The sequence below is a fragment of the Aptenodytes patagonicus genome, chromosome 1, assembly GCF_965638725.1.
Source record: "Aptenodytes patagonicus chromosome 1, bAptPat1.pri.cur, whole genome shotgun sequence".
Taxonomy (NCBI): domain Eukaryota; kingdom Metazoa; phylum Chordata; class Aves; order Sphenisciformes; family Spheniscidae; genus Aptenodytes; species Aptenodytes patagonicus.
This window is the reverse complement of record NC_134949.1, coordinates 34773888-34845976: the sequence shown is the minus strand read 5'-3', so window position 1 is coordinate 34845976 and position 72089 is coordinate 34773888. Positions and strand designations below refer to the sequence as shown.

At 42.0% G+C, this 72089-nt stretch overlaps 1 protein-coding gene and 1 long non-coding RNA gene across 2 annotated transcripts; one reads left to right on the top strand and one right to left on the bottom strand.

Annotated features, from left to right (window-relative positions):
* Positions 1-15887: 15887 nt before the first annotated feature.
* LOC143155686 (uncharacterized) lies at positions 15888-17712 on the bottom strand. Its single transcript, XR_012994456.1, has 3 exons — positions 17648-17712; positions 16773-16917; positions 15888-15987 (listed from the first exon to the last, which is right to left on the bottom strand). It is a non-coding gene; the product is annotated as an uncharacterized LOC143155686 (long non-coding RNA).
* Positions 17713-39441: 21729 nt separating this feature from the next.
* Positions 39442-56226, top strand: SLC38A2 (solute carrier family 38 member 2). Its single transcript, XM_076331820.1, has 16 exons — positions 39442-39700; positions 40358-40546; positions 40870-40951; positions 41078-41193; positions 44375-44448; positions 44546-44638; positions 44834-44915; positions 47974-48056; positions 49106-49164; positions 49294-49443; positions 50225-50304; positions 50407-50507; positions 50878-51002; positions 51719-51863; positions 51980-52077; positions 52833-56226. Exons 2-16 carry the CDS (start codon positions 40428-40430, stop codon positions 52929-52931), a joined length of 1506 nt encoding a protein of 501 aa, XP_076187935.1. The 5' UTR covers positions 39442-39700; positions 40358-40427; the 3' UTR covers positions 52932-56226.
* Positions 56227-72089: the final 15863 nt, after the last annotated feature.

The window sequence follows — 72089 nt, the reverse complement described above, 5'->3', positions numbered from 1 at the left end:
CCATCCAGCTGAGAGAGCAGATCTCATGGCTGGTGAGGACTGGGAACAGGAGATAGATAGAAAAATTCTTAAGAGCCCAGCCTTCATCTTTGTTTTGCTTGTTAATTCTTCCCAGACAATGCAGACACCAGGCCTGCGGCTTTTTGGCCGCCCTGTGGTCTGCTTCATGTTTCCCCTATGTTCAGAGCTAGCTTGCTCATGACTGGGAAGTGATAGTGGAAGAAAACTGTGAAGAAGTCAGATTTTGAAGAAGGATTTGAAGAATGCAAGGAGCAATCTGGAATGACTGGAAGGGAGTTGCAGAAAGTGGGAAGAGACAGAACAGTGGGAAGATCTCTTCCTGCAAGCCCTGTGTCCCAACAGAGACAGATTTGTAGAGCAAGAGAGTTGCTGCTTGAGGACCCAGCAACGACACCATGTGCATTTGAAGGTTTACTTTGGATGAGCTCTAGCCTGACCCTGTGTCCCATTAGGTGTGCTCCTGGAGAACATTGACAGGATTAGCTTCACACAAAAGGAATTCAGTCAAGCTGCGTACTCCAAGACTTGCAGCTCAATTCAAAGCACAGCAAGTGGTGGTGACGGGAAGGTTTTCTTCAAAAAGCATTCCCGATCCAAGCTGGGTGGACACACCTTGGGAGACGTGATATTGCCAAGGCAGAGGAACCAGGCAAAAAGAGCTCTGCTGGAATTTTGAACAGGGAAGAGGCTTTTGAACTCCGTATGAGTATAAATGAGGAACTCATGCAGACCATGCAATCAATTCAGAAGAAGTAGTGGTTTATTCTAATCAGCCACGCTACACAACTGAGACCAGGGGAAGGGTAGGTTTCCGTACTCTCCTACCAGCCAGGAGCAAAAGAACAACCCTGCCAGGCCATGTCCCACCTTTAGGTACGCAGCCCATCCCCTCGCTGTTCCTACACCCCCATACTCTCTTGATGTGAGGGAACTTCTGAAGGTTACCATGGCTACATACGTATGTTTTTGCTTTCATCTCACAGACCTTATACCACAGCTCTTTAGGTGCACTTACAACCCCAATAAAGGTGCAAGTCTTCAGTGCAGGGACTACATAAGCCTCTAGGACTGAGTCTTAGCACTGAACAGCTTTTCTGTATGCTTGTGAGATGCATTGGATAAAGGCTCTGATCCAACTTGGGAGACATATAGTTGTCACATTTCCCCAGAAATACCCGTTCAGGCAGGAGAAAAATCACTGAGCTGATTCTGTGTCTTGTCAGCTAAACTAATGCAAGAAGTCACTTGAAATATTACCCAGAGAAGTAGTCCATCTTCTTATGCTGCTTTCTGCAGGGCTGGCACCTCAGTAAAATCAAGTTTTGCTGGAATGTTTCACCCATCTTTTTAAACACGGACTTTCTGACCCCTGATCTCGGAGGCAGAAGCCTGCTATTTCCAAGATTTGCTCTACTGTGGCCCTTTGCCGCAGGCTGGGGAGAAGGAGTCAGGGTCCATCTCAGCGACAGAGCACCATTGCTGGATTCCTGTAAGACCAAAGGCAAGTGGGAATATCAGACAGTAAGGAGGGAGCTGCAAAATGGTAGATAAGCCTTCTGCTTCCTCCCCGCATTCATCCTGTAATCGATGTGGGAAGTATGACAGGTGAATATAGGCTGTCTTTGGAGGCCATCATCAATGCCACACTCATGGCCCATGTGAATAGTAAAGCTCCAGCTCAGGAGCAGCCAGAGAGTGCCTGCTGGGGCAGGCAGGACCCCGCGTGTCTGCCAGGCTCAAAGAATCAAGCATGGGCAAATGCTCAAGAGGCCAAAATGGCAGAAACTTACGTCCTCAAGGCCACTTTTGAAGAGCAATGTACATATCTGTGTAATATCTAATTAATATAATTAAGCTTTAGAGTAAATTACTACATAATAATTCATTTCCTGAAAGAGATGTAGACTCTGTTCCTCTTCTGCACTTAATTCATTTGTCTATCTGCTTTTCTGCCTGTGCTTAGGAACAATAGGTTAATCCTCGACTCCACTATATCAATGGGTATTTCCCATTGGCTTTTAGAGAACTTGTGATCTCCCTGTCTTTATCAATGGAAATAAAGCATAAAGGTTTAAGTAACAGGTAAAGATATGAATTAGTCATAAAGCCAGACTATTTACTAATGTAAATAAGTTCTTGTGCTGCAGATACGAATCCTTCCAGAATTATTCAGAGATTGCTTCTGAGAAACCCCGCTCCATCAATGCCAATGGGCAGAGGTGCAGAAATTCAGTTCGTATTTGTGATCGCAAGCTTGAAACAAAAATAACACAAGTTGCAACACACAAACAGGCATGTCCAACTCAGAGTGTTATATTAGAGCACTCATCCCACATACACGGTGAAGTGACAGTCAGTTATCACCCTGCAGTATCAAGCCATGAAGCGTCTAAGGTGTGGCTCTTCCTGAATGAACATGAACAAAGTAGTGACCATATATAGTGGCAGGATCCTCCTTGGCTACCAAACACTGTTCTGTTCCAAAGCACATGATTTTCCCCCCCCCCCCCAACCTGCAGGCTCATTCATCACATATTATTCGAGTTTCATGCTGTTATAACTCTGTTAACACCAGGTCCATAGAAACTCTGATTGCCTGCTGATACTGAAAGAAAGCACACATCTTTCCAGTAACATAAAACCAAGTTTTGTTCTGTAGTTTCTTTCAAAACAAGCTGTTCCACTGCATTCAAGTGCACAACAGCTCTGTAAATAAAGGGCCACTTGGCAGCATAGTTCTAGAAAAGTTAAATAACATACATTATTAAAAGTCAAAATTTGCCTACATAAAGCAGTTTTTTCTTTTTTTAAATCCCTTCCTTCTACATTATTTATCTCCCGAGGTTTTGACAGACCTGTATTTGTTGTACACTTCTTTTGCAACCACCATAACAGGGAGAGAGAAAAAAAAAAAAAAGAAAAAAAAGGTCCATTTCTTTATTAGACTATTTGTTTAACATTTTAATCCAGGATATTCTCCTACCACACTCAAGAAGAATACACAATAATATCCATCAATTTTAAAATTGATAAAAGAAGAGTTGTCTTGTGGGCTTGCATTTAGCCATTTCAGCTGAAAGCAACAAACGAATAGCTAAAAACAGCTGAATCCAGTAGAATGTAAATAAGAGATCCTTGCCAAATCTTTCCTGGTTACCAAATGCTCTACCACGTTTAAAGATCCCATTGCGATACCTTTGTACTTTATTTATAAGGCTTTGAGTAAGCCACTCCCTTTCCATATTTGTTTGAGTTTATGCCCATATTCCCATGATTATTGCAGAACAAATCCAGGTGAAAGGTTGTTCTTGTTTCACCCAGCATTCATCTGAATTTTTCCCCCTTTCCTGATGATATATTTTTAAACCATCAACTGAAATCTTAGAAGAATTCAACCAAAATATTTGAAGTTCTGTTGAAGTATTTTTTTCTTCAGAAACAAGGCACCTTTCACAAAACACTTTAACTGCACAGTGAGTCTCAAAGACCTCGTTCTAAGGAGCTTTTGTGAAGTTTCCAAAGGAGGAAAAACTTTTCCTGCTTTTCTCATTTCTCCAGTGGACTGAGAACTCTTTGAATCAGAGTAAAGAGACCAACTATTTGGATATCTTTTTGCTTCATCAGTGATATCTGTGTAGTACTGGATGCACTCCCAAAATCCTGCCTGAACATATTCCAGGCCAAGTTGTGCAGGACTTAGGAGGGGTTCTCTGAACGCCATCTCTCCTCCGCACCTTCCCTGGGAAAGCATAAATGCGTTCCCAGGGCGTTACACAACTTCGCCGCAGGTAAAGCATGAGATACAGAGTGGGAATGGTAATTAGAAAAAATTCGAAACTGAGTGACCTTCCCTCAGCGCCAACATGCCACATAGTACTAGCTTTGTCCTGACATGTGAGGCACTTCTCTTCTGTATCTAATCCAGGAATCGCTTTACATTTCATGAATCTACATGCAATGTGAGTCAGATATAAACAGAGTTGCCCAACCCTTAAAAAAATTCCATTACACTTACTCTTCCTGCCAATTCAAGTGAAAGTTTTCGGCAGAGCAGGTGGCCCACAACTCGCTAACTTTTTTCCTCTGGCATGAGAGGCTGGGATGAGACAGTGGGTGACTGAGGATCACTAACTGCATGCAGACGTCACCAGCCACGTTTTCTCAGCTCAGTCCTGCTGAGAGCTCTTTTCAGGTCTCTGACACACAACCAGTCTCTGGTTGGCATGGTCCTTTTCAGGTGTCAGTCTCACTGAGCCTCACCAAGGTGTCATCTTGTGCCTTACACTCATGGCACAGGGCTGACCAGACAGCTACAGAGCTCCGGAGCATCCTTTGGTGGATTACACTTCTCCAACACATACCCATGCTAGAACTGTGTGGCTTACAAAATAATAGGAATTCCCCATAATCATCAAGTCTACTTTTTTTTTTTGGTCCTTTTTTTTTTTTCCCCCTCTCGTTTCTTTCAATTCTCATGATATTTCCTGCCCACCCCAGAGCTCCACTGAAATCGAAGGAAGTTATTTGATATGCATCTCCTCTTTTACTACAAAAAAAGGAGCTATGAGGGGATCTACAGATACAGCCTTGCAGGTACCTCACAGGTTCACAGACAAAAAGCTGAGAGAAAACAAGAACGTTTTGTTTGCAAAAACAGGGGAGAAAATGCATTGTTTTCAAATTCTCGGTACTGAACAGTAAAAGTTGTTTATATTCACTTACCCTTTACTGCACAAGGAGCTGGCACAAAGGGTAACCGTGGGTTTCTCCCCAGAACTTGAGAGAAGGCTAGCTGATACATACCAGAGACTTGAACTTAAAATGAAGCAAGTTCAGAAAAATTAAACTAAAAAATTTAAATTTAAATTAAAAATTAAATGCATTTAGAAAAATAGGCTCATAGGGTTAGAAAAATACATCTTTGCCCTCCACCTAGTTCCTTCCCGAAACACTTGCTTGCTGGCTGATTATTGCCCTCCTCCCCAATATAAAACAAAATAAGAAATCTTTATCTCCAACCTCACTTCAGTGACTCACACCAAAAACATACCCTTTTACTTCCCTGAACTTCTAAGGAATTTAGAAGTGCAGTCCTCAAAGCCTCAAGGGAAGTCTGGCATTTCATAATAGCCCAGGAGCCCCACCTGAGGTATGAAGAATGCTTTGAAACATGCTTGTGATTAATTAATTAACATATTGGCACCTAACTAGCTTTTTAACACTCTGCCTAATGTTTTAGTTTAGAGCTGCCTGTGCCTGTCACAGAGACTGTGTGGATTGATGCCATTATCTTGTAAAGAATAATGCATTTTACATCTAAGTAAACATAACAATGTAACATAGATACAGCAACTTGAATTAAGGATTAATTACAATGATTCGTAGTGCCTAAAGAGTAGGCAGTTTACAAAAGGAGGAAGCAATTACTTTTAAAGACAGGGTTTTTTTGCTTCAACATTTCTGAGCGGTTGCATCATTCTTACTCCTGACAACAAAGTCAAAATCAGCACATTAGAGAACAGCCCTACAGATGAGAGTCACAGCTCTGCCCTTACATCTGCTCTCCCCTCTCCCCACATAAGGCTGGAGCCCTCCGCACCTGGGTGTGTGCCCTAACCTGCACCCAGGGCAAAGTCCCCAGTGGGCACCGATGGCAGGGAGCAGAGGGGTGATGGATAATTAAGCCAGCAGCCTTGTGCTCCACACTTCCTTGTGGGCGATATGATTCAGGCAATCCTGAGATTTAGGCCCTGCGCACTCTTTCCTATCAGCTGAGGAACTCAACTGGGTCATTCAATTTGTAGAAAAAGATGTTTGCTCAAAAAGGATAAGTTATAGTAAACCTTCATTGAAGTGTTAACTAAATTACTTGGTTAACCAGGGTATTCTGGAATATTTTGGTTGTTTAGGTAAGCATGAAACCCACACAACCATAATAACAAAGTACAACCAAAATACTTAAACAAACACAAATCCTCTTTCTCCCCTTCCAGCTACTAGTATAACTAACTTGTTTGTTGCATACGAGAGAGTCTTAGGCAAGTACTAAATCAAAGGAAGGAGTTTTGCATTTAGCCCCGAGAGTAAGGGGGTTCATGGCCACCTGTACATCTTGTGGAAGCACATTTCAGCGCGCAGCTGTAACTCCGGGGAAAGCTGTCTCCCATTCTCATGCCTTCCCCGTGTCAGTTAACAGCTTTATTATTGTAGGGGGACCGACAGCAGAGGAGCACTTCATCAAAGGCAGTGCTGGCACAACTGCTAGCAGGTATCCCAGGCGGGATTTTTGGGTTGCTTTCCATCAGTTTGGAAGGGCAGGGTCAGTCTGCAGGTGGTGGCTCTGACTGCTATCAGGGTCTGTCACCTCCAGCTCCTTGAAGAGGAGCCCGTGCAGAGTTGAGAGCAGTTGTCCCTTTTCTTTCTTTTCTAATTTGCGTACTGGTCTTTGCTTTGGTTTGACTACAGACAGCAACCTCCTGAAAGACCAGGAAGCACTACAAAGTTGTACACTGAATTTGGAGGTGGTTTGTGAATGTCCCACGGATCAGTGAAAAGCTTGTTTGTATCTGGTTTCCTAATTTAAAACATGGAAGAAAGGAGTAAGCTTTGGAAATGGTGCGAAGTCTAGATTTTGCAATTGTGCTCATCAGTGGAGGCTGCTTCTGGTGATGATTGAGTTGCAACATAAACATCAAAACCGGCTCAGCATTCACAAATAAAACCATGAGATAAAAAATTTCGGTGGAAAACAAGCAAGTGAGATTCAGTTTAGAAAAAAATGCATATAAGAAATAATAACCCTAAACCCTTTGAGAAAGAGCAGCCCTACTAGAAAAGACTGAGTTGAGACTAAATGTCAAAATGTTTATAAGCCTGTTGGTACAGAACTAGGATATGCTGGTCTTTCTTGTATGACTCTATATACAGACCTGGATACCTCAATACCAGAATGCCAGCCACAAATTGGAAGGAATTCAGCAAAGAGCAACAGAGGAAATAAAAGAGCTACAGAGACTAATGTATGTTGAGAGAGTAAAGAGGTTAACACATAGCCCGAGGGTAAAAGAAAAAAATGGTAACTCTTACAGAATATTTGAAAAGTGTGAACAGCAAGGAATTAAACTGTTTAGATTGCTATGCTGAGAAGTAAGAATTGTGGAAGTAAGAATAGTAACTTATGCTACTCATTGTATCACTAAAGAAATATAAACATCACGTGTACTGAGTAGTCTCGTTTGGAGGTGGAAATTAGGAACCAGATTTGTTTCAAATCTGTTGTTCCTATGTGTGTTTTCCACTTTTTTACACACTAGTGTAATTTTTTCTCTCGAATAACATCATCGTAGTATACTGAATTGCTTCCCCAAAAGACTTTGTTCTCTCTCTCTAAATATAGATATAGGGTAGCCAAGAAACAAGAGTGGAATTTTTTTTACTGTTGATTGAGCATCTGTCATTTCCACTCTTCCCACATTTCCAAACTCTGTGTTCTAGGAGTCACTATGTTTCCTCTCAGCAACAAAAGCATTACAACCACAGCCAATGACATGGGTGCTTAAAACTCAGGCATGTCCTACAGAGATGAGTCTTGACCCAGCATTTCATCATGGACCACGCGAACAACTCTATGCCATTGCAAGTGGCCAAGTTTTGCTCATGATTACATGTCTGTTGCTAGGCTTGAAGGTACGTTTGTAACCAGAGCCCCATTGCCTTGACAGGATCATAATTCACAGGCTAATCAAAAATAGCTGATGACAGTATTTGTTGTTCAAGGGAAGGAAATAGCCTTTGAAGGGCATTTCCACCCATCGGATTTCATTATGCAACACTAAAATACATCTTTCTGAGCATCTGGAGATTTCACATCCTGCACCTTTGTAAAGCGCAAACTTCACTCTTTCCCAAAGGGATGACGGGTGAGAAAAAGATACCAGGTATAAATTCTAGAACCTGCTTTTCTCCTCCTCCCTTAAAATTTTCACAGTTGATGGTACAGTCTGAGTCAACAAAACTCAGCTGACTCAAACTCTCTAGTATGATCGTATTTTTATTAGACACTCTTCACAACTTTTATTCTCACTACATGGTACAAAACACAGCATTTTCAACAAGAATCCCCTGCATAAAATGTTACATTCATCATTCAGGATTCTCAGTTAGTTCTGAAAAGGTTAGAGGAAAAATTTGAAGAAAAATAATAATCACAGTTATGTGAAATCTATAATATTCAAACCATGCTAATCACAAGCTATATATACTGATTATATATTTGTACTGAAATCTAGTCCTAAAGGATCATTGAAACACAAATTCACACCGTATGCTACCTATTTCCTTCTTGGAAAAAATTACTTACTTATCTAAAGACCAATTTTTATTTTTGTTAAATATTTGGATAACGAAGGAAGTGAGAAATTCCAGGCTCAGTTATTCTTCTTCCACATAGCTTCCCTTGACAAAAGTTAATCTAATACTATCACTCTACCTGTTAATTATAGTTTAAATCCTGCATGAGTTTGGCTTTATGACCAAATTTTGTAGTTCTTAGTTGAGAAAAATTACTTTTGAAGCCAAGAGGAATGTTGACAAATCAGAACTGCAAACTGCAGTCCTGCACAGTTATAAGCTGCGCAGTTGTTTGTTTGTATATGAAAACAGCAGTATAAATTAGTCCAAAATCTAAATTAAGAGCACCAATTTAGAAAGAAAATGTGTCCCAAAAGAGTCAAAGACTTGCTTATTATTTTTAACCTCTCAGATTCTTCTATAAGTTCAGCTGTGGGTGACAACACAGAAAAGCTGCTGCATTTTCTCAGTTGTTCGGTGGCTGTAAGTGTATGTCGGTGGTCTCTGCTGGAGAGCCGGCCACAACCAGAAACTGTCCCTGCGGCTGTGCTCTTGTTCAGGAGGGAGGAAGCCATCTACAAAGTGACTCCGGTCTCCACCAGGGCCTGGGCACACGCTAGTGACCCTCCCACTGCCTCTGCCCAGGCTCGGCTTCTCCCATGGCAAAACCTCAAGGGTGCAAGCCTGAATTCACTGGAGGCTATGGCAAGGCTTGCACTGATTTCATACCCTATGACTATGTCACACCCTGATGTCTTCCATCACATCATCAGCAATTAAAAAGGGAAGCAGGAGACTGAAAAATGAAGGGCCATATGGAACAAAACACCAGGAGGGCTTTGAGCCTCTGTATACGCATCCTCCTCAGCATCCCATCCCTCTGTTGTTACGGGGACACCCAGCACTTTGCAGCTGAGAATATTTTGGCAGTATAAAACGCCAGATTTGTACGCAGCCAGCTCTGACAGGCTTGACCTGTTGAGTTGTCCACGTCTTGCCAGCGGAAGTATTAATCACGTACTGGGGGGTGTTAACCCCATAGCAAGGAAACAGCTATGCCATTACTCTACGCACACCAAGGCAGGTAATACATTGCATGAGACTGGATTCTGTTCTGTCCAATAATCTGACCTTTGTAAAAGAGAAAGAGCCTATTAGGAATTAATGTACTGCGCATAGAAATGCCTGCTTGCATTCCTCTTTCACAGACATGTCTTTGGCGCCTGGGGTATTAACTTTCAGACTTTGTTTCTTTTTACTGCATATTCGTCTGCAGTACTGTTGCCTGCAAATGGGGTGCAGTAGAAAAACAAGCTGTGTTGCCTTTGCCCTTTCCCAGTTCTCTCAGATGAAAAGGTAGTTCATTCATAAGATCATAAGTGATCTTAATAATTTCTTATATGAGACGCCATAATCTAATGAGAGTTTATTGTCAATTTTGGTCAGAACTATAACCCATATTAAGTTTCTATTTATAAGTAACAGATTTTTTTTTAATGCTCCAGTAGCAATAAAATAAACAGCAATGTAATTCAGTGTCTCTGGAAAACAAGATGAAAATAATAAATGCTTAGACACAAAACTAAAGGCAAATCATTGTCATTTAATAAATATACAATCGCTTCCAAAAATATTACACCCTTATCTGGTTCAGCGCTACATTATATGCTATTTTGATTAGGCTTCTTGCATAAATAAAAAAAAAACTTTATTTTGCAGACACAAGATGTTACTCACAAACCATCCAAAAGATAGTTTTGACCATAATGCAAAGAAATCAATCTGACCAATGAACTGTACAATTTATGTTCTGAAAACTCCCTGTTCTATAAAATAGAATTTGCAAAATTTCTTCAGAACTAATGTATTTCTCACTTCATACACAAACATACCATTAAGTTCAATCCAGTAATTTTTTTTTTTTTTATAGCTGAGAATATGGTTTGATTATATATCTTCCCCTGTGTTCCAATGCATTTTTGGTAGTTCTACTCCTTTATCCTTATTTTGCAAGAATAACCATGCAGGTTTCTATTTTGACACTAGCAGGTTACAATGCTCAAGGCAGACATCAAGAATTATGTAACTTGATGAGTCCCTATTCATTTTTTGCTGTTTGTAAAACAGTAGCTAACAACAAGCATTAGTACCTATGTATAACCCTTATTATGTTCATGTGTATCATGTATATTATATTCATTCAATATCATGCAAAAAATAATTTCAATAGCAGGATGTAACTGCTTATACATTATTAAATAAAGGAAGTTGGAAAGAACATTTATGTGAATACACTCCAGAAAAAGAGTAAATGGCAGGAGAATACTTGGGGCAGAAGTCATTTCACCATCTTCTAACACGACAGCAACTGTGTGTTCACATATGCACCGCTACTCAGTGCAGGAAAGCTGAGATTAAAAGCTCCTGTGCATGAATACATGTGGACAATGATGTTAACACTGGTCACTCAAAAGGGGATAAAGAGGCAATGGGTCAAAAAAAGGAAGTGATTTTTGTTAGCAGCATTATCCTCATGTATTTATTGGCACCAGAGCTTTTAAGGCTTTGAGTGCAGAATTCCTTATTCTGTACGCATGGTCAGAAAAAGGCTCACACAGACCATAATAAACAAGCATTTTCACACAGTGAAGTGGTTATAGTATTTACCTTCCTGAGATGGATGTTACTGGAAATGATGCCTATTTGGAAAAACACTTATTTTCCCCTACATGAAATACAAACAGGTTTTTATTATTATCATTTTTTGCTCATTGTTTAAAGCTACTTCTAGGAATCTCTGGATTTCTGGCTTAAGATCCCCTGTGGGGAATCCATTCTAGATGGAATTTCATCATGATATTTTAAAAAAAGAAAATCTTTCCTTGGCGTTTTCATAGCTCTATCTGGTGCTATAACATATCAGTAGCCATTGATCAACTGGTTGCTATGAACCAGAGTAGCACCTGCTATTCTGCTCATAGAAAGGTATATTGATCTGGATGTTATGCAGTCAATTTAGTGGTGTTTTTATTTCATTTTTCAACATCAGTTCTACTCATTTCAAACAGCTGTACAGAACAGGGTGTTGTTATTGTACAGGTAATGGTGCATAGTTACAGCAGCATCTTTCTTCATTTGTAAAGAAAACCTCATCCAAACATTCTTATTTACAACTCATTAATGTTTGCAAACTGAAATAGGCAAATTCAGAGACAAACGCTCATGCTCCTCCCTTCTTAGTTTACTGCAGTGAGAAACAAACCACTTCTTTTCTGTCTTGCCATGAATTTTAGCCCCTATTCCTTTGCATACACAGAAGGGGGAGCTCCCATGTGGGATTATACTCCTTGAACTGTCTCCCTGCCATCACCATTGCCACTCTCACTCCTGATCCCAAGTGCACAGAGAAGCAACACACCAGTGAAGGGACACAGTATCCTTCCACATGTACTGGAGCCTCCTCAGAGAAATTAGTAACATTACATTAATGTAATGCACTTGATTACACAGATCTAGAGCTGAGTCCCATCTGAAAAGTTTCCTTTGACAGCCACCACATGGGACCTCAGTGGGCAAGGGGACCAGCACCCATGCAGCTCCAGCCTCTGCCTTGACCCCCTGAGGACCCTCCTGGCCAGAAGTCAAAGTGACTTGCTCTGGCTGGGACAGCTCTGGATCATGAAACCATTAAGTCATTAATCACATTAAACCATTACATCTCGTCTTCTGAAAAAATGAAGGTGAATTCTTCTCTCTCCATCCTTTCCTTGCTTTTACCCACAACAACAGGTGAGCAAAGCCCCAAACCAAGAAAACCTGACACATCCTTTCACTAGTATCACTTCAGTACACTATTTTACCCTAATTAGCTCATAGTTACATTACAGATACTTGTCCAGAAACTTGTCTTGCCTCACTAGATAACAGTAAGTAGAAATTTCACAACAAACACACAGCTGAATCTTCTGTTAGCTGTGGGTATAAATCCCAACCTTAGTGTTCTATTAATACATTTCTAAACTGAATATCCCTATTCCAGTTATTTTCCAATTTTAATCATCTAGATTTTAAACCAGCTGTCCCCAAGTAGGGATGTGAAAGCTGACTTACTTCCTCTTCAGATGAAAACCAGACAGCCCTTTCTGTTCACAGAGAAATAATATGACTCACCCATTATTTTGTAAAACTACTCTATGGAAAGCAGTAAGATTTGGAGATGCTTAGAAGGAAAGAAAAGTCACTGAAAGAAAGATTATTCTCACCAGCTCCATGAACCATCAATACCTTCCTCTGCGTTCCCTACAAGGGATTTGTTTTTTTCTCAGGAGGAAAGTAGAAAGCATAAGAACAGGGATCACAACTTTTCCAAAAGATTTCAATAATGAAAAGAAAAAAGAAGAAAAAAGCTTTGGTGGCCAGTTATGATACTGGGATGCTAGATAACAGATGTCACTTCTGGGTTCTGTCAAAGACTTTCTGAATGACCTTGGCTTAGATAAGTCAAAATCCGTCTGGGCCCAAAGTCCATACATTAAGCAGGGATAACAGTAATACCATCTTTGTGAACCTGTAGCGATAGTTCCTTAGTGTAATAGCTGTCTCCTAGTAAGTCCATGTCAGACACCTAGGACATTACCGACCTCTTATCCAGGTTGACACTGCAGTATGATGTAGGCAACTGTGATGATGCAATAGCTGCTCAACAGCTTTCTGCACAATATCGTAACACCTAATGCAGATCCAGTTAACCTTGTGCACTTATTCAGTCCCAAATAAAATATTGTCTGAGCATATATAATCTGCCTGTGTTCATGTACCCACTTCAGGTGGACAACAGCTTGTGGAAGAAAGAAATACTGATGTATAAGGAGGTTAAGAAATAGCTTCTCATGAGATCTTAGGCATCTAAGTTAGATGTAAGTGGTTATTAAATGCATAAGCCCAAACTGCAAGTCTTGAAACACCATCAGTGATGAGTGGTGTCCCGCAGGGGTCCGTATTGGGAGCGGTACTGTTTAATATCTTCATCAATGACATAGACAGTGGGATCGAGTGCACCCTCAGCAAGCTTGCAGACGACACCAAGCTGAGTGGTGTGGTTGACACACCAGAGGGACAGGATGCCATCCAGAGGGACCTGGACAAGCTCGAGAAGTGGGCCCGTGTGAACCTCATGAGGTTCAACAAGGCCAAGTGCAAGGTCCTGCACCTGGGTCGGAGCAACCCCCGGTATCAATACAGGCTGGGGGATGAAGGGATTGAGAGCAGCCCTGCCAAGAAGGACTTGGGGGTACTGGTGGATGAAAAGCTGGACATGAGCCGGCAATGTGCACTTGCAGCCCAGAAGGCCAACCATATCCTGGGCTACATAAAAAGAAGTGTGGCCAGTAGGTCAAGGGACGCGATTCTGCCCCTCTACTCTGCTCTGGTGAGACCCCACCTGGAGTACTGCGTCCAGCTCTGGAGTCCTCAGCACAGGAAAGACATGGACCTGTTGGAGCGGGTCCAGAGGAGGGCCACAAAAACGATCAGGGGGATGGAACACCTCTCCTATGAGGAAAGGCTGAGAGAGTTGGGGTTGTTTAGCCTGGAGAAGAGAAGGCTCCGGGGAGACCTTATTGCAGCCTTTCAGTACTTAAAGAGGGCTTATAAGAAAGATGGGGACAAACTTTTTAGCAGGGCCTGTTGCAATAGGACAAAGAGTAATGGTTTTAAACTAGAAGAGGGTATATTCAGACTAGATATAAGGAAGAAATTTTCTACACTGAGGGTGGTGAAACACTGGCACAGGTTGCCCAGAGAGGTGGTGGATGCCCCATCCCTGGAAACATTCCAGGTCAGGTTGGACGGGGCTCTGAGCAACCTGATCTAGTTGAAGATGTCCCTGCTCATTGCAGAGGAGGTTGGACTAGATGACCTTTAAAGGTCCCTTCCAACCCAAACTATTCCATGATTCTATGATTCTATCTTTCCTGCTGCCTAATCCTGTATGCAGCTACGTCTTTGCCAGCAGAGTTCTTCAGTACACTATCTGTTCCCTGCACGTGGCCCAAAGTCACCAGCAACTGCTCTGTGACCCATGTCCTATGATATCTACGGTGCCACTGTGCATGCTTCCTAGTGCTGTGTGGCACATGAACACACTCCCTACACCTATAGGAGCAAGCGCTGGAGGAAGTATTGCAGCAGCTGCTATTTTCACTTAGAGGAGGAAGAGAAAAGTCCTGTTACACAATAGCTTAGCAATTACAGAAGGAAAACCTGCTCCCAGATCCCAAGCAAGTGCAAACCCAACTCTGCCATCTCTCAGAGACAGCCTGAAGCGGGAGGCGAGGCCACGCTGCAGTAAGGGTGTCCCTGAGGCAGTCACACTGCACATGGCATAAGTGATAATCCTATAATTTGAGTGCGAGAAAGAGCCTGTGTGACTCTCCAGTCGAGGGGTCACATACTGGCTGGGAAGGCAGGACACCTGAGTTCCCAAACCTGCTCCAGGTACAATAATACATAAAGAGCTTTGTGTCATCCATGGCAGAAGAGCAGGTGAAGCAAATCTCAAGTACTCACATATACTCACACACATGCATGTATATATGAGTCACTACACATCATTTTTTAGACTAATAGTGAAGGTACCTAACTCTAAGGAAGACTCCTGACTGGAGGAAGGCTCCACCTACAATCTAGAGTTAGCTCCAAAGCTGAGTAAAGAAATGGGGCTCAGAACATACTTCATAATAAAGAAAAACTGGGAAAGAGCAAGGACAGATGGTCAGAGGTCTGCAACAGCTTCCATGTAAGAAACAATCAAATAATTCAGGACTCTACAGTCTGGGAAACAGATGACTGAGGGATGTGGCAGAAGTGTGTAAAATCATAAAAGTCACGGAGAGGGTAGTCTGGCACCAATTTTGTACTGCATCTACCAATTCAAGAGTGAGGGATATCAAATGAAGTTCCAAATAAGAATTCAAACTGAACTAAAAGGTGTAGTTCTCATGAAATGGGTGGAATTCCTTGCAAGGAACGTCAAAGATGCTAAAAGTTGATATGGGTTTAAGCAGCAATCAGATCACCTTTTCCTCAGTTCTTCCCTAGCCATCTACTTAAGATTACTGGTAGTTTGGAGGTAGGAATATGTTTTAATTCAGGAAAAAGAACAAAAACAGTCTCCCACATCACAAATTCTATAGTCAAGTTCCCTGGATCTGAGGAAATTGCAGGAGTCAGCCTACCTGAAGTGCTAGCGATGAGGCTCACCCTCAAAAACCACCTTCATGATCAGAACGCCTCCCTGTCAGATAAGTATCATAAACTGCCTGCTGGGCTGGGTGAATCCTTGTTCTGACCCAGCACAGCCATTCTTATGCTCACCCAGCCCCATGGTGTCTCTGTTGATTATCAGAGTATAATGATATTGACTATCAGTATCAACTTGTTTCAACTTGTATCAACTTGTATCAACTCCACGCACACCCCTCCTTTGGCATCCACTCGATAGATATTACTTACCTAGGAGATACGTTGGCACTGCAGGTTTGAGTGTCGCAAGCCTTTTCTTCCAATTGGAGCTAACGCTTACAGCCAGCTTCACATTGCTTAGCAGGCAGTCCAACCCTGAAAAATGGACACTGTTAGTCTGTTAAGACACTAAGCTGGGAGCCTAGACGTCGTATCGAGTGGGGAAAGGCATTCCTGAGGAACGAGCTAAAAACCCCTGCTGAGTGGGGAGCTAGCTACCTAGAGGTAGCCAATAGGAAATATATTTTTTCAGGAACACACTAAGGGCTACCCTCTCTGGGGTTTAGACACACTAAATACTTCCAATGGGTCAAGACACAGATCTTGAAAGGCAACTGAGCCTATCTGGAACAAGGCATAGGTGCTGAAATAAACATTCATCATCATACTCAACTGCCTATGGTCTTGTAGCTTTAACAGTTACACAGGTTTTATAACCTCTCTGTTTACCTAACTTCTATCTAGATTGCATGTGAAGTGTCAATGGGGTATTTTGGGTCTTGCTTTTAATACAGACATGTCTTGAGAGGAGAATCAGTTAGCTAAACAGACAGAGTCTGATGAAAACTTAATTAAAGTAGATGGAAGTAGCTCCATTGTATATCCTACTCTAGGAATATATGAACCTTATGGAGTTTGAGTTTTTGTGAACCTAAGGGATTTTTAAACTCTCTGAGGGCTCACAAAATGAATTTGGTCTCTTTTTTACTCTGTCATTTAAACTCACAGTTTGTTTTATTTCATATAAGGATAATTCAATTTTTTAAAAACCACAAAAAATGTTTTTCTAGCTACAGACAATCATGTGCAATGTATTAAGGACAGAACAGCCTCCAAGTCCAAGGTTTGGCACGGTCTCAGTCCTAAAGAGACATACTTACAAAAACTGGGATTTTTTTTCTTTCCCGTTTCTCTGCTGCTTTCCCAGGGTGTCTCTTTCTTTTTCACACAGTCAGCTCTCCGCTTCTTTTCTCACCCTGTTTTTCATCATATATACTTCTGTCTTCCCCCTTTTTCATAGTCACCCTTAAAGAGATAAGTAAGATGTGCTCCCAGTAACGCTGGAGTTGACATCAAAATTTTTAATGAAGAATATTTCAGCAGGTTTGAAATCTGTCAGAATGTTTTAGCCCACATCTAATAAGAACAGGATGTTCATGGATTATTTCCAGCACTCTCTCTTGTGAGTTTATCGCTTCTGATTCAGAAGCACTGCATTTTGAATAGCACCAGGCCAAACCTTCAAAAGGTATTCACTCAAACTAAAATCTGAATTTGTCTGGGTGTCTTCATGCTCCCATTTGCATTCACTCATCATGAATATGCCAACATGTGAAATGATGACAGAACTGCTCAGAGTAAGAAGTTAATTTTAACTAAACACATAAAAAATTTAACAGTTGGGAAGGACCCCGAGATCAAAAAGAATTCTTAGAAATTATCAGGAAAAGTTTTTGAATAAATTTGAGATAGCTGTAAACAGTAAATGGGGATTTCTTTAAGAAAAAAATCTATTTACACAGGTATGTATCAGTAAAATGCTCAGCACAAATATTGAGCATACTCTTTATCAGAGACAGAGTTGAATTAATGGTTCATTCAGCTACTCCGAAGCAACAGTCCAACCTCCAAAGCCCCTCCAGGGCCACAAACTGCCAGCACCAGGAGGAACTTTAAAACTCAACCCAGATTCTGTTATTGTGGCACGTCATCATGCACATCATCAGTAGTGACACACACCTCGAATCTTACTTACCCTTACCTACCCTCCTGCAAAAACATCTAAAACACTAGTTTCTAACCAGCTTCCTTCCTCAGACACAGATAATTCAAAGTCCAACAGAATCTTCCAAGCAGCCTCTGCTTTCTGCTACTTGAGAGTCATAGACAACTACAGTGAAAAAGAAATGTAGAAATCAGCTTAATGTACCTAATCTGTAAAATTATATTCTCTCCTGCAAAGAAGAGTTACTTTATAAAACAGAGTTTATCAAACAGCCCCCAAAATAAACTAGACAGCCTCCTCAGTCTAGTTCCTTTATCAGACCTTCGACAGGTCACTTAAAATCATTGCAGGTACAGGTCAGTTTGAAGAAATTAAAAGCTAATTCTTGAAGGCGAAAATGTTCAAAGAAAGAAAACTTGAACATTTAAAAAGCAAGATAACTTCCAAAGAATAGTAAATAATGTGCTATCAGAGGCATCAGTTTCACAAGTCGCATTTTTTACACAGAGGTGCATTCTCATGTCAGCAAACGCTGTTGTTCCTGAGCCTTGTTTGAGCAGAGGATGCAGTATATTGGTTCTTTCTTGTGTCACAAAATGTATAGTAGTTCACAGGCTACAGTGATTCAAATTTCCGTATTTTGAAAGACTGCAACTGCTTCTCCAGACTGTAAAATAAAATCCTTTTCTTGTGTCCCAGTGCAGAGCCTCATGCCTGCCTGACCAGCAGAAGGTCAGAAGGGTTGCAGTGCTGGCCACCCTGCGCTGGCTTAAATATCCAGGTAAAAAAAGAGGAGGTGTGCACACGTATACATTTAGAAACATTTATTGCATCAGAGCTACTGCCAGAAACCAAGTAGATTTTGGATCTGAATTTACCTTTTTGTTGCATTTTTAATGCAAAGTCCAACAACACAGGTCAATCTCTTCTCAGCTTACAGTTTTTTTAAGTACAGTGGTAAGCTGCTGTTACTGACAGCAGCCTTAGCACTAGCATTTGCCTATTACTGTGTTGTCTGGAAGCCTTTGCAGAAATCAGGATTACGCCTGTCTAGATGCTGCAAACAGGACTTTGTGAAGAAGGTCAGTATTAACTGTGATTATTAGAGCTAGCTGTAACCAGAACCACTGCTCAAAGGAAAATTTTGGAAAATCTTGGACCCACATTCAAACTAGCTGCTCTGGCCACTTCTGTGGTAATTGCTTAGTCTGCATTCTTGAAACCCTTAGCTGCTAACTCTGACTGGCTTTAAACTGGAGCCCCTTTTCCTGTCAAAATCCCAAGACACAGAATCAACAGAAACAATGGAGGAGAAGAGGATGTTATTCTACTTCACAAAGTATTAACTGAACACAGAATAAGGATAGAGGCTGCATCGAAATGTAAGGAAACTGCAGGTTTATATATTGCAGGCAGTAAACTGCCCACATCTGAAAGGTTCTTTCTTTTTCTCTAGAAGCAGAGAGGAGGCTATAAGTGCAAACAAATGGTAAAACTAATATGAACAAAACAGGAAGAACTAAAAAAAAGACATCATGGAGTAGTTAGACTCTGTCTCTTAAATAATTAATAACCAACTTGCATTGGTGTACTTGCATAATCTCAAAACACTATTATTGAGAAATAAACACAGATTATTTCCTTTACAAATATGACAGCCAGGATATTTCTGTATTACTTCATGGGAGGTTCCTTTCCTTTACAAAATGCCACAACTCCAGTGAGCAAACAATACAGTTTTGTTAACTAGTTACCCAGCCTCACATGCAAAGTAATAAACCTTGTGATGTGTTGCTCTTGCTCCATAAACTCTGCCACAAATAAATGTCTTTTGACGATAAAGAAGCGGAATCTCCCATCCCCCTTGAGTGACTTTGTGTTAGTTCTGCAGCATTTCTGTGCTACAATGAATCTACAGAAAAGACTTCAGATGATGGCACGGATTTCACAAAATATATTATAAAGTGCTTACATTGTAAATTCCTCTGTACCCACAGTTAAAAGGGACATGTAGCAGCTTGCTGCTTTGCTGTAGGAGAACCTGCAATACATATGCAAAATAATGAAAGAAAATAAACATTTTTAAGGACCTGATCTTGCAAGTTGTTGAGTCACGACCAATGATTTCCATGGGAATGTTTGTGCTTAAAGTTAAGAAGGTGCTTAAGAGCTTTGCTGAGTCGAAGCCAGAGAACTCAACTTCTCGCAGCATTTTTATTTCTCCTCGTTTGAAACTATAAAGATGGCGTTGACACTTTCCTCAGCTGTTTTAATTGGTTGATGTATTCTAGAAGTAAGCGAGTTAGAACAAGGTGCTTTCCTTTTCACTTAAGACTGCATTTTTTACTGTGTGCCTAAATACTTTAAGAAAATTCCTCCTCTGCCTAACCTGAAAAGAACTCATTGACACACTATTATATTTCATTACTAATTAAAGTGAGTACTTTGAGTATGTGATTTACCATGTGCTTTATCTGATTGCATTTGATCTGCCTGACCTCTTAATCAAAAGGGGAAATAGATTTATCTGCGGTGAAGACATGACACGATTACCAACTCTGCCTTACTTTCTAGAATTTATAAGAACTTTTTGTACCTAGGTTTTAGAACTATATTGTGAGTCATCTTCCTAGCACAAAGATGTCATCATGTTTATGACACCATGTTTTCTTTTTCTTGCCCCAATTTCCGTTCTGGCTTTAACTGAACAGTTTAATCTTAGACTTTCCCCATTGCTTCCTGTGTTAAATCCGTGCTGCTGAGAACTCTTTGCTGATCTCTTAACCTCTTGCATTTATGTTTACTATGTATTGCATAGTCATTATTAAAATCGGTAGCATTTTCTTGGAAACGTTTTTAAGGTTGTTGAAGTATTTTGGACTGTTGCCTGTTAGTAATCTGCCTACAAAGAATACCGTAAATCAGTGCTTGGCCAGTTGAACTATGAATGTTACTCGTGTTATTGGTGTTCTCAAATGACTGGAATTCTGTTGCAACAGGAGCTTCACAAATACAGGAAGAAACAGTACAAAAGAACTCACTGTTGCCCAGATGATACAGGTTTTAAAACTCTTTAACCAAAATGACACGACTTTCATCAATGAACAATGTTGTAATGGTTCTCACGCTCTTGGCCGGGGTCAAAACAGCTGGGTTTTAAGACCAGTTTTTTTACAGAAGCTACAATGTTAAGTCAATGCTTTAGTTCTTATGCTCATAAATAGAAACTTTCAAATGCAAGTGGCTACAATAGATTTAATACACCATACTGCAATGTACTCTGGATCTTAAAGCCAAAGACAAAATTTGGATGCTCTTGTTTTGTCATGGTGAAAAGCATAATAAATGTGCATATTCTCAGACTATTTGTCCTAAAAAACTTGAACAAAATGTCCTACCTGTGCACAGTCATCTGCACAGTCTTCCACATCATTTATAGAACATTTTAATATATTTATCCTAAAATAATTTGAGAAATTTTTGTCTCAGCGGTTGCTTCACTTGTCACTGGCTTCAGTGGCAAAACCAGTTTAAGAAGCCTGGGCTTCTCCTCTTTCACCACACCAGTTTGCTTCCTCCCCAGCAACACTCACAGAGCTGTTGGTGGGGCTCTGCAAGAAGGTGGATTGCAGAAAGGTCTAGGTTATGAGTAACCCTGGAAAGGCTGATACATTGTGGTGTAGGGGTAGGAATGAGAGACGAGCAGAAGAGGCACATGGGAGGAGACAGGACTCCTTGAATTGACGTTATCTTCATAACACAGACTGACATCCTGAGAAATATCCTCCTGTGGCTGGGGAGCAGCTATGGGGAGGTGCGAAGAACTCTGCTGCAAGTTCCTAACGCCTTCAGTGAAGGGGAGAAGGCACATAGGCTTTAGCAGCAGTTGTGACTTCCAAAGGCAAATTAATCACAGGCATTAAAGAGGTTACAAACTCATCCCCCCACCGCAAAGTCTACAAACTACAGCTAAAAAATTCCTCCTTTTCTTGGGATTGCTTGTTCCTTCAGTTGTTGTGATGTTGCTATTTCACTGATGCTGCTGCCACCTTACATATTTTTCTTAACTGAAAAATGCACTGAAGGTGAAGCTAGGTTTAAAGAAAGTCCCATCAGACAAACTTCGCTGGTTGTGGCAGATCCAGTGTCAGTGGTTACCCATGCAGACTTCTCCAAGCTGCTTATTCAGGCCTCACCACCCATCCCGGGCGAGATGGCTGCACCTTCCCATCTGCTGGCATCACTGTGTGCATAGTCTCCTCTAACCCAGTTCTGTCAAAATTGATCCTTTTTTAAAGAAAAAAAAAAATCCCTCACTATGAAGTATTTAAACTCACTCAAATCATTTTGACAGAATAATGTTAATGAGTAACCAGACATTCAATTCTGCTGGAGGCTGGGGGTAGGGAGGGGGACAAAAATTTCCAGTTGGAAGAAAGTGGCAGGCAGGTGGCAGCAGCCCGGGTAAGTCAGCCCCTCACCCCGTCGCCAGCCGCCATATGTAGGCTAGTCTCATACTGGCTAACAAAGTCGGACCTAACCCTTCAGTTACTCCTAACTGATGCTTTTCAGTCAGTCAACAGCATCTGTTACTCAAGAAGAAATAGACAACTCAAGAGTGCCCTAGTCCAGACAGTATCTGGATTGGGGGTTAAAAGACGAAAAAGGAATAACAAAACAAACCCAAATTTTAAAAATATAAAGTTTGAGCTTTTGTTTACGCATCATAAAGTATAAAAAATTGAAAATATCCATTTAAATTTCAACTTTGCATTTCAAGTAATAATACCCTGTGGAATGCAAAACACCAGCTTTGAATGAGAGTTGCAGAATTATGGGGCAAGTTAGTCTCTTAGGCTGCGCATTTCCAAACTTTAATAAACTATGAAGAGACCACTGCTTTATCTTATTGTCATGGATTTCTCAAGTTCTTTTTACCATCAAATATGTTTCAGCTGTGGTCATGTGTCATTGATTTGGTAACTACATTTGCTCTCTTTTGGACAAGTCTTGTATTGAGCAAACCTTGAGTTAAATCCACGTCAGTTCATTCAAAATTTGGCTGTGCCAGAACTGGACCTTTTTGATGGCAAAAATCATTTATTAATTATTCTAATGTTTGAGACACTATGGATGTGATTCTGGTTTTTTGATCCCGATACAATGCAGTGTCACTCAGTCAAGAGCAGTATAAAGCAATACAAAGCAAAACATTACTTTTTATCAGGCTGTATTGTTGTTCACTGAGTAACACAGCAGCAAGAATCAGCCTCTCTGAATCATTTATGTCTTAAGGGAAAATTACCTGGCTGACACATCACTCTTTAATGCAATTTTTCCATGTCTTACTCCTTTCAAAGGAAATGCAGGGCTATACTTTAGAAACCAGGTAATACATAACAGGTGTGGTATTTGGTAATTTTACTTGCATTAAATAAGCAAGTACCCCTAAAGAGCCTTTATAAAAATATAAGTTTGGTCTCAGGAACCCTGCCTTACCATACCTAAAACAAAGGAGTTATGTATAAGTGGGTGTTATTTTTGCAGCTAATTTCAAGGTTGATGGGCAGGCAAAACATTTTAAAATGTTTGCTTGTGGAGCTCTACTTTTTCATATGCTGAGCTAAATGACAGAAAGTGTAAGTGTCAGTGCAGCTCAAACTATTTATTTTCTTGTAACTGGCCTTGGAAAAGAGTGCAATCATTGTTAGCAAGAACAGCAAGTTCATCTTCATCATGAGTTTAGATAAGGAAAGATTTTACAGGAAGTTGTAAGAAAGAAAAGCACTTTCCACAGCAAAATGTATCGTCAAATGACTATTCTTGTGAAGTGTCTGTTTGTTGGAAGTTACTGAAAAAAATAACTGTAATAGAAACATTAGTTTAAAAACACATGAAATTTTGAAAAACTTGTGTGAAACCCAAATATATTGGGTGGCTCATTTTCATGGAGAAGCACTAATGAAAATGAAAAAAATCCTTGTCAGCATTTTTTTGAGAAAAATACAATTTCCTAATGAAACATGCCATTTATAGCACTTAAGTCAGGAAAAAAAAAATTATACTTTCAAAAGTGAAAATTAACAAGTTTTTCCATTAATAGGAAAACATACACACCATGGCTTACTCAGAGCGCTACAACAGCTCTAGCTCCTGAATGTTTGTTCCCTTCCAACAATAGTGCTAGTTCCTGCTCACATTCCAAACTCTTTCCTTCTCCCCTTACTTAAGAACACCTTTTTTTTAGAGAAACTAGGCTAAACTCAATTTAATTTTTCATGAAACAGTTTAAATTATGAAAATATTAAAACAAAGTTCTAGTACAATTATGTAGGGCTGACTTCTATGTCCACAAACACAAAGAGAGAGGGACCATAGCAAATATAACTCCCCTGGTTGTGTGGAAGAGGCACTGATGCTTCAGGCTATTGTCTTTTCAGCTTTGGACCTCATGAGGACCCTCATCAGCACTGTTGCAAAAGATGCTCAGCTCTCCCCAAGCCTGGACAATTTGACACAACTTCGCTTCACCTCTCTCAAGCCATGGCATATCGGTAGAGTAATTCTCTGTCCAAATCAGGCCTGTCCTGTGAGCTTCAGTCATGAAGAGTCACTGACCAGGACATTCCATACGCATTACATTGTACAAGACTTACCCCAGATCTGGGACTTTTCAGTATTTTCATTAAGGATTTGTATAATGGAATCAATAGCACTCATATCAGCTTTGCAAAGGATGCAATGCTTGGAAAAGCTGTAAGCCCTACACAGGTGGCAGGATTTTAATTCAGAAGGATGAACTGAAAAAATAGAGAGGATGCATTACCGAAACAAGATGCATGTGGTCGTTAAACAAATGGAATGCATTTCACTAAGGACAAATTCAAAGCACAACACTTGGGAATAATCGACTGAACAAATACAAGATGGGGATGACCAGGCAGCAGTTCCACAAACGGGATCAGAGGTCGCAGTGGGTCACAGACTGAACATGCGTCAGCAATGCCACAAGGTTGCAAGAAAAGCAAATATCATCCTGGAAAAGGGTCAATAGGAAGGCTTAGTACAGACGGAGCACTATCTTCGGTCTGAAGCATCATTTCCAGGAATGCCAGGAATCAAACGGAGAGAGTACAGAGGAAAACATGTAGAGCTCTCCGAGCCTGGGAAACATTGAAAGGACCAGGCTCTTCATTATCTACAAATGAGAAGACTGTGGGGAGACCTGACAATGGTCCTCAGACGTGTAAAAGGCTACTACAGAGACAATAGACAGTAGTGGACTTAAATTGCAACAAGGGAGAATTGGACAAATCTCTGCCAAGATTGGTTTAGGCATCCTTAGATAGGCCTTGAGAACAGAGGATGGACTAGCTGACTTTCAAGGGCTACTTTCTTTGTCTGTTTTCTATGACTTCCTTACTGCAGCATTGAATAAAACCTTTGAATTGCTCCAGAAGCAAAATACAAACAAGTCAGCAGCTTTGGAGACTTTTTTTTCAGTGTATGTTTAAGTTAATCTAGTACTCCCCAACTAAAAATTACTACCTCTAAATTTAAGAAGAAAAGTCAAAGACCAACATCTCTACACCAACTGTGAGAAAAGATAGAAAGCAGAAAAATAGTTTCTTGGGAATGAATAGAAGTATTTTCCAAAAAAGAAAAAAAACACAGTAACAACATGATTGCTCAAAACATTCGTGACTGTGTTAATGCCTGACAACTTTATATGAATGCTGAGGACTTCCATAAGAACTTGATTCATGACAAAATGAATCAACAAGCTTTAGCAAAATAACTATTTCTTGTGTAGACCCAACATTTTAGAATAAAGTATTCACCTCGTTCTTCAAAGTCATTTTTTTCCTGAAATGGTTTTTACCACAGAAGAATTTTAGCTACAGAGTTAGAACAGATTCATTATTGCAACTATTTTACTGCCACTCACAAAAGGAAGGAGACTGGCTCCTTAGGCTTCCAATTAACCAGAACCTGCTCTTTGGACTCCAGGTTGGGCTCAGTGTTCCCCCCCCCCCCTTTTTTTTTTAATCTAGATAAATTCTCTGTTTTTAATTGAATTATCCCTTTGCTTGGGAACATATTTCCTGGTATTGTCTAAGTTGGCAGGAGAAAAGAAGGTAATGCTTTGTGTCAGATACTTCTCCTGTACAGAAAAGATCATGTCTCTGTCATTGATTTCATTCACAAGTGCATGTGCACAGAAAGGCATGATCTGGCTTTTTAAACTTAGAGGAAGGATTGCAGAGAGTCTGGAATAAGTTTTCTGATCAGCTACAGGCAAAAATACTATATTAGCAGAGAACATAAGACTCAATATGGACTCTGCCTTGCACTGCTTCTATGGCAGTATTTGATGCTAGTCAATGCCTGCATCTTACTTATACGATTGTTATCTTACACCTACAAAAGTACAATACCATCAGAGTAATTTCATGCCTTACAACTGTGAGAGGATAAATTTTACAATATCATTTTGCTAAACTTTCAAGTGTAGCTATCTTTGTGCCAAAGTAAGACAGCTGGGCATTGAAACAAAAGTCTGAGAGATATACAATGAAGAATATTACATTTGAGAGACAGGGAGGGAGGGAGGGAGGGAGGGAGGGAAGGAGGGAAGGAAGGAAGGAAGGAGGGAAGGAAGGAAGGAGGGAGGGAAGGAGGTGAGGGAGGGAGGGAAGGAGGTTAGGAAGGAGGGAAAGAGGGAGGGAGGGAGGGAGAGAGGGAAAGAGGAAAAGAGGGAAAGAACGACCAAACCAGAGTTACCAGTTAGAATTTCAGATTTTGCATATGCAGCAACCAACAGTGAATATACAATTAATTGGTTGAACAAGCCTCTGTGCAACTTTAAGCATGTAAATAAATTTAAAATTTCACAGTAAGTATTTATTCCATCCAAAATATGGAATATCTTCCTCAATAATATAGTATCATAAAGATCAGAAGCAGCACAGGAAGACCAAAGTTTAGTTATTTTGTGTTTCATTTCCATTGGAAATGGGAGATTTATAAAAATAGAAAGGCAAGAATATCACTTATTAGTCACATAATTTTTTATTTATAGACCTGGAGAATGGTGAAATACTATACTTAAGAATGCATATGTCATTACAAAACTCTATGTCAGCTCATCTCAGGAAAGTTTTGAGGCTATTTTGCCTGTATATTTAGGCATGGTATTAAAGATATCTGGTTGTAGAAATGAATGAAAATGAGAAGTAGAAACAAACATTTTTAAGTTTGGCAGTTCTTTTCCTATATCTCTTTAACTTATCTGGCATAAGCAGCACTTGTTCAAACATCAGAAGAAAACGAAGAGTTTTATTAGCCTTCACTCTCTTGCAGCTTCACTAGTTTTAAAGAAGGTAATATTTGTCTTTGAGTATTTAAACAGAAAGAAAAGTTTTAAACGTTCTACCCAGCACTGGGCATGAGAGACTACAAACTTGGGTCCCAATCCTAACGTCTGCGTGCCTTTGACGGACCTGCTGACTCCACTGATCTCCAGGACGTACATGTCCTGCTGAATGAAGTTAAAACATTAACAAAAGTAGAGCAGATCACACCATCCTGTGTCTCTTCTCTTCCCTTCATTTGCACCCCAGAACACACGGTGTTAGCTCAGCTCAGCCCAGCTGCAAGACCAGTTACCAGTAACCAGATGTTTGTGATCACAAATTTAGTGAAAGATACTATGTCCAGAGCTGAGCTGATGAAAGACGTGAGCTTTCTTTATGCATGTCATGCAGAATAGCTTGGGTTGTTTAAAATTATCCTGGAAGGCTATTGACTTTGCACTGAAACAAATGAGGAAACTTCACAGCCGGTTTGGCTGTGGGAGCAGTGACACCCCAACACAGCACAACCTTTCCGCAGCAAGTTTCTTATCGTGGCTTTAATGTGTGTTTGCAACCTGAGACCACGCTTGGCTCAGAGGATTACAGCTTCAAAGACAGCGGCTAGGAAGAACTGACTGAAGAAAATCCAACTGCCTACCCACTCAGATTTACACTACCAATTATATTATCTGTTCGGCATTCCTATGTGCCTAGCTTCTACATGATTATCCAAAGATAGATAAAAGGCTGAATTAGTCATACAAGTTCTGATAATGTTTAAAAGAATCACAGATTGATTATTTCAACTGCATACATTTTATGGGCACATAATAACAAGAATATTTGTAACTTCTACCACTGGAATATTTTTTAAAATCATTATGTGGTCTCACACAGCAACGATCATCTACATACGGTAGTGTGTATGCATGTATTTGTGTGTACAGAAGCATGAAACCTGATAAGACAATATTGTAAAGTACAACAATCCTATGTGCTTTAAAAATACAAGTATTTGCATAGTCCGTTAACTTACAGAAGTAGAATTCTGCTGGTTTAATTCATTCAATAATAAGGAATACAAAATCTTGAGAGAAGATGTTACAATAAATGTACTGGCATGTTTTGCACTCTATAAACTAATATAAGACCTTACTGTTCTTCAATACTTTTAGCTTGCAGATTTATACTGGTTAGGAAAGAAGATCAGCTATACTTTAAAATGCAAAGGCTGTTCCCTGAATGCTGGGTTTAGATGCTCACATAGAAACCTATTAACTAAGGTATGCATTCAAAAATAGATCATCATAATCTAATACTGTCTTCATCATGATTTATAAGCAGCTGGAGCTTGAGACTTGAACTAAACTTTTTTTTTTTAAAGTGGAGCACTCAGTATTGTTTACCCACAAAACCTTGTAGTGACTCTACACAAAGAGACTTCCACACTTTCCTTTTATGAACTGCAGGATTTGGGGCCAAATTCCTACTGAAGGTCTTCAACTGTAAGCAACATAATATTATGTAAATACAAAATCCCCACAGTAGTAAAAGATGTCTTGAAGTGCTGTAACATTTTGGAAAAACATTTATTTCTGCTGCATGTACTGAAAGTCATCACAAAAGATATAGCTAGCTAGCATGAAGCTGTACCATCTTTCCAGGAGTCACAAAGGTTAGTAGACTATGAAGGTGTATACAGAAGCTGGGCCCATCTGACGGTGTGCTCTTACCAAACTGTTCGGGGAAGTTAGGCAGTATCAAGAAAAGAGACGGATACATTTTTCTTTTTCAACACTTTACAGCAGTTTGTAAATGTAAAAGCAGTTGAAAGGCTTTGCATGCACCTGAAAGAAGGATGAAACTAGGTGCCAGGATCCAAAAAGGAAGAAAAGCTTTGTCGGTCCTTAGCACTGTCGGAATTAGTTGCACCCCTCCGCTGCCCAGACACACGGTGGTTTCATCAGTTCAAATCCCGTGCATGCCACAAGGGAGGATGAGCTAGGACCCTACGGGAACCCCAAGGCAGGCAGGCAGAGACCACCAGCACCCCTAGAAACAGGGCAGTCCCACACCACAGGGCCAGGGTGGTGGTCAGGTCACAGTCCACCAACAGTCCCAGACACGGGTATTGAACTAGGTCCATGGTCCGTCCAGGGGGTGCAGCCAGGTGTTCCTGCAGGAGAGCACCAGGGACAAGGCTGGCTATCATGTGAGTTCAAGGGCCAGCCAGGAAACAGAGCTGGAGACAAGGCTTCCTGTAACGTAGGTCCAAGGTCCAGCCAGGAAGGCAGCCAGCGAACCCAGACTGCAAGAGACGGAGCTGAACACAGCTACACCTACAACACCATGCAAGAACGGGATGCCCAGACCTGAGCTTAAATGGGCAGGGTGTGGGTGGGGGTCCCGGGGAGGCTGGTCAGGGCATCTACAGCCTGTTAGTGCCTTCAGGGGCCTGGGGGAGCTGGAGGCAAGGCCCCACCATTGCCCACAGCACGGAGCTCACATAGAAAAGAGGGTGTGCAGAGGCACAGCCCATTCTGGGTTGTCCCAGACCTTCAGGGACATCGGGAATAAATGAAAAATGAGTTGCCAAAGTGGCTCTGTGCTAGTCATAGATAGCCTTATGGTCCTTCAATTTTAGGGACGATGGTGTATGACCATTTTGTGCCCATGACTGGCAACAAAATTACACTCATGCAGGTGAGAACCCAGCCTAGGGAGTACTGTGGTAAGGGGTCTATGACAAGATCTCAAGGGCAATTTAGTGAATAAAGTGATGAAGTGGCCTCTTGATGACTTTCTTGCTTCTTCATGACTCTTCCTAATGAGCCCTCCTCTGCCTCTAGTCTCATTTTTTCTTATAAAGCCTTATTATAGGTTCATTTCAAAACTTCGCATAAAATCAAAAACCGCAGAAAAGTTTTTCTGTGTCATTAAGTTTTACAAGGTGCCAATCTGATCTGAGGAGTAAGGGTCCTGGACGTGAGGTCAACAGCAAGAAGTGAAGCAGACAAAGAACAACAGAATAAAAGATGTCTCGCTGGCACTGAGGGGAACTGGCAGGATAAGTGTGGAAAGGCAACACTGTGAGTTTTGTTTCATTTTCTATATGTTTGTATGATTTTGTCTAGGTCAGTTATTCTCTCTGCTGTGATACTGTCCCATATATTTTCCATCAGAGGAAAAAAATCTTCTAAATTTGTTTGTGTTCCAAGTCCGTTTTGGCAACAGTGAAGGTCTCCAAGTTTCCATCTGACAAGAAATGGTTGTGTTGTATTTGTTACATACGATCCCAACAATATTAAAACAAAGAATATTTGTAAAGTTTGGGGAAAAAATAATAAATGATGGGCATGTCTAGTACACTGATATAATAACTAACCTACATTCCCTTCATCCTGTAGCAAAATTTTCATTTATATTATTGTCTCAACAATTTTATTTCTCTGTTAGACTTTTCCATTTCAGACTGTTTACTAGAAAATTATATCAAATTAGATCATGACCTTGAGTTCTGTAAACTAACATGATGTTAAAAATAACTTAGCAATCAGAACAGAAAGGAACAAATTGTGTTTAATAATAGCATTCACTAGCCATGATTAACTCTAAAATCCCATTAAAACCATGTTTCTCTTTTTAAATATATTACCTATTTCGACATTAATTAGTGAATCTACTTAACAATATCTCACAAGATCATATTTCAAATGATCTTAAATTTCTGGTGAAGGGATTCCATTCCTTCCTGTAGCCTCCTTGTTCATTAACAGCAGCCAAGATCACCTGTTCATAAGTTTGTCTGCATGTGCTTACCTGTGCATGTGGAATAAAAAGGAGAGTTTGTGATCTAGACTTTCTGCGTTTCTTAATTTGGGTTGGTTGTGAGTTATGTAGATTGTTCCACGTGTGCTAATCAAGAGTTAAACTACAAAACATCATTATGTATTCTATACACGTTAGTTAGAACTGTCTGCTATTTTAAAATTCTTCAGATAATTTGTACAACTTATAGTTACTTTTTCACGTCACACCACAAAGAAAGCTTAAGATTTCTTAGTATGGCACGACAAAATCCCATATCAAATTCCACTGCCATTATTTCAATAAAGTATACTCCATCAGAAATACTGCAGCATGAAATCCATCATGTCCAGTTGTGCAAAAGCTTTAGTACATGTGCAAAATCACGCACATGAAGACTGTACGACTCCATTCAGATTATTAACTTTCCCACACAGTGAAGTCTCAGTATTATGGCAACCGAGGTACTCAACAAGCTATAGAAAATCCAAACGACCTGAAGTTCATACCATAATCTGTTTTCAATCCAAAGAAGGCCATCAGAAGAATGGTGTAATAAGCACTTCCACGGCAACAACCAAATAAATGGACTCGCTCTTTTCCTGCTGAACACACTGACAAACCTTTTTATGGAATACCATGGGAGTACAATAAATCTCAAAAAGATGTCTGTTTACATGACAAATGACAGTAAAATCTTTAATGGTCAAAGGTAAATTTCAGTCTCTGTTAAAAGATTATACCTGTACCTTTAACAAAAAAAGCAACGGCTAAATGAAACGTGAAGTACTGTGCTGTTTATAGAATAATTATGCTTTTAGCAGCAACATAAACTAACTACTTAAAGGATTTTAAAGTAAGTAATAGCTGCAGATATCTCTGTAAGTGTAAACTGAATTCTGCTTGTCACAATCCAAACATGTACTTACACATTCAAGGAAAAGAGAATTTAAAACATCATATAGGAAGGGGAAATAAATGTATTGGACATATTTATGGTTCCATAATAAAACCTTCCTACATTTATGAAGAGGAGGCAATGTTTACAGCTTCTCATAACTTATTTTGACCTCACAAACTATTCAATATACATTATATATTGGTATCATAAAGTGTAGATTATCTAGGTTTAGACTTAACCACTCTAGTTACGTACATATTTTTCTTTGTTCAGGAAACATTGCCAACAGAGAGCACCATGTCTCTCTCAGATCTATTACTACTCATATATTCAGGCAAAACTCCCTCTGAATAACTGCACTGCAAAACTGCTACTTCAGCACATTGAAATGAACACTATTATATTATTTTCTTTAATAACGAATCATTACTGCCAGTAAGTAATTTAATGTGGATAGATTTTTATTCGCTTTACATGGCTGCATAAACACATTTCCATTCTCCTGCTTATAGCATTTTCAGTGAAGTCAGCTATAATGCTGTGTCATGCTTTCATTTCCTAAGTAAGGGGCGTAACACTGCTCGCCTGATACACAGGAGAGAAAGTCTACCAATTCTTAGTAGAAACAGGAGTTGTCAGTCATTCAGTGAAAGCGTGACTCAGCAGCTGCTTATTCCGTAAAAGTACTCTGCACACAGGAGATAAACAGGAGGGGCGATGTCTTTACAAGCAAAGAAATTCTCCGGTACGTATATAAACAAAATTGTCCTTCCCACCATACTGAATTTATGTAACAATTTTTTTCACTAATTCATTTCAGATCTTCTCATTGCATATAAGGGAGACTGTATAAACTGGTTTATTTAACCATTCCTAATTTTTGCCAGGAATTGATCCATGCAGATTTCTCTGACTAAATTAAAGAGCTCCATTTTGCTCACTGAAAAACCGCACACTCTCAGGTAGTCGAATGATTTTTCTTCCCACACGCAAAACGTTTACAAATGTTGCTCAAATTATTTAAAACTAAAAACCATCTTTCCAAAATAAAAAATAAACTGCTATGAGTTTTCTACACGTGGACACCAGCCAACTTGGAATATGCAGACCTACAACAAACACTCAATCTAAAAAGCCGGGGGAAAAGTCCTTCCTCAGAACATGCAGATGCACATACATCAGCCTGAACACACAACAACAGCAAAAAACGTAGAGGTAAAATCTGCTTACTGCCACTTTATAGGAGACTCCAGGTCTAAATTTTATTCTCTAACAAATGAGAAGACACCTGTAACACCTCGAACAATCCTCATTTTCTCTAGTACCAGAATCCAGGGGAATTGAAGATGCGAAACAGTTTCTACCTATCAGATTGACTAGGACTCCTCGGCTTCAAGAAAGACGACCATGCAAAGTATAATAAAGGTACATAGAACCAAATTCTTACTGTGCAAAACATGGGGATCTCAAATGAACTGATCAGGAAGAAGTCTGGGGGAAAAAATTAACAAATGGAAGAAGTTTTTGTAAATGCCTAAGTAAGCTTTGCCACTGCTTACGATAAATATCAAATTAAATGTGGGTTCAAAAGTGATTCAACAATTTCATGCAGATGAGTACCAAAAACTATTAAATACAAACATGTGGATACAACCTTTGGCTCAGGAAATCCTAAACATCAGACTGTTAGGACATACAAGTGCATGGTCCTATGCTCTTTCCTACCCTTTGTCACAGAGGAATCCTCTGCTGGCCACTGCCAGAGAAGAAGTATCAGACCTTTTGCGATACTGTAAACAGGCATTCTTGTGCTTTATGTACTGTAGATGAAAAGTGAAATTTTAAGTTCAGTAGATAATGGTTGTCGTCCACAAAGTTCTCAAGTCCTCAAGTCATCCAGTCCTCAACATATTTAGGAATATCAACAATTTTACCAAAAAAAAGGATAAAACATACAGTTTTGCACACACAGCTGTATTTTTTGGCAAGAAATATGATCTTGCTGGTTCACCGAGGCTTTGTTTTCCATCAAAGTACAGTGCTTGTTGATCTCCTGCCCTCGTTTGCCCTTTTTTGCCCCATCAGTGCGTCCACACCTATTCTAACTGGTAAAGCACAGAAACGTCTTGGTAACTACACAATTATTCCAGTTTTGTTCCCTTCTGAACACAGCTCTTGCATAGAGCCTTGCCTAGGGAACTCTGTCTAATTCCTTAAACTTACACTATTTTTAAGGGAGCCACAAAAATGCAAGTGAGTTTTCCAAGATGTGAAGCATTATTTAGTTGGCAAACAATATCCTCAAAGATCTGCTGACATAATAAGTGATGCTGATGTACAGACTGCTGTAATTATGGCAATAACATCTCTGGGAATCCAAATGTATATCTTAAATTGTACTCTCTGCCACCAGCAAATGGTAAAAGAACAAAAATAGCAGCTCTTATTCCCATGAGGATCTAAACAAAAATATGTGGGATGGCTTATAGAAAATGACAGAGTTTCGGTTAACTAACAAATACCATTCCCAAAGCTTTTCTAGATTTGTACTATACCAAAAAAAAAAAACAAAAAACCCAACCAAATAAAAAACCTTAAAAACTTATGTTAATTTCACACAGGAAAAAAAATCAGTGTTTGCTGAGTGGAAAAGATGAATCAAGATTAATGGAGAAATGCTATTTTTAAACCCCCTAAAAATGTTACAGAGTTAAAAATATAAAGTAAAAATTTTTATAGCAGCTGGCAGTGTCCATTTAAGGCTGACAATTTCTTGTGGATGACTAGTACTATGTATCTCATGCAGCACCCACTGTTTTGAGTTTATTGCAGTATAACAGCATAATCAGATGGCTTTAAAACTCAGATTCAGAATCTCTGCCTATTTTTGGTTTAAATCCAAGTTATAATTATAGTAAATGTACTATTTTTTAAAAGAATGCTGCTGCTTATGTTCTTAACATAGTGATTTTGTTGTATTCATATTGCAAAACTGAAACTAGACTAGGATAAACACAGAGGGAAAAAATTAAGGCTTAAACCGAGTTTAATATGTAACTCCAACTCACCATCATAAAGCCCAAGAGGCAGGATATGCAATCCTGCATTCCTTATGCACTCGTAATACCTCTTGGCTTCAGTGGAAGTTTTGTTTGAGAAAGCATATAATCAGAACCTATAATTTCATTAATTGCACGCCACAGGCAGTCCATGTGAGGTAAGAATAATGAACCAAACTGGTTGGAAGGACGGTGGAACCCTCAGCCCCGCCTGCATCTTTGTGGACCACTGAGTCCACGCAGCAAAACCGTGAATCCTCATTTTCCCCACTCACCCACACTTCCAGCTCCTCCTCGTGACAGACCGCGTCTCTCATGTACAGGAGACCACCGTGCAGATGCTTCATTCGGGACACAATATAGCTCTCAGGTCTCTGCCACTGCTCTGCATTATCATCCTGCCCCCGACTCTTGGCAGTACCGAGGATTTCACCCGATGCAGACCCTTACTCTGTTGGGATTTTTATATTATTCATACTCAGCACAGCAAAATGAAAGTTATGTAGCTATTAGTACAGGTTGCGTTGACAGAACATAGTACATATTTCATTAGATATCCTTTGGGCAATTTAGGAAGTATCATCTAAAAACCATGTGGATGGACTCGACTTTTACAGTACTACTGTACACATAACTTTTCGATGCATACCATAAACATAAATGACTTTACTGGGCATGTGCTACAGATAGCTTTACAGTATTCCACAAGGTTTGTTTATATATGTAGGAAGAAATAGCATGAAAAAAGAACCTCCCATATTATAAAGGCCTCTTATTTGCTAAAACATGAGCAAAGAAAAAACACAGGCACTTGCCAGCTACTTCTTCTTTTTCTAAACATAAACCCAACTACTCCAATTTAAAAGGAAACCGCTTGCAGGCTGAGAACTGGTAGGCCATGTTACAGCGAGAGGTGAATCTACAGTGTAGACTCAGCTGCAAAACGACATTCAGAAGTGCACAGCAGACAGCTCTTCAGCTACAAAACCCCCGTTACCTTCCTGTATAGTAAATTGAAAACTCTAGTTCATTTCTACCTGTATAATTGAAGGCAACACAATTTTCACAACACCTAACGATTAACTCATAGTGTCTTTTACAACATCCTTACAGTAACGTATCTTATTTTTGTTTGTCTGTTTTTGCTTTGTTTTGAAAGTGTAAAGCATCACCCCCTAAATCATTGTAAGGTCTTTCAGCAAGGGAAACCTGACTAAGAACAAGACACATCACCCACAGCTCTGTATTAAAGAAAATACAGAAACCTGTTTTCCAGCAGTTAAAAAAAATCTTTAGCAGTCTTTAGTCTCCAGAATTGTGCTGGGTTCTCTCATGAATATGCAAAGTAGAAACAGAATCTCCAGATTAAAAAAAAAAAAAAAAAAAGTTCATTCTTAACTATCTTAAAGGCTCAAACTTTGTAAGGAAGCTTGCAGTGAGTAGATACTCACAAAGAACAAAATAAAAGGCAAACAAATGGAAGGTATAAAGATGAGGGTGACTGAGGAACAAGGAGGATAAAAAGAAAGGGAAGGAAAAAAGAACGTGAGAACACTAAAAAAGAGGGGAGAAAGAAAAGCAAGACAATGAAAACAAATGAATCATTGAAACTATGGTGGGAGGAACTGATGAATATTAACTTTTATTATTCTGATTACAAAATACATTTCAAAATTGGATGAAACACATTGTATGTATGTTTTGCCAAGGACATTCTTGGCAATTACAAAGTCAGGAAAATTATAATTCAATCAGTGAGGCGTTACTTAAAACCACTTGAAAAAGCAGACCATTTGAACCATCAGACAGACTGCATGGGTAAAGATTTTAAAGACTCGGTATTCTGGAACAGTGCAGATTGCACTTGCACGTTGCACAGTGAACCTTCCAATAATGGGGCCGTTAGATAAACGGTAATTTTTCTTCTTATAAATGACCAATGAAGCCTCATCTTTTTCTGTATAAAATGAGGGCAGCTGTAGTAAAAAAATTTCAAGCACTCGTACAGTAAAACTTTTTATTTTGCTATAAAATCTGGTTTTAACTTTTTTTAAAAAACTGTACTGTTCATGGCAACCAGATCACATCTGTGAGGACGGCTTCTGTATTTATCAGATGCACGTGGGACGCTTTACCATGCACCAAATCTGTGTGCTTGCCTTGAAAAAAGGACGCTGCCGTCAGTGCCTCCAACAGCTACGGTCCTAGAAACGTTAGGGCTACGTCATCACGGTTGTTGTTACACTAGCAAAACTCACAGTCAACAGGTCACCTTGACCTCTCTCATGTAAACTGTAATTTCATGGAACTGCTAACACCTGAAGAATGGGATTGACTGAAAAACGCACAAGGCATTCACCACTCCCATCCAAAAAGGTGTATGACCTGGCTTCCCCATAGTAATGCTTATTTACGTATCACTGCAATTGCACTTTTAAGCGGAGCTCTGCAGTCCTTTGGCTTAACTCATCAGATTGCCGTAGCCTTTGCAAACTGCCCGTTGTTATGTAGTCAGGTTTTCAGGAGGACCGAAAATGCCGGTTACAGGCACTCCTGGTGCAATTTTAAAACACCTCACGGCCGTAAGCACCTCAAGTTGTACTTTGCCCTGTCTGCAAGGGGGGGAAACTCGGCCCCAAGACGCCCTGAACTGGCAGGTGGTAGGACGAGGGCGAGTTCAGCCCCAAAACGCCCAGAGCCGACCTCCGGGGCGATTTCAAACCCCGCTACGGGGCGGCCGGTGTCCGTCCACCGCCCACCCCCAAGCACACACTGCCGGGGGCACGGGACCAGCCTCGTCGCCGGCCGAGCTGCGCCCGCCCGGCCCCTCATAGAGCCCCGGCCAAGGCCAGGAGCGGCGCGGGAGAAACCCAGCGGCGTCATCGGCCTGGCCTGGCCTGGCCTGGCCTGGCCTGGCCCGGCTCGGCTCGGCTCGGCGCCGGTTCGGGGCCGCCCCGGGCCGGGCGGCACACTCCCCGCGGCACCGGCCCCCCGCGGAAGCAGGTGCGACGCCGCGGCCACCGCCGCCGCCCCTCTCTGCCCCGCGGCTGCGCGGGAAGGCGCCGCAGCGCAGCACACCCGGCCCCGCCCCTCCGCCTCACACGCCGGGCTGCGGGGAGGAGGGGGGCGCTGACGTCACGTGCCGGATGGGGGCGGGGGGGGAGAACTGCAGTGATGGAAAATTTTCGGCTCCGCATCTCCTGCGCGTGCCCTCGCCGGGCCCCGCCCCTCTCCCCCCTTCCCCCCCTCTCCTGGCGGCGGGGGCGCTCCAGAACGTTCTGCGGCGGTAACCGTCGGCCTGCCACCGCCTCGCGCCGCCCGCCGGCTTCCCGCCCGCCCCGGCGGCAGGCGCGGGACAGCGCGGCCGCGACCGGGGCCCCGCAGCAGGGCAGCGGAGGGGGCGGACCGAGTCCTCCCGCGCTGTCTCGCCGCAGGGAAACCTCGTCCCCCCCCCAGCAGAGCCCAGGGGCCGCGTGCGCTTCAGTGGGCGCAGAAGCGCGGGTGGCGGTGGGGGGGGGGGGTTCGCTGCCCCTCGAGGGCGCGACCCGCTCCCGTGTCCCTGCGGCCGCCCCGACCCCGGGACACGCAGTCGGGCTGCGCCGCCAGCTGCCTTGCGCACCTTCCAGGAGCTCTCGATGCGGCAGAGGAAGGGAGGGGGGGTGGTAACACAGAGGCGCGAAGCGGCCCGGTGGCCGGGCGTCCTCCGCAGCCGAGGCTGGCGGCGCTAGGCTCACGTGGGAGTGTGCAGCTATGGCAGGGACAGCGCGACCGGGGTGAGGGCCTGCTTCAGAACCCCCCTGCCTCGGGAAACGGTGGCCAAAGGGTCCCGAGCCTCCTCCGGAGCTGCAGCCTCGCTGCGTGTGTGTGAGGTGGGGCTGGGGCGAACAGCAAAGCCCCGCTGCCCCCCTCCACGGGGGATCGAGCAGCAAACCCCCTCGGAAGTTTCTGGAGCGATTACCTGAGGAAAAGGAAGCGGGATGTTCTTCCCCCCCCCCTCTCTTCCCTAAAGTGGGGTTTATCCTGCATCGCATCGCTAGGGGGAGGCCGTCATTCCGGACACTTCCCGGAGGAAAAGCTCGGGGAGCCGTTGGGCTGCCCCCGGGATCCGGGCTTGCACGTGCATCACTGCTTGCTCGTGTATTAAAAATAGCCGGTGACTGCAGCGAGTCGCTGCGGGTCGGTGGCGCCTCAGCCCCTCTCACGCACCAAGCTACTGGGAAGCGCCGGCGCCCGGGAGCGCGCCGAAGGCAGGCACAGGGTGGAAACGGGGAGGAAGCCTCCTCGGTGAGTTTGTACGCGATGCGGCAGTCACGCTGCAGATGCTGCACCGGGCAGGTGGAAGCACCTTTCAGGCAGGGCGCTCTCGACAAGCACCGCCGCTTCCCGTCACCGCTGCGAAACGCGATTGCCCCCAGCGTAAACACGGGAGAGCTGCTCGGCGCAACGACCGCTGTCATGTGCTGGCGGCCCCGCTCCCGACCCCCAGCTGGGCACACGCCGATGACCGGCTTCCACCCCTCAGCCGGGCGCGCCCCAACCCGCCGATGCCCCCCCCCCCCCCCGCCCGCACCCCGGCCCGGGCGGCGACAGGGGGTCAGCCGGGCAGGGCGGGGGGCGGCGCGGCGGCGGGCGGGCGCCGCGCCCCTCCGCGATGACGCGCCCGCATTCCTGCCTGAAGAGCGGCGGCGCCCCGAGGGGGCCGTCAGACCGGGAGCGACGCCGCCGCCGAGCTCCGCACGCCTCCGCCAGAGCGCCACGGACGCGATTATTTTCTTTCCCTTTTATACCGCCGGCTTTTTCAAGTGATTTTTTTCTACCTTTGTGTATTTAGGGTTCTGTTTTCGCTGACGTTTTGTACTTGAGGGTTTTTTCCCTTGCAAGAAGCAGCAGCGGAGAGAGGAGCGTCTCCTTATTCCGAGGCTTCGGGAGGAAACCTCGCGTTCAAGCTCTTGCGGAGAAGGTACGGCACGGCGGCGGGTGCCGGCCGTTAGACGGCCGCCGGAAGGAACGGGGCGAGTTTTCGGACGGAGCGCGGGTCGTCCTTCGCGCCTTTGTCTGGCGGCAGCCCCCCGGCGTGCCGCCCAAGACCCCGCCGGGCTCTGCCCGGGTGCGCGTAGGGGCGCGCCGCTGCTGCGTCCCAGAAAGGTGGAAAAACCCCAAGCGACTGCGGCGCGGTGCGCTCCCGTGACCGGTTTGCCTTTATTCCATTGAAAACGCCGGGATGCCCGGTGTCGCCGGCGGGGAGGGAGAGAGGGAGGTAAACACGGAGGCGGCCGCGGAACGGAAGGCTCCGGCAGCCAATGTGACAATCGCCCATCGGTGTTGCATCAGTCTCCGCTCCGCTATCGGGGGGGAGGGGGGGGAGTGCGGCGTGGCGGTGCCGCTCCCTCGGCCCGGTCCCTGGCGCCGCCGCAGGTACCGGCGGCGCGGCGCCCCGCCCCTCCGCGGGGCTCACCTTTGTCTGCCCGCGCCCCCCGCCCCGCGCGCCCCCCGCCCCGCGCGCCTGGTACTTTTCCACTCGGCGGCGGGCGGGGGCCGCCGAGCCGCGGGCGCGCGCTGGCCACGTGACGGGCCGCGGCGCCCGCTGCGGCACTGACGTCGCCTCCCACCTCCGCAGGCGCGGCGAGCCCCGCCGCCAAGGACAAAAGAGCGGCCGCCGAGCCCCGACCCCCGGCATCGCCGCCGCCATGAGCAGCGCCGAGATGGGCAAGTTCAACATCTCCCCCGACGAGGACAGCAGCAGCTACAGCTCCAACAGCAACGACTTCAGCTACCCCTACCCCACCAAGCCGGCTGCCATGAAGAGGTGAGGGGGCTCTGCCGCCCCGGTGGCGGGCGGCACCCAGCCGCGGACGCGGGCGGCCGCAGCCCGCTTCAGCCCCGGTTTAAAACGCCGCCTGGGGTCTGGAGGTGTCGCCTGTTGACATGCGTTACAGAAAGACGGAAATGACTGCGGACGTAAACACGCTCAATGCTTTGTGTTCTGGGCAGAATGGCAGGCGGGGTGGTTCTTTTTGGGTCGTTCCGTTGGTTCTCTCGCTTCCCCTTGAAGTGGGTTGCAAATGCTAAACGGGAAGTGAATATGCAAGTTGCCCGTGATAGTCGCTAATGATGCAATGTTTTTTACAGCCACTATGCGGATATTGATCCGGAAAATCAAAATTTCTTGCTCGACTCCAATGTTGGAAAGAAGAAATACGAAACTCAGTATGTAAGTACACAGCAATAACGTTTCAAAAAACGAAAAAAAAATGCTTTCTTGCCAAACGTATGTTTGTTTTAATTCTGAAATAGGCAATAACTTTCTACTAATTATTACCTATCTCCCTTTTCTCAGCATCCGGGTACTACTTCCTTTGGAATGTCAGTATTTAATCTGAGCAATGCTATTGTGGGTAGTGGCATCCTTGGTCTTTCTTATGCCATGGCTAACACTGGAATTGCTCTTTTTGTGTAAGTATCTTTTGGTTCATTAAAAAAAAAAAAAATTCTGCTGTGTAATTAATAATGGAAAAATCCTTGATGTAAGAGTATGACCTTTACAAAATACCCAGTCATTGCCGTAGGTGCAGAATTGCATTTTAGGATTTATGGCTTGTTTTAAGTTAAGAGATTGTGATACATTCAGAAAGACTTGCAAAAATTAAACAGATTCATTGCAAGTTCTGCAACCCACAAAACATTTTACACTGAGTTTTCCTTTGCTTAGCTGTAGTTTCTCCATGAATAACTGATAGGCTTCCCTTGAAAATTCCATTATCCAAGTGGAAAAGAGAGGTGCTACTTAACAGGCTGAAGTCTGTATTAGCTTTTTCCTTCAGAGTTCATTGACTGAAATTAATGACAACAGAAACTTCTCAGTTAGTGGAAGTCATAATTGCAGGAAAAAGTACAGGATCAAGCTGTAGAGAGTTAGAAGAAAAATGTAGGCGGAAGAGGATTATTTTATTTGTCTCTTGCAAGTCTGGCCGTGTCCACTCCTGCAAATTTCTGTGGCCCAGTCCTACCCATCAGGGACGTGGTCTCCTTTTCCTCAACTGACGTAGTTGTGCCTATAGAGGTACGACGTACTTACACCAACAAAGAAATCCTTTTTTGTTGCTATGCTTCTACTCAATTCAGGGAACTGGTTTCAGCTACACCTATAAAAATTGGTGTATTTTTGTAGGTGTAGCTGCAAGGGAGGGCTGTGGAATAACCAGCGTATCTTTATTGGTATGTCTATATTGGCAAAAGCTTTCAGGTATAAGACAAGACTATAGTAATGTAATTGGAAATGGCAGGAGGAAACAGTTCTGTACAGTGCTTCTAGATGTTTGGGGAAAGTACATTTTTCATATATTGGAGGCAGTTCAGTTCACACAACGTACAATATCAGTGACTCGGTGCAGATGGGAATCCATGGATATGTTTAAAGGAACTTTGTGTTTTTATCCTGGAAATAGATAAATGTGCTGAACGTTCAAGAACAAGTGAAGAGTAACATTTAGTTCGAAATTTGCCTTCTCTGTTGCCAGATTTCCAGAAAGTTGTAAGTCACACTTACTTCCAGATATTTCACAGTGTATCAGGGTGGTGCTCAAGTTTCCTGAGGAAACTACCACTGTGTAAAGTTTTGATCTAAAGGATTTTATGTTAAATATATGGTGATTTGTTAATTTTATGCGAAGACTTTCACTTTAGATTATGCTAAACTGAATGAACGACTTAGCAGAATGCATTCAGAAAAGATAGATGCTTCATTTCTCTACACATCAGTTTCATGCTCTAAAGATGTTCTGCAGCACCTATAAGATAATCAGTGTAATGCACGTTAGAACATCTCTGAGGAGAGGACAAAAAATTTAAGGTTAGATATTTGAACAGATTTGCATGTAATGGGGGTCCTTTTTTCTGAAGAAAAAAATGTTCAGAACTGTCAATTTAACAATTGGGTGCTGAGGTCATTCAGTTACCTTTCATTTCCAGATGCTGCATGCAGATCTATTTGCATTAGATCTGCATGCAGATCTATAATTATCTCTGCATGATTCAGAGATAAACTAGCTTGTTACCTTTCAAAACTTAGTGTAGTTTGTATAGCTCCAAGGCAGGAAAGCAGTCAATCACTGATGATACTGAGGATTTATGATGACGCTGAGGGCACTACAGACATCCTTTAATAACTAGGTTACAGATTCAGATCCAGATGCAGTTGATTAAGGCAGTAAATTCTTCAAAGGCTGTGTGGAGTCACTTGTGTCGGTGCTGTGACTTGTCACTTGTGGCAGCACTAAATAAATGAATGATACGGTCTGGAAGCCAGAAACTGAGTGAGCTTTGAGATGAGTTTGCTGACTGATCTTGTCAACGCTGCAGGCAGCCATTCGAGGTTAGGGCTGAGGGGTCCAGGATCTGTGCTGTTCCAATGAAATGTAATCCTTGCACATCTAGCTGACAGCTGAATTAAATCTTGGTTAATCTCTACCTGTCAGAAATACAGAGATTTATTTGTGTGTATGTGTTGGTGATGAATTGGCACAGTAACACAGGTTTCCTGGGTTCCTTGTACAGATCTGTGAAGCTTCTCTCAGATGTTCTTGTTTCCAGGTCTTTGTGCTGTGTTTACTAGTTTCGCCAACATTAAAAATGACACAAAAGGAAATGTAAAGAGTACTCTGGGAACTCTAAATGGAGCTTGCCGTTTTTGAGCAGATGTGCTGATTCTTAGGTTTCCTATAAGGCGGAATGCTTGTATTGGTATAAGAAAGGCTAGGGGTTTTTTGAATGTATTGTAATTTTCCACTGTGTTCTTCAGCAGCTGAGAAGTCCCCCCTAGTGTGCCACTCCAGGAAGTGCATTTGTTGTGGGAGAGATTTGTTGTTGAGATCCAAATTTTAGATGTTGCAAATGTGCTTCTGGGAATAATATATATTGCATGTAAAAGCTGTGGGGAAGATAAACAAGCCACTAGCGATTCCCATGTAAGCACACATGAAGAGTAACTTTTGAGCAAATAAAGTATTTTTTTTTTTTTTTTAGTGACAATAAATACGTATTTCCATTTGAAGACACAGCTCTCAATACATCTGAATTTTCAGTCAGTTCTTTAAGGCTTTTGAAGTTTCATCTTTATATAAAAAAAGACATAACACAGGTTTAAGCTGAAAAGCTGATTTGTTTAAGACCAAGAGATAATCTTCACTTTATCTATACATGTAGTTAGTCACAACTCGATGTTCAGTAGATTCATGACACACTGTTGAACAAGGATAGGAAGACAGGAGAAACAGAGTTTCTTACAATAATACAAAACCATTCCCATTGATACTTTGTTAAGTTACTTATATCAAATGTAGCCAGTTACAATGGCCTGACTCTTGCCGGTGCTTATGCCACCTTACACTGAATATAAGCATTGTTTAATGAAGAGAATTTCTCTGTATGCCAGTGAAATGCATTTTAGTATAAAATCCTTTCTAAACTAGGCATTAATAGGGTTTTCAGAACGCTTTTAGCCGGCCTTAGAATTGACAGGTTTTTCCCAGAAAATACTTTAATATGATTAATTTTTATGTTTGATCTGCCTTTATTTAATAAGGTTACAATAAGTCATTTATGGCTATTGAAAATTTGCATGTTTTTCCCCCCTCAGGATACTGCTGCTGTTTGTCTCAATATTTTCCTTGTATTCAGTGCATCTCCTTTTGAAGACTGCCAATGAAGGAGGTATGGCAAATTACTATTTTACAGACATATGGTATTTGTTTCATATGGTATCTTTGTGAAACACACCCTTCCAATGGATTATTTTGTTTTCTTTTAGGATCTTTATTGTATGAACAGTTGGGAATGAAGGCGTTTGGTATGGCTGGAAAACTTGCTGCTTCTGGGTCAATTACAATGCAGAACATTGGAGGTGAGGACAAGATCTTAAAATGTCTGTACTGTCAATAGTAATTGTTCCCTACTTATTCTTGGAGACCTTTTTTTCACACAACATGTGTTCATTAACTGCTTGTGTTCAAGTGAAGTTATGAAACATGTTATGTGATTCTTGCATCTTGTGGCATATTCTATATTTGTAATGATCTATGATGTTATTCACCTACAGCTATGTCAAGCTACCTCTTCATAGTGAAATATGAGTTACCATTGGTCATCAAGACATTTATGAACATCGAAGAGACCACAGGGTAGGTGTTAGAACTCCTCATCAGAGAAACTATTAGGAGAAACAAATACGGAGACTGTATATATTTTTATATGAAGACCACGTTCGGTACACCATAGGGTAGCTTCTTACTCAGACAGAGATACAGTAAGTTTGCCCTTCCCCTGAGTGCTCCACTTCATTTAGATCCAGCCTGTCCTGGGAAAAGGGTAGAAAAATACAGGTATCGCATCATATTACAGAAAGCTGTTCTCTAAAGAACATCAGGTAAGTGTTAACATACGTACCAGTCAGTACATATTCTCGATAAGGAAAGGTAAATGTGGTTATGGTTGTTTGGGTTATTTTTCTTACTGCATTCCAACTGGTTTGGACTGATTATTTCGCTTTTCTAGTGTTAATATTGTGGGAAGTGATTAAATATAAGACTAAGGTGCAGTTATGTAATGAATGTCTTAAGGAATAGTTCTCAAAAAGATGTGGGGACTAAACATTGAACTAAAACAGAGTTTATATGCCCAAGACTAAAATGGTGGACACATTGCTATTTAGCCCTGGAGACACCTTGAGTCCACAGTGGCTTTCCTGCTCTTGGGTAGGGTTCATTTTATCTAACCGTACCATCTGAAAGTTAGATTTTTGAGCTCATCATTATTCTGGTCTTTGTATAATCAGTGGAGAAAGGTGGTCCTCTGTAGTGGTCATGTCAGTGCACCTGGCTTAGACACCTATTTTGGGTATCTCCAGATAGATCATATCACTCTATATTGAGAGGGTGTGTAAAAACAGCTATCTAAAACAAGATGCCTGACTTCAGATGGATAGAGTTAAGTGCTATAAATCTCACTCTTCAGAGTTGTACTTCTGTGCCTTGTCCTGAAGTGTCCCAGTCTTGAGAGGGCTGAGCAGCTCAAGACTCCAACTTACACCTAAGCCTGAGTTCAGAAGGTAGGCATTTTTCTGCCTATGTTCCCCAAGGGGTTCAAGCCATTTGTTGGTGTTCATACAGCTTGCTGATAGATATTGTCATGACAACAGTGCTAGCTATCTTTTTTTTTCTTTCTTTTTTCTTTTTCTTTTTTTTTTTTTTTAAATGTACTCGAAGAATGCACCCACTCTATTTACTCAATATTGTAATGTTTACAAATTATTTCCTGGGAAGGTTCGTTTCCCTCCTTTGGCTGAATTCAAGTCCTTATTTTCTGCTTCTTAAGGAAGTCCCTGGAGTAGCCAGTACTTACAAGGGGGCTTGGAGGCAAGTATTTTTAACTGTCCCATCTTCAGAGAAGAATTCAAAATCAGTTGCAGTTCAAGAGGGAAAGTTAAAAGCTGTGAATCTCACTGGGTACAGCTGCTGCTCTGCAAATCTGGCAGACAAAATTCAGAAATTGAGATGTGTATCTTCAGTGTTTTCTTGTTGGCTGGTACTAGGTAGCTGTACACTGATTTAAAGTAAATCTTTTCTCAGTGCTCTGGCAATTGTGGACCCCATTTAACTGACTCTCTCCATGCGTTGCTTAGGGCAGTCTGGGTGGCTACCATTGGCATGGATTCCACTCTGGCAGCCTGGTGCCTAAAATGTAAGCACTTACCTCTTTAAATGTCCCAAAATAATGCTTAGTGTAGAAGAAAATATTCTGGAATTCTGAGACAATATTACAAATACTAGCTCTATTATTAAAATTTGTTTAGCAATTTTTAAAATACTCGGTTGTATTTTAAAGCTGTGCAATCTCAGTCTGTAGTCTTCAGCACAGAAAAACTTTTAAGTCCTTGGTCTGAAAGTCGTGATGGCCTTCATGTGGTGCATGCACCGTAACAGTGCACATTCTTATGGCTGTATCAAATGCAAGGAATCTCTGTGCTGTGTTTTCTTTTAAATTTACCACAAGACTACAAAATTTTAAAAAAAGGGAACAAAAGGTACATGACATTAATGTCCTACACAGCTGAACTTTCTAAAATACATTTTTTACATTTAGTTAACCCAGGTAAAACTGGAGAAAGAGATGACCAAATTGTTTCTGCATTTACTACATAAATCCAGAGCAAGTCTGTTAAAGTTATTCCATATTTCCACTAGCATATATAGGCTTATAATTCAGCAATTGAGTTTGAATGCACAAATTTCCAATTGGGTCATTAATTTTTCTTTGTTTACCTAAATAGTAGACAATCCATTTTAAAATAAATACTGTTAGCTGATACCATAACAGGGTATAAAGTATTAATATTTGGGAATAAATGCTTAGTGTTACTTGAATTGCTTAAAGCATATAGAATGTTCCTGTAGGACAGATGAAGAAAGCAGTTACCCTGCCACGATTAAATACTCAAGATAAGTTTTTCTGTTAGTTCAGTGAAATTGCATTATATTTACACAGATCTAACTTTTTTGTGTTTCAAAGGAAGATATTAATCTTCTAACACTCCAAAATGTTTTGTCAAAAAATAGCTGCTGCTTCTTGTGGAATACATGGCAAAAATGATCTGAAGGAAAAAATCTTCCAAGGTTCTTATCATAGTTTCCCTACTGAAAGGGACTAAACATGCCTCCAAGAGACTCCCAGTGCTTGTTGGAGTTTTCTCAGCCAGTGGGCTTGAGCTACTGCCTTAACTCCAGCCCTCACCTGTTTTTCTTTAACTCCCACAGGGTACCCAACAGAACTTTATTTCCATTAAAAGTGGATCACCACCCTGCTGGGGCCCTGCAATATTCTAATACATCTGGAGAGTTGGGAACCAATATTTAAGCAAATTACTATTTTCTCGTGATTGATCCCAGTTGACTTTTTTTCTGACCAGTCACTTACTTCCCTGTCTTCTGACTTTCAGATGTATATTAATTTTAGAAAAGGACACTAAAGGAAAGGCACAATGCAGGTTTGGGGTGAGATAAGAAGGTATTGTAGGGCTTTAGGTCCATATAGTAAGTTGAATGCTAATCCTTTGTGACATCGGGTACTACATTTTTTTAAGAAGCCGTATGTTGTAGGAGAAGGTAAGAGTGAAGACTAAACTGCAAATGTTGTCATTTTTAAATACTTTGATTACTTATAAATATTACCTTTTTTCTACAGAGAATGGTATCTTAACGGTGACTATTTAGTCCTGCTGGTGTCTGTCATCCTCATTCTCCCCCTGTCCTTACTGAAAAATTTAGGTAAGCAGTAGAGTACAATCAAAATAAAAATGCATTGAAAATACTGTGGGGAAATGGGTTGATACGATGTTTGAGTCTTGAAGCACTATGTGAATTAACAGCTGTCTCCAAACTTGTCTCTTGGGACTAATCAGTGTTCAGGTAATTGTTGTCAGTCTACTTAAAAAAAAATTAAAAAAAAAAAAAATCAAGACAAGTTTCTTAAGTTACAGATGTGTTTGTGGCAAACGAAAGGACAGTAGATAGGGTAGCTTTAGAACAAGGCTCAACGGTAACTTTCTGTTTGTGGTCTTATCACAAAGTGACCTATTTTGGTCAGTAGTGAAATAGTATAATACTGTTATCAGCTGAGTGTTATTAGCTATCATATAACAGTCTCAAAAGAATAGGGATGCTAGCCCTGGACAGTTAAATTGTCTTTGCAATGTAAATAGAAGTCACCTTTTTCATTTTAGATCCCAAGCAGTAGCAGAATATTCATACCAGTTGCTTTATCTGAAATGGCTGTAATTCAGTGATACATGTGAATAATTCAGTTAACACACTACTTGTTCAGAGAATCCTGTAGTGGAACCTTACTAACAGAGAGTCTCGATGTGAAAAGTTCCTACTTTCTACAAATTAAGTAAATCAATAAAAACAGAAGGGAAAAGGCTAAGATATCTCATAGTGCATTCTATTAGAATTAATCTGATAATCATTCTTAGTATATAATAAACAATTCACATAGTTGTTGGGGTTGTTATAACTTATAATACTGTAATACTATAACTATATAATTGTTATAAAAGTTGTTATAACTTTTTTTATAAGTTATAAAGTTTAATATTACAGACTCACTGTATGTACAGACCCTAATATGTCTTGGAGAACTTTCAGATCTGGATTGAGATTAGCGGAAAGTCAATGAATAATTAACTTGTTCTATGTAACACTAAGAAAATGGCAATCTAAAGAGATCGCTGACAGAATGTATTTTGTCATAATGTTACGACTTGAATGGTGTTTCTGTTTATTGTACCTTAGATCTTTATCTTTCTTAAACACAGGATATTTGGGCTATACCAGCGGCTTTTCCTTACTTTGCATGGTCTTCTTTCTGATTGTTGTAAGTATAATCTTGTAGACTTCCAGTGCTTGTAAAACTGCATTTCAAAGTGAAATTAAACACAGTTTCTGAAAAGTTGCACATACTGCATTAGTCAAAGTAATGATAAATACATGGCTTTATTTCTAGGTAATTTGGAAGATGTTTCAGATTCCTTGTCCTATGGACAGTGACATCATGAACATGACATTAATAAATGTGACACTGGCACCTTTCGTAGATGAAAACATAACAAGTGATGATGTGTGCAAGCCAAAATATTTCATCTTCAATTCGCAGGTAACTGACTAAAAATCAGACTCGCTGTTGAAAATAACTAAGAGAGACTAAATACACAGCAGATAAATTCGGGTTTTTTCCTTCAAGTAATTGCCCAGTTGTAAACTTGGGACATGCTAAGACTTTCTGTTCCAGTAGAGTTAGGCACTGTTCACCTCCTGTAGACTGGGTGTTTCCACACTCCAGATACACAGAAATTAGAGGAGCTTGAAGTGCCTGCCTGCGATGAGTGGCAATAAACGCATCTCATTCTTGAGCACAGCATTCCTCAAGCTTTCTCAAGTAAGTTAGTAAAGCATTTTAAAAAGTAGATTGCAGAAGAAGATGAAGTAAATAGTAAAAGCGTGCAAATGGGAAATGTATGCCAGGGTTTGGAATAGACTTTAAGTTCCCAGTCACAAAGTCTTGACTCTCATGAATGCTCCCAATTACAGTGTTGAATCTCCACGCGTGGGGAAGAAGTATGTGTAATAGCCCATACCAAGATCAGGCTATAATGCCTTAAGCCAAAGAGATGCAGAATGTAATTCTGAATGCAAATACATTCAGCTTAGCATGGACTTCAGTGAGATTTGAGAGTATTTGGTACCTCAGGGTCTGGGTCTAAGAAAATACGAACTTGTTTTAATTTTTGCCAAAGTTTCAGTTGTAAAGAATAACCAGTCTCTGTCAAAACTAAACTGATGCCTAAGTCAAAATGGAAAAATCTACTGATGAATTTATTAAAACTAAATCTGTAATACCTGTTGAGATACTTAAGAAAGATACTTTTGTTTTCCAGACTGTCTATGCTGTCCCAATCCTAACATTTTCTTTTGTCTGCCATCCTGCAATTCTTCCTATCTATGAAGAACTGAAAAGGTAAATGTTAGATAGGTGTCTGTAATTTCACTAAACAAACACAAGTAGTACAAAACAGTATGTTCTCATTGTTAACAATGTTTCTTTTTCTCTTTCTTACAGCCGAAGCCGTAAAAGAATGATGAATGTGTCCTATGTATCTTTTTTTGCCATGTTCCTCATGTATTTATTGGCTGCTCTCTTTGGATACCTGACATTTTATGGTGAATATTGCCTTCTCTGCTTTCTTTTAAATGAATTACGTTCTGCAAAACCACAGTATTATTTTTAAGTTAGAGCAAGCAAACATTTACTATGGGTTCTAAATATACACTGTTTGTTGGGGGTTTTTGTAATACTTCTGTAAGTGCACACCCAAAAGGAGATCAGTAGTAGAAGTAGACCCAAGGCACTGGATTAAAACAGATTCAGCGCCTCCAAGTTATCCCTGTGTAAAATGGAGACATGCTTACAGGAGCTGTTGAGACTTGCAATTCGTATTGCTGTAACTGTAAAATTTGCTTAGGATTTAGAGCAGAAGCAGTTTGAGAAGTATGTCAACTACATCTAGTTAAAATACTGTTTTCTTTATAGGAAAAGTCGAACCAGAACTGCTTCATACCTACTCTGCTTATCTGGGTGCTGATATTCTTCTTCTCATTGTGCGTCTCGCTGTACTTATGGCTGTAACCCTTACTGTACCTGTAGTTATTTTCCCAGTAAGTAATATATTTTTTTTTAATCTTACTACCATTTTTTATTTTCATCACCTGTCCTGCTGCAGTCATTTACTGATTTGGCAACTCCCATTTATAGAATTTTTCTCTTAACTGGAAAAGGAAATTTATTCTAATAAGCTTGATGAAAAATATCTATACTGTTAATTCAAATAAATTAAATAATTGGGCAACATTTACAAAGCAGTAGATAAAAATACGTTCAGTTATATTGTTTTCCTGGTATGGTTTAATTGGGGGAGTGGAACAGATTTGCCCCTTTATAAAAGTACTTGCACTGTTGTATTATCAGCTTACAAAAGTCAGTGTGTTTTTGTAAGTACACTGTGAACATGAATTCTAGGTGTATATTCTTGAGCAGCATCCTTAGATGTTATAAAAATCCCTGGGATTTATTTTTGTTAAAGATGTTTTTCCTTGTGTTTTCTCCATTACTGGCTGTGCTTTGAAAATCTAAATCACTGAAAAGAGAAACAGACCAGAAATACAGAGCTGCCTCTCAAGTGCAGGAAGTAAATATTTAAAAAAAAAAAAAAATTTACTTTCGTGTCTTTCAACTTTTATTAAAATCTGAAGTGTTCAGGAAAATTATGTTAAAATACTTTCAGAAGGAAGGTCGAATTCAGGTGACAGTCACTGACTTCCACAATTGAAGACTAAACTGTCTTTTTTCCTCCCCCTACCCCCCTCTTCAAAAGATCCGCAGTTCCATTACCCAGCTGTTGTGGTCAGGGAAGGAGTTTAGATGGTGGCGTCACTGTTCCATTACAGTTGCTCTTCTGGCATTTACCAACGTGCTTGTTATCTTTGTCCCTACTATCCGAGACATCTTCGGATTCATTGGTAAGCATTTTCACACCAGTTCAAGTAGTCTTTCAAATCTCAGAAAATGCAGTTCCGATCTAATTAAATTATATTACCTGTTTATGAATATTTATTTCTATGCTTTTTAAATACAGGTGCATCTGCGGCTGCCATGCTGATCTTTATACTTCCTTCTGCCTTCTATATCAAATTAGTGAAGAAGGAACCAATGAAGTCAGTGCAAAAGATTGGGGTATGTATAGACAAATACGTAATGGTTACACTTGCTTACTAATTCAGAGCAAGAACTTCAGTTTCCTTCTTCACAATTTAAGAATTTTGAAGTCCTGGTGAAGGTAGTCAGTGAATTGGCATTTAATGTTATCGTAGTTTAACAGGTGGGAGTTGCATAGGTACTCAAAACTGAGGAGAGAGCCATCACAAGGGCTCAGTTCACTTCAGTGACTTCCCTCACCCCCAAACCCCCAATCTCAACAATAGTTGGGTCATTCTGTTGCTGATAAGAACCAGATTTCAACAGATTACCCATAAGAGCTATGCTAAAAAAGTCTTGTTGTTCTCCTGTAAATTTTCTTTCAAGACTTATTTACATAATTTACCCCTTAAAGCTGACCCCCACCGATCATTTGGGTCATCCTGACCGATCTTGGTGCTCTTACTGGTCTTAGACATACTGACTCAGAATCAGATCTTGGACATACTGAGTCAGAATCAAGTCAGCGCAGTGGCACAGCCTGACTGGTATCAGCAGCTACGTTAATTTTCCTCAGTTGAGGTTGAGGTCTGCTATATTGAAAATAAATGTACTTTTTTATTTGAAAAAGGACCCCAAGTATGAGAAAGATACGTAGCTCCTTATTGTTTACTGTGATCTCTTGTCTTTTGTACTGTGTCCTCCATGAGCAATGGCATTTGTGCCATAAATGGGCATGACTTTATGGGTATAGTAGCAGAAACTGAAATACTTTTTATGTTTTCTTTTTTCAGGCTGCGTTCTTCTTTCTAAGTGGTATACTTGTGATGACCGGGTGTATGACACTGATTATTCTAGATTGGACCCAGAATGTTGCATCTGATGGCCATTAACTGTCCTGATTTAATCTCTGATACTCCACTTCAAATGCCAGTGTTCACTCAGATACCTACTGAGAATGAAAATGAGCTATTCGGCTTCCTTTAAAATGCAGATTCTTTGTTGATGGCTCTTCTGATTGTAGAGTACCCGAACACTGTCTTTAAGAAACTGTTCTGCATGATGGAAGTGGATATTAACATCAAACCACATGAGTGTCTGGCTGAAGGAAGTGACAGCTTTATTCCATTCCAGAGAATGGACAGAACTCGCTGTAGACTTTTATCAAGCCATGTTTGGCTTTCGTCATTGTTACTTGGATATTTTGTTATTTTACTTGAATGTGCCTAATGGAACCATTTGATGTGAGAAAAGTCTTTAATTTACAGCAAAGTGTTTAAATAACCAATGAGAGAGAGAGAGAGAGAAACACTATTATTTTTTGTACCAAAAATTCTTATGGACCTCAAAAGCACTATTTTGACTTTAAGAAACATTTTTCTAAAAAGAATGAAAGAATAACATAGAAGAGCTCATAAAAATATTTAATCAGTGTCCTAAATTAAATCTAGTTTGCCTTTCTGTAAAGGCATAACTAGAAGAAATTTTATTTTAAAAAAATACTTCTAATGACCAAAACAGAAAATGAACCAATTAAAGTAAAAATCCTCTAATTATAAATGCTTCCCGTGAAATTCATTTAGTTCAAAGTAGAGTGAAAATAATCCTGAAAATCATTTGTCAGCTTACTTAAGTAACTACAGTTAACCTTAGTTCCCAAAAATGGTGTGGAAACACAAATTTCCAGGCTTTAAAAAACCCGCCCTTTAGAACGGGTGCGTTTGAGAAAAAAATAGCTAATCTAGAAATTGTAAAGATGGTGTTGACATTTCCCTTCTTGAGGTACTCAATAGTGCAATTGGGTAAAACAGGGTTTGGGGGTTTTTGCTTTTTGGGGGGTTTTTTGGGTTCTTTTTCTGTTGTAGATACAAACTGAATGGCACTGGAGTATATCATGCCATTGATATAAAACTCCCTCCTGGAGTTCTGTCTATTGATAAGGTTCATTGTCAGTTGTAGCAATGTCTGTTGGGTTTTTTTTTTTCTGTCCAATCTGTCTTGAAACACTCTGTAGGAAAACAAAAAGGTCCTGATGTAGTTTACTAGTTGTATAATACTCAAAGTGTACAGTATTTCTCAAATTACTCATCCATTATTGGATTTTGAATTACTTGACTATTCTGTTTCTGAGTCAAATCCACAAAATAACTGCACCAGTATTTCATGCTTGGTACAAACTCTCTTCGCATACGCAGCTGGGATTCCTCTTCCAATTTATACTGTATAGTAGTAGTAAAGATAACCTCATAGACTGGATAGTCATCTCATACTTGTTTGCTTCAGAAATAGGTAAGTTTCTTACGAGCCCTAGCTAGCTAGCTGATGAAACAGGTGCTGTATGGTTGTGATTAGCTGTTTTGTTTCTAGTGCATGTTTACTCTTTCATTCTTCTCCCAGGTTGAAGAGAAATAACACGTGTATAACAGCATACTTGGCTTATAAGAGGTTCTCAAACACAGCAATATTGGGTACAAAAGCCTAGACAGAGATTATTGATGAAATAATCATGGCAATGTGGTCAACTGTCTTCATCTGACATGATGCTTTAAAAATCTGAATTGCAAAGTTCCGCTTGGTCGTTGTGTCAGAGGGAACAAGTAAGGGCCTGTAATCCATTGATTAAACAGTGCCCGAGACTTTTTTGCTCTTGTAGAATTAATCGGGAACAAATCTGAACGATAGTCACTGTTTGGCAGATAATGTCAGTCTCTGCCCAGCCACTTAAAACCTATGAAAAAAAATTGCAGGTATTTTGTATTGATACTCCTGCATGACTGTAAGTACTGGTCACTGAGTCTGTCGTGTAAAACTGTAATGAGAAGTTAGATTCCTCTTGTGTTGTTTGTGTTAGTAGTTCGGTGGTACTCAACTGGCAACTGACGATCCCGGAGTCGGCACTGACCAACGCTCCTTAGGTACTTCTCTGCCTCAGGTACTGTGCATCCATGGCTAACTATCCTATGTTACCTGATTCCACGGAAGTGCTGAGCGTGTGCCTCCTCGGTACTTTGGCAGCTTTTCTTCTTCCTCTCCGCAAATGTGGAAAGGGGGAAGAGGATTAAAATGTTGTCTGCCTCTGAGCAATTTGTAGCACATAAGGGATGAACTGCTGCTCTTGGCAGCATTTTAAAAAAAAAAAAAAGGAAGCGAGAAATAGCCTCCTTTCTCTCAGTAACCACAGAAGAGGAAGGAGGTGTAAATGAGAAGTTACTACACACTCCTCAGCAGCCAGAGAGGAGGAAGATTTTTGTGATGACGCCTCATGATATATCATACGTGTCACTTAATTCTCTGACTGTAGCGATTTCCAGTTTTTACATTGTGTGTTAGATTATTTGACGGCTGGCGCTCTACCTGCAACAGTTGAGTTCCACTTGGCTGGGTTGATTTCCAACATATGATTTGTTTAATTACATTATTTTTTTCAAACCTGTCTGCTTAAAGTTACCTACATTACAAACCACCCAAAAGAGCAGCTTCAGTATTAAACCACTGTTTTGTCACCTCAGTTAGACATTACTGTCTTCCATGATATTTCAGTCATAAGTGTAACATGTTATTTATAAAACATTAATCCATGAAAACTAAACCTATTTTTCAATATTTATGATAGTCTATGTACATAAATTGTATGTGTGTATATACTGTAAGTATAATGTATATAATGTAGGTTTGGAATCCGGGATTTATGTATATATTCCTCTCTCATTACTGATTGTTACATCATTTCAAGGAGTTGTTCATGTTGTACGTCTGTACAACAACTGTCAAAGGAAAGATTCTTCTACAACAAAATGTAACGCCTACAAAAATGGAAGAACTGTGTTACGCCTAAGGTGTGTAAGAAAACACTAAGATTGTATTTATTACAAATGTATATGTTGCAATAAACACAGGAGTCACTTGGGTCCATAAAAAGCATCGTTCAGGTTCGTGTATACTTTCCCTCTAAAATTTACCATGGATGTTACGATCTCCTGAATGCAGCAACTTAACAACGTCGGCGATCTAACGTATTTGTTAGGCCACCAAATTCAGGCATCCTACGGTACATCCGTGTACATATGTACATATCCACTGTATTGTTAGAGGCCAACGGTCTAGCTACAGTTGGCAGGGAGTGCAACACAGTTTCAATGAAACATTGTATGTTTGTTTTAATTGAAATAAATAAATAGATAATCCTAAGCTATGTTGTGGTGGTTTTTGGGGGGAGGCATTTGAAGGATTTTCTTTAAAGACGACACTAAAAGTCTATCTTTAATTTCATGCACTTTTCAGGAAGGGGGGGGGGGGAAGGAAAAATAGCATACAACTAAGTCCACAATTTATGACACTACAAGAGTAAACAGAACAAGTCTGGACATCAAAGAAAACGAGATTAAATACTGCAAGGAACCTGTATTATGTCATATTTTGCAGTACAGGCGTATCTGGAGACAAGACTCAATGTGTTAGATCTTGTGTAAGCGTAATAAATGAGTGAGTCTTGCCAAAATCCTATGCCGTTTTCCTGCAACTGAATCTCCAGGAGAAGAACAACTGCTTCTGTAAAAATTTTCAAAACTGGTGCATCTGTTTCACTTGTGTTTTAGCAATTGGATACAAGCCGAGTGCGGCATATCAGTTCTATAGTTCTCCAGAAATCTGTATCAATTCATACAAATCTCTGTCATTCCCAAATACTAAGAATTGGGCATGAGAGACAGTGTAGGTGTAACTCTGTGTGTTATGTATACGACCAAACACTGTATGAAAGGAATATTAAAGAGGCAGAGTTAAGTACCCTGAAATTAGGAAATCCCTCAATTAAGGTTGCTTTAATTACATGATTGCACAGTATTTTTCGCTGGAACCCCCACTAAGTAGCTATCCATTTTATTTTTTTATCATGTTTTCTGTGTGTTTGCAGTGTTTATGTAGTTGCTCAAAGTCCAAAGCCCATCCTGATGAGGGATAAACGTCCTCATTTCTCTCTACTTCTCATTTTAATGTCGTCTTTGTGAAACACAAATGATTACTCATTTTCACAATGTCGCAGGCCTGTAAGAAGGTGTTAATAGTCTACACAGCTGGGGACCTGAAGTGTGGAGAGACAGCACTGTGAAGCAGCCAGGCATTTGAGCCCACAATTTAATTTCCTGCACTTGCTTCTTTTGTATTTCAGCATTTGCTTACATGCATCTGAAGCATAACTGCAAACGGGTTTTGAGTGATCACCGCTCTTGAAATAAGAACCCTAAGCATCAAGAAGTTAGCCACTTGGAAATGGTGGCTGTGCCTGGAAATGCTCGTTCTCACACCTTGCCTACCATCACACAAGAACTTCATAGCAGTAGAGGAGCCCTTGCCCTAGAATGCCACTTGACTAGTTGAAAAATTAAGTCCACCTCTCTGCAATCAGACATTTCCATCAACTTAGTATGTGAAGTAGTCTTTTCTACACACTCCTGATTCCTCCCAAGAGCTGGCTCACCCTGTGTGATGAATGGGATGGTGCAATGATTAAAAAAAAAATAGAAATTACGTTGTGTGACAATGTCTAAAATCCCATGCTTTGAACCTCTTTACCCACCACAAGGCCTTGCTCCAGAAGAGGGGTAAGCTGTCACATTGGGTTTATCCACAATGCTGAGATTTGGGAATCTCTGGAGGCCTCTGCAGAAGAGAGATGGCATCTTTACTTTCTTCTGGTTCCCCCACAGTTTACCTCTTTTTCCCCCCTGGCCTTGCCAAGTCTGTTCTGTCCCAAGGTCATGCCTAGGCCCCTCACCCCCAAGCGTTTGTGCAGTGGCTGGATCTCGTCAGGTCATGCCCTAAGGTCCCCCACGGCTTAGCTCGTAGACCTGTTTGTAAGGCAGCACAGCTCCCATTCAGTCTGTGTGCCCAGGTTTCCTTTCTGGGGAAACAGCAGAAGGTGGCCGGTGTATGCCCAGGTTTCAGCGCCAGAAGGAGCCGAGATGCCACGAGGAAGCCCCCAGTCCTGTCCTTCCGGGAATGCCATATCATCTCCGGTGCAGATATGCCCAGCATCCGCTTCCTCGGCCTTTCTGGTTTCAGTCTCTTGAGCATGACAGTCTAAACCCCACCTGCTTTCACATGCGTTTCCTTCTGTCTTCTTGCACAGCTGGTTTTGGCTGTTGTAAGGTGACTCCTTATCAGCTCTGTCACTCTTGCTCTGACCCCAGTCCCAGTTTGCCAGCTCCCCAGCAACACGACCTTTCCCAGCATCTCCTGCGAGCCACCTTCCCTCATCTTGCTACCTTCCTGACTACATGCCTGCCCAAGCCCAGTTCCCACCCTTCCACATTCACTTTACCCAGGCACAGCTAGAAACATCTTCCTTTGATTTTCCTAGTCTCCGCCCAGCTGGTCTCCTTATGGCCTCCACTCTAACTACAAGCCTTATTTTCTTGTTCTCTGGATGTCCCTCCAGTCCCGGCTCTCCAGCAGTCCCACACAGACTCCTTTGGCAGCCCAGAGAAGCCCACTTCCACACTCAGTTCAGGCACCTCTTGTCCCTCCAGCCTTTGGCTGAGCACAAAGCCCTGCTGTAGGGAATGGGAGGGGCAACTTTTCCCAGGAAAAATGGTTAATTATTTTACTACAGGAAAAGATCCTCTTTTTCCCGACTCTGTTCTCAAATGAGCCAAATCATTTAGGCCGATTGTTTTTCCACACAGATGCACAAAAACACCACCTTGCTGCGGTTACTCGTAATGGAAAATGTCAGGAGAAACATCTGAAGCTAGGTAACATTTAAAAGAACAGAAACATATTCCAGTAAGAGAACAGTCAGGTAATCCCAGTAACAGGTGGCATCATCAACCACGTTTGAAAATGTTATTTAAATTAAAAATAAGTGCTATTTTTTATTTTCATTATTATTTACATATTAAAAAGGGGAAAAAAATGTTTTCCAATTGCAGAACGTAAATTGATAGCTAATATATGTTGGATAGGTACTAACAATAACGTAGAAATTCAGTAGGGATCTTGGAAAGGAAGCATAGCTTATATAACTAGCTTTTTGGTGACCTTTAAAGATCTTCTTTACATCATCTCCAAACAGCTCAGATGATTGCAGCAAAAGTAAATGGAGCCAAGTGAGGTGCTGCGGGTAGTTCCAAATGCTCAGGAGTTATCGAGCTGGGGCTAATGTGGTCAACCACGTGTCTACTTTTCGTTAAAGTACAGCCCATATTGCTCCTTCCTGCCCACTTCAGTAAAATGATTTAATGTGCTGGTAGAGCGTATCTCAGGGCTGGAGCCCAGGTCACTACACAGAACAGACAGACAGACAGACAGGTCTCATGAGAGGCGGTGTGGACTGGGAGCTGCCCCCCGGGCACCTCACCCTGCCTGCGGTGGTGTCACCTGGAGGCCCCACTCAAACCCCCACCAAGGACTTGGGCGATGAATAAAACTGGCAGGCACTTCTGCTGTGGACAGGGCGCAGGGAGCGCACCCCAGCGCCACGGCTGAGGAAAACACTGAGGAAAACAAGACAGCAGTCAAAAAAGCCGCAGCAGAGCCGCAACTTTGTGGAAACATGGAGAGCAGCCATGGAGAACATGAACAGAGTTTCACCCCGTGTCCATCAGCAAACGGCAGCATCTAGAAGAGAGACCTTTGGAAGACAAGTTTGAAAATAGCTGCCGCTAAAATATTTGCATTGCTCTTTTGACACAATCGGGGAGGCATCGCCTGTGAAACTGTTGCTCTGCAAGGATTACTGGACTCCAACTTAAAATGGCATACGAGGGATGTGTTTTTCTGGGGAACAAGTGAGGAAGTTCTGAAGAATACCAGCTGCAGGAAACAGAGCTGTCACAAGAAGCTGCCGAAGAGTTACCAGAGGCCGGTGCTGGGTGCAGGTATTTCCTGCCGAGGAGCAGCGCCAGGAGCAGTGAGCCTGCTGTGTACGCCGGCCCGCCCGCAGAGATCGAGCCAAAATGTCTTGACTGCAGGAAATTATGAGATCTGCACTAACACGGATCGACCGCCCATGGGGGCTGTCCATAGCCTCCTGCCGTCACCCAGCTTGGAGGGGCTGCAGGCTTCCCGCTTGTGTGGGATTTTGGCACTTGCCATCTTCCCAAAGACCTGACGGGTTGTCGTGGTTTAATCTCAGTCGGCAACTAAGCACCACGCAGACGCTCACTCACTCCCTCCCACCCGGTGGGATGGGGCAGAGAATTAGAAGAGCACAAGTGAGAAAAACTCATGGCTTGAGATAAAAGCAGTTTAATAATTGAAATAAAATGATAATAATAATAATAATATGATAATAATAATAATAATACACAAAGCAATGATGCACAGTACAATTGCTCACCACCCGCCGACCGATGCCCAGCCAGGCCCCGAGCAGCGGCCCCCCCGGCCAGCTTTCCCCAGTCTATGTACTGAGCATGACGTCACATGGTATGGAATGTCCCTTTGGCCAGTTTGGCTGTGCCCCCTCCCAGCTTCTTGTGCCCCTCCAGCCTTCTCAGTCGGTAGAGCATGGGAAGCTGAAAAGTCCTTGGCTAGTGTAAGCATTACCTAGCAACAACTAAAACATCGGTGCGTTATCAACTTTGTTCTCATCCTAAATCCAAAACACTGTAGCAGCTACTAGGAAGGAAATTAACTCTATCCCTGCCGAAACCAGGACACGGGTCTCTCGCCTTACTGCAAAGATGATGTTTCTGAGCATAAATAAGACTTACGTTCTTCTAATCAGATTATTAAACCCACGGGTGTCTGCAGAAACATTTTGAAGTAAATGAGTCATGCTTGATGTAATGACCATGGTTTGGGGTGACTCTGTGTGTGTGTGTGTGTGTGTGTGTGTGTGTGTACACACTGGGAATAGAGGGTACAAGGGCTCTTCTAATCTACTTGGACTTACCTGGAAAGACAATAAAAAGTCAAATGGGGAAGTGAAGCCCACAAGCCCCTCTTCTAAAAATCAGACAAGAACCAACATTGATTCCCACACCTACATTATTTTTCTTGGTCCCAGAAAGGTCCAGGATTCTCCACATGCCTCTTGCATATTGTACTTTTGAAGCCTGTTCTTACTCCAGTAGCTGCAGCAAGCTGGCCTTTAATCTCCATTTGTTCTGCAAGAGCATTCATTTCAGGTGTGCCATATTTCACATACCTGGCTCCTTCAGATCTTAAACAGTCAACTTCAACCCCAAATTGATTATAAGGCACAAATGCAGAGGCCTTTCTTTTCCCAGGACCCAGCCCCAAGCTCTGCAGTAAGCTCCTCTAAACTACCAAAGAAAATACAGGCCATGACACCATCCGGGTCACACTAGCATATGAGCTGTGTTTCAAAACTGAGTCAGTAGTTTAACATAAAACAAATGTTTTTGGTTTTTTGCTGCCACAGATTTCCAGCCATTGTGGTAGGTCAAATGCAGCACTTCACTACTCCTGCACTTAACCGAGCCGGTTTCCATCTTGTGGTTGAATTTCTCAACCCATTTAAACAATCCGTATCTTGGATCAACACACTGCTTATCTCCGAGTCCCAGTGGAGAAGTCCTATGACGGTTATTATGTCTGAGCGTGGCTAACTGCTAGAATATCCATCTGTCCTCCCCTGCAAATTTTAATTTGGCAGGGAACAGAGTCTTCTTTTCTGCATTTTCTAGCAGTAACTTGACCAAAACTAAACCTCTGAAGTTATTTCCTTTCTTACTTGCATATGGATAAGTGTGGGAAAGAATCAGATTCTATCTTTGTCATCCAGAAACTTTGGAGAACCATGAAATCCTTCTGAAAAAGGCATCAACAACTACTTGGAGTAACTACTTTGATTGCCTTCTTATTTTTATAAATACTGAGAAAATTTAAACACATGGAACCTAAAGTGCTTTTACAGATGATTTTGTTTCTGTCAGTTCTGCTGTTATCTGAGTCAAGTTGCCTGTGTGATTCAGACTTCTCCCTTGCTGAAGTGACTAGACATGGTGCTTTCCCCGTCTGTGCACAGTGAGTTATTACACATAGTCCAATAACACAGAGATAAAACTACGGAAGTTCCTCTGCAAAGTCTTTCCTGCTTTCATTTCTTTCGCTCTTCTCTAGACGAGCTACAATGCATTGTAGCTTTCCCTTCTCCCCTCCACCACAGACGCACAAAACCATTCACTTTTCAAATTGTCACAAGGTTTTGCAAACTTCTTCGCACTTCTTTTTTCACACAAAGAAATGTCTTTGCTTTTCATTTGCTTTGTAGAGTTTCCCACATGATCTTCTCATAGGCTGTAAAGATGAACTGATTTCAAAGAGGAAGTACATAGGTCCTTTTCTCCCAGCTTAGCAAATAGACTACCATATAGTTTTACAGTGGGATTTTATGAAAGTATAAAAGAGGCGGCATTTTTTAAAGACTCAGTGATAAAGAAGCAGTGAGAAATATTGCAATAGCATAGCAGTGAGTATGACAGCCAACTGATGCATTAACGTTACTAAACTATGGTTCGCCTTCGACACGGGAGAGCGTAACTGAAAACGTAACTGCACGAAGTTTCCTCTGCATCCTCCTGCTGCAGCTCGGCCGTGCTTACCTGCTACCCTGCACACTGATCTGGCTTGCAAACCTTCAAGATTTGTGCTTTTTTAACTTTAGCCAGTGTTATGTCCATGAGCCCACTCACCCTGCAGCCTCCCGGCAAGCTGGCGGATGCGGAAAGAGGCCGCAGGAGCAAAGCGGGTGGCAGGCTGCCGAGCTGGCTGCACTGCCCAAAGGAGAATGGTGTCCGAGATAAAAACTCGAGTGCATGCTAACGAAAGGGGTGCTTAGCCAAAGGCATGGCCAAAGGTCCCTGCCTCAGGCACTCCCCCCAGACCTCCCCCGGGTGCCTGAATGGTGGGAGTGCGAGTTGCCGGCAGCCAGTTATCCTGTGCAGGGCAAGGAGGCACCACCGTCGGCCAAGTGCCCATTGCGATGGGGGCTGCCAGCCCCTCAGGTCTTCTTCTCACCCTCCCCAGTGTGCTCCCAAGCAGGTCGGTGTCACCGAGGGCTCCTGCAAACATGAGTGGAGACGTAGGCAATGACTGCATTTTCGGAGTTGGCAATGGGGCTCACTGAAGCCACAAGCCACGGGGGAGGAAAGCAAGCCAGAAGAAACACAGGAGGAAAAATAGGCCTGGAGAGGAACAGAAAAAGAGAATAATTTCATGACTGTGAAGAAAAGAGAGAGCAGACCCACTGATAAAGGAGAAGGGAGGTGAGAAGAACGTCTGTGCAAAACATCAGAAATCCCAAAGTGATTTCATGGTCATTTGTTTGCCTCCTTGCTTTCCCTGAACGGGAAGGGAGGAAGGACTTTGTGGAAATAACCCTGGACGAGGTACATATACATATACATTCATACATTCTTCACACAGAATGTGTGAAGAACTGAACATCAGCCAGCCCAGCCTGTAAAGCAGCTCAATTAATAAATATTCATAATCATTTGAAATTATTTTGAAATCATGTGAAAAAAGGTTGGAGAAAACCGTACGTGTTGACAGTCTCCAAGGGAAACCTGAGTCATTACTTAACTCTTGTTACTTAGTGCCCACAAGGCCATCTTCTGTCCCACCGGCACATTAACAGAAGTAATAAAATAAATCACTATAAGCCAGAACCCTTTCCTACTGACTGTGAGCAATTACTAGCATTTATATGCTCAGTGAAATCAAGGAGATAGCTCATCCGCCTAGCATGGAGGTCCCAATCACCATCTGAACACGGATTTTTAGAGTGGGTAACCATTAGAAATAAGCCAAAAAGGGATGAGTAAGTTTTTTCAGACTTCACTTTTTTCTGACTCTTAGCCAAAGATACATAAACCTTTCTCTGCCCTGGTTTTCAAGTTGACAAAGAGCAAACTCATCCTGGAGTTTGCTCTCATCAAAGGAGCGCTGACTCCCGGCACGGCAAAGCATCCCAGGGCAGCCAAGAAGTGGTGGGCAGCGGCGGCTGGTGCAGCAGCCATGGCCCATGCAACAGCCAGTACAGCCCCGCAACAGCCCTTACAGGCAAACTGCAGGCAGATCATTCCTCCTTCTTCTAAACAGCCACAGATCAAACACATAGGCGTGTGTGTGCCCCTCTCCAGAAAAACGTTCTCTCTTGTTATGGAAAGCTTTTGCAGTGGTGAGTTTTGGTGCTACAAATAGAAGACGTAAAACTTACTCATTCCCTAGGGAAATGGTCAGCCCGCTCCATAGCCTTGAGGGACCCTGGGATTGTCACTCTATACCAAAACATACCAGCGATGCTGTATGCTTTTCTACTCCCAGCCAATTAAAATATTCTGAAACACAAGGATCATGTAAAAATTGCAAAGTCACAAACAAGGTTCTGTCCTTGAGTTGGTAACTTCACTTCCTGAAAATAAATCAACAGAAAACGGTAGGTTTGATGCAATTTTCCAGGAACCAGATAGGAAGGAAAAGAGGGTAAGTATTTTCTTCTGGCCAGGAGATTGATGGCGACATTCACATTTGAAGGGAGGAATTTGCCTTGACTCATAGGAAATATCTTTGTTCTTGGGGATTTAAAAACAGCCTTTGTGGAACAAAATAGATGGCCTGAACTATGCCTGTGTTTCGAGGAAGGATAACTTTGCCTATTGAAAAGAATAACAAGGTGAAGAAGTATTTTAATGGAATGTGAGGGCGTTTTCATTTTTCTTTATAGCTGGCTGCACCAAAGGCAGATGACAGTGGTGAATTATTTCAAAGAGCATAGCAACACAGAAATTGAAAGATGTTTAGATTTTGAATAATTAATTTGGGTTATGTTGCTGTTGTCAAGCTGTTCGCTTATCTTGAAGACACAAAAATGGATAAATTCTTTGCTCTGAAGAGATTTCACTCTTAACAGTGGCAATCTCACATAATGTTGGTACTAGCTGTCACATAGTTACCCCAGCTTACTTTTTTTAAACCTACCACAAAGTTAACAAGGTAATTGAGGCAGTAACAGAAACAGAGCTGCAAATCCCCTCCAAAACCCAGTGAAGGTGCTCGCTCATCTTCTAGTCAACTTTTCTATGCAGAAGAGTGGCCGGGGCTTGTTAAAACCATCTTCAAACCTGACAGAATTGTTATTACAGTCCCAGGGTTGCTTTTTTTGCTGGAACATAAGCATTTGTACTCCAAGTGCAATGACGGTGCTGGAGAGGACCAGTAGCACTTGAAAGAGGACCAGAACTTAAAGGCAAAGTTTGCATTAACTGCACTGTGCTTGGGGCTCTGGGGATCCAAATTAAGTATATGCTTTAAGCAGCTTGAATGGTCCCGCTAACTTTAACACTTATTTTAAAGTAGTTTTGGACTCGAGCATAAAATAAGTTATTTTCGTACTCAAATCCTCCTATACGGAATTAATTTGGAAACCGAAAAAAGAACACAGAACTCAAACTTTGCACTGAAACAAGCAAGTAGCTTGGGCATGTGTTGAGAAAGGCGACGGGGAAAAGCCCTGCGGCATGAGAAGAGTTACCCCAACTCCCGGGCCTGCTGCTGATACCTAATCCTATTACAAATCGTGCCTGGATCGTTACCAAAACTGTTCTCGTGATATTTTCCATTTCAAGGCTGAAACGCCTGCGTGTGTTTCACAGCATTGGGCATGGCACCTGGAAGAGAGGGCACAGCGTCGGCATGGCCAGGCAGGCCAACAGCGGTAAAATAAGCTGTGCTTCTGGGGCGCATTTACCAGCTATTTGGCCTTTGAACAAACCATCTTTTCAGTTTTATGGGCTCTTCCAAATATTCCTAGACATTGCTCCAGCTGTACCAGTCAAGGAATTTCTCACAGATGCCCTTTCATGGTAAATGTTTCAAGGAACTTCTCAGGTAACGGACCTGAAGGTGTTTCAGAGAAGACATGGCCACTTTTGGAAGGAGACTTCCCAGCAGGGGAGTTAGGAAGACGAAGAGAACAGCCTCGACGTGGCTGCCGTGTGAATATCTTATTTAAACGCCAGCGTCACCCTGCAGCCACCGCCACGCTGTGCAGGCGCCCGCACACGAAGTGGCCACCGAGCGGGAGGGCAGCGGCCATGCTGCATGCGCCGGGGCTTCCCCGAGCCCCTCGCGCGGGCTGGCAAAGCCACCATTATCCTTTGGGTGAGGTCATACGGCAGCACACAGAACAATATTGCTGTGTTTCCTTCCTGCTGACTAATTAGAGGCCAATCCCATACCTCAGAGAAAATTAGGACAATTCCTGCCTGATGCTGTTAAGTAGTCAAGTTATGAAAAAGCAACTATTTCCTTTAAATTCACTTTTCATTCTCCTCTTGTTACAAACATTTTTTCATTCTGCGATAAGACCTTTTAACATTATTTTCTGTCTGTTAAGTTTCCTGTGTAGGAAGCACTGTCCTGACGCACTGTATCAATCCTTAAAGAGGATCAAACAAAAAAAGATAAAAATATTCAAATTTCAGAGTTATTAGGATCCTCCTGAGGATGATTTTCTTGTTTTCCATTTCCTGACAGAATTTGATTTTGCAAATGAAGCTGACATATGCAAACCCTGACCGCATCTTGCTATTAGCTTTATATTTAGACTTACGAGCGTGATTTAGATTTAGCTTGGGATTATCAGAACATCAGCTGCTCATTTCTTTAACTCTGGGCTCTGAAAAAAGCTCTGCAAGGAAAGCGTATCTGAGGACACCACCACAATAGATCAGTAAGAGCATTATATGTCATAACACATTTCTATTAAAGATAAAGCACTTCCTGCTTGTCTGAAAGGCATACAACTATCTCCCGGAACAGCAAAAAGGAAAAGAGACAAAACCAAACCAAATGCATGCCAAAACTGATGTGGAAAACAGAAATAAACTAAAGAATTTTCAATTTGGAACATCAAAGAACTAACATTGAAATCCTTCTATACATCTTAAACAGGACTGCGGAAAAACTGCAGTGTAGCAGAGGAACACATATTCTCAGAAAAGTCCATTATAAAACCTGTAGTGTCCCACAAGAATCATGATTTAATTTTGTTACCTCCCTCTGTGAACTTTGTCACAAGAACATATTATCTCCTTCACATGCTGTAAAACGAAAAATGAGAGTATGCTATCTTATATATCAAAGTAAGTTGTATTCAGTGTATATTTGCATCAAAAGACGTAGCATTATTGTAGCCAAAAAGGCATAAGAACACAAACAAGACAAGTTTGGTAGGTAGAGATTATCTTTTATTAGATGAACTGGTCTATTAAAAAAAAAAAAAAAAAAAAAAAGCTTGCAGGAGCACAAGCTCTTGTGCAGGCCTGAAACAGAAGCAGCAAACATAAGTTTGCTATGAAACTAAGTTTCATTGCACACCACAGTCTGCTTCTTTCCCACCCTCACGTCAGGCAGGTGATGCATTACCCCTCCTCACACTTCAGGGGATAAATCTATCAAACCTCTCCACTTTGCTGCACAAGCACCAGCTACCTTTTCTGTCAGGTGGCCTAACTCACACACACCTAATTTGGCTTAGAGCAGCTTCCCTCCGCTTCTGCGAGCTTTGAAGTTTGCTCCTGCATCTTACCTGAAGAAAGCTGTGTGTGCTCAGAAGTTTGCTTTCCTCAGCGTACAAACCTCGGCTTGCCAGTGTCTGTTAGTGCACTCCATCTGCATGAACTGTGTCCCGGGTCATTGCTATCCCGCATGATGTGCTAACACAGTATAATCCAAATTACTAGAAACCAGAGGGCAAGTTTTACTGCAGCAGCATGAAAACGATATGAACAGTTCAAGCACTAATGTAATGACATTAATAGCCTTGTGTCACTGGCATAGGAGAAAACAAATGCTTTCAGAGTAAGAAATAATTTCTGAGGGAAAATTATAGGCTTGCGAATGAAAAATGAGTGAATTCTGTATGACACAGTATTTTTAGACCGGATAAATGCAGGGGAGGGCGGTCATTTTTGTTAGTAGCCTAATATTTTCCAAGAGCAGTTCAACACTAGATTGAAAAGTTATTTTTAAAAGTTTTATTTCACTCTCCAAATGTGCAGCGTGGACTCCAAAACTCTAAGAGAGCACGCAAATAAATATCCATACTCAAACAGCCCCGAATGGACCACCTAGGTTTTGCGTATCGTCACCAAGATGAGGACGGGCACAGTGTGTGCTTGCTGTCCCGGCATCCCATCGCGCCTACTGGGGGCGAGGTCTGGATAAGCTCTGCAGCCCCAGCGCGCTGGGCAGCGCAGGTGAGCTGGCAGTGGGGTATTTTAATTAGCAAAGTGTTATGCCCTGAAGCTAGTGGAAAGAGAAAGTTTTGGCTGTCCTCAACTAATGACATTGGCGCTCCACCCTTTCCATGATGTAACATGATATAATGCTATCTATGATATAACCTAGCCTTAATAAAGGGAAACAAAGGTAAGGAAAAAGGCAGGGGAAAAACCATTAATTTTAATCCGGAAATTTTCCAAACACAAGATTAAAATGATGAGGAAAAATCCCTCCATTTTTAGAAGTCCCAATGCAGCACTGTTGCGCGCAAAAGGCCTGAAGAAGGCAGCCTTCGGCTGTGTTACTGTCCTCTTCGCATTACACAGCTCATCAACTCTGTTGTCGCAGCATTTTCAGGCAATTGATTACCTGGTTAGGAAACACAACTTAATGAGTCATGAGCAGCAGTGTTTGTTGTGAGTGGCACATGTTTGCTTAATCCACATGAGAAATTAAATGAAAAGCATCAGTAGCCACTTCAGACTAGCTGAACGTCAGAGAAAAGCAAATGGCTTTATATATCTAATACTACACACTGGCACCCAACCCTCCTCTTGCGTGAAAACCAAAAGGCAAACAAGGAGCAAGTGAATGCTTGTGCCCACAGAGGCTGTGTACGTCGCCGGCAACAGCTAGCCGTGAAATTGAAAGCAAATATTTGCTCTGCTTATAAAATGCTCAGATTGTAATAATTGCATAGTGCTGTAAGCTTTGAGAGCTTCTTGATCGTTTATAGATGCTGCCTCTCTGCTTGCTGAATATTTACTGAGAGTGAGGTGAGGTTCCCAGCAGTTCGCTATTGGTCACTCCCCTGCTTAAACCCAGAAATTTTTCAAACAGAATTATGCAAGTGAACAAGTTCTGATATACCATATTTTTAGTTTCCTAGTTCCCAGTAGCACAGGCTGCTGGTTTTGTCTGGGTTTTTCTCACTGCAGGCAGTGGGCATGCCCCCAAGTCTGATCGCTCTTTCATTTAAGGTCCTGATTTGGGTTTCTTAAAACCACAATCAAAATCTTGACGTTTCCTATGCCAGGCGTGCTGCAAGCATTAGGTGGTTTGGGGGGAGTTGTGGGGCTGGATTTGTCCTGTCTCAGCCAAGAAGAGAGGAGGGGAGTCTGTGGCTGAGCTCGGCTATTTTTTGGCTGTTGCCACCAGCGGATCTGCCACTTGACATGCAGGTTTTTCACACCTCTCACCTTTGCGCTAAACTACAGACTTTAGTGCAAAACCCAAAAAGTGCAAAACCCAAGGAAAATTGCAGAACTGTTCCATTTACCTGGGATGCAGGAATAAATGCAGTTTTATAACCCGGAGAGCCATGCAGCTCCTGCAGGGCTGTGCTCCCTGCTGCAGGGAGCTGGAACGAGCTTCAGTGCTCCCTCCGGGTTGGCATATAGAGCATACTCTCTCAGGCTTACCGGAGGTTTGCATCACCAGCCCCTTCCCCTGTATTTTCAGGCAGTCCTCGCCAGGTCTGACAACGCTGTGACCCTGCTCTGGTCCCAATCACCCCGGTCCTGCCCCTGCCACCTCGTGTTGGCGTGCCCCCACTGAGGCTGCCTGGGTCCCAGAAAGGGACCTGCTCTGGTGAAGGGAAACAGCAGCACAGTGGGGACTCTTGAGCGTCCAGTCTGGGAAGGGCACATGAAGGGGTGGGAGAAAAAGTCTCTTGTCCAGCAGTGGGAAGTTGGCTCCCACACAAGTTCTTGTAGACAACTCACATGGGTTAAAAACCAGCTAGCTCAGGCTTCAGAGAAGCAAAGCTGCCTGTGCACCACCTGCCTGTTTCTGCCCCTGCACTGGCCCTTCTGCGAACTGATCTGGGCTCAAGGCTTGGGAGGGTGTTGTTCTTAACCTGGATGTGTGCCCCAGCCTGGCTCAAAGCAAAAGAGATGTCTGTGCAACCACAGCCTGCGAGGGAGGCGTGCTCCTCCCTGGGCTGCTCCTTCCCCCTGGACCCTTGTAACTTCTGAGCAATTATTTACATCATTACGTCCTGGACTCCCCATTATGGACCAAATTCGGGAAAGTGCTTCAGCACAGGCTATGTTTTATGTACCTGTCTGTCTTCATTGACTTCAACGACCTTCCAGTCAGCCCTGATGGTGCCTGAGATTGCTGAAAACGCGACTTCCCGCAGCCACCCGCACACGGGGAGTGAAGCAGGGCGATGGACTCTGCAAAACCAGCACCACGATACTTTCTGAAAACAGCATTTTTAGATTACAGTCTTTTAGAAAGGCGTGTGCAACCTGAACCAGGTAGCATTTGCGATGAACATGAATATTTCAGAACACATTTACAAAATGAACTTACTCCTTCCTTTTACAACTGCATTAGGCCATGATGGCAATAATAAAAACATATTGGGTCAGGCAGCTTTGCGTATGCTAGATCATAACAACATTTCCAATGCAATTTCAGTACTCGAGTGCACAATCATTCAGTATCTTTATCGATGATCTGGATGAGGGGATCGAATGCACCCTCAGCAAGTTTGCAGACGACACCAAGTTGGGCGGGAGTGTTGATCTGCTCGAGGGTAGGAAGGTTCTGCAGAGGGACCTGGACAGGCTGGATCGATGGGCCGAGGCCAACTGTATGAGATTCAACAAGGCCAAGTGCCGGGTCCTGCACTTCGGCCACAACAACCCCATGCAACGCTACAGGCTTGGGGAAGAGTGGCTGGAAAGCTGCCTGGAGGAAAAGGTCCTGGGGGTGTTGGTCGACAGCCGGCTGAACATGAGCCAGCAGTGTGCCCAGGCGGCCAAGAAGGCCAATGGCATCCTGGCCTGTATCAGAAATAGTGTGGCCAGCAGGAGTAGGGAAGTGATCGTGCCCCTGTACTCAGCACTAGTGAGACCGCACAGGCTCGAATCCTGTGTTCAGTTTTGGGCCCCTCACTACAAGAAGGACGTTGAGGTGCTGGAGCGTGTCCAGAGAAGGGCAACAAGGCTGGTGAAGGGTCTGGAGAACAAGTCTTATGAGGAGCGGCTGAGGGAACTGGGACTGTTCAGCCTGGAAAAAAGGAGGCTGAGGGGAGACCTCATCGCTCTCTACAACTCCCTGAAAGGAGGTTGTAGCGAGGTGGGTGTCGGTCTCTTCTCCCAAGTAACAAGCGATAGGACGAGAGGAAATGGCCTCAAGTTGCGCCGGGGAGGTTTAGATTGGACGTGAGGAAAAATTTCTTTACTGAAAGAGTGGTTAAACATTGGAACAGGCTGCCCAGGGAAGTGGTGGAGTCCCCATCCCTGGAGGTATTTAAAAGACATGTAGATGAGGCACTTAGGGACATGGTTTAGTGGGCATGGTGGTGTTGGGTCGACGGTTGGACTCAATGATCTTAGAGGTCTTTTCCAACCTCAATGATTCTATGATTCTATGATTCTATGAAAATTTGCAGGATCAGGCTATGATTTGCTGCCAAGGCAAGGCTTTAGGAAGACAGCGTTTTCTAATGGCCATTTTGGACTAAGAACACTCTACAGTAAAGTTCATGCATCAAATACAAGTTCTAAACCATTTGTAGGGGGTTTTAAAATTTATTTATTATAAGAGATATAGTAGACAACTGCTAACATATAATATACACTATATAGATCGGTAATTTTAGCTATAAAGTAGTAATATATATAAATGTATATATACTACATATTGTAATATATCTTCTGCCTTCTGGTTACCCAGATTTTTATATACCAGGTCTACTGGTAAAGCACGTGTTGCACTCTGATATTGTAAGAATTTTTTCTACTATCCCTTACCTCAGGGTAATTTCTTTTAAACCAACT

Coding starts and splice junctions, on each gene's coding strand:
- SLC38A2 (XM_076331820.1), top strand. CDS start 40,428: ATGAGCAGCGCCGAGATGGGCAAGTTCAACATCTCCCCCGACGAGGAC. Junction 49,165..49,293: donor TGGTCTTCTTTCTGATTGTT/GTAAGTATAATC, acceptor CTTTATTTCTAG/GTAATTTGGAAGATGTTTCA. Junction 49,444..50,224: donor ATTTCATCTTCAATTCGCAG/GTAACTGACTAA, acceptor TTTGTTTTCCAG/ACTGTCTATGCTGTCCCAAT.